The 71,938-nt window shown below is 40.6% G+C and overlaps 6 non-coding genes across 6 annotated transcripts; all 6 read right to left on the bottom strand.

Moving 5' to 3' along the window:
• Window positions 1-20,152: 20,152 nt before the first annotated feature.
• TRNAK-UUU (transfer RNA lysine (anticodon UUU)) lies at window positions 20,153-20,225 on the bottom strand. Its single transcript has one exon. It is a non-coding gene; the product is annotated as a tRNA-Lys (tRNA).
• Window positions 20,226-26,104: 5,879 nt separating this feature from the next.
• TRNAK-UUU (transfer RNA lysine (anticodon UUU)) lies at window positions 26,105-26,177 on the bottom strand. Its single transcript has one exon. It is a non-coding gene; the product is annotated as a tRNA-Lys (tRNA).
• A 5,197-nt stretch (window positions 26,178-31,374) lies between these two features.
• TRNAK-UUU (transfer RNA lysine (anticodon UUU)) lies at window positions 31,375-31,447 on the bottom strand. Its single transcript has one exon. It is a non-coding gene; the product is annotated as a tRNA-Lys (tRNA).
• A 6,901-nt stretch (window positions 31,448-38,348) lies between these two features.
• TRNAK-UUU (transfer RNA lysine (anticodon UUU)) lies at window positions 38,349-38,421 on the bottom strand. The gene has a single exon. It is a non-coding gene; the product is annotated as a tRNA-Lys (tRNA).
• Window positions 38,422-38,689: 268 nt separating this feature from the next.
• On the bottom strand, window positions 38,690-38,762 carry TRNAK-UUU (transfer RNA lysine (anticodon UUU)). Its single transcript has one exon. It is a non-coding gene; the product is annotated as a tRNA-Lys (tRNA).
• Window positions 38,763-43,749: 4,987 nt separating this feature from the next.
• Window positions 43,750-43,822, bottom strand: TRNAK-UUU (transfer RNA lysine (anticodon UUU)). Its single transcript has one exon. It is a non-coding gene; the product is annotated as a tRNA-Lys (tRNA).
• Window positions 43,823-71,938: the final 28,116 nt, after the last annotated feature.

The raw sequence follows: 71,938 nt of genomic DNA on the forward strand, positions 1-71,938 counted from the left end.
TTTCTTTTGCTTTGTTCAAAAAGTACATTTGTCTTCCCCTTCCCAACTCTGTCCCACCTTCCTAGTGTTTTTTCCCTTCCCACCCTCCTTCTCTCTAAATCTCAAACCACTAGGTTTCCGTGGCTTCTCAGAGCTCTTCTAAACTACGTGACCAACTAACAAAAATTTCTTTCAGCTTCGCTAGTTGGACAGTATTGACACGTCTATCTGAGCTCCATGCCCGACCCGCTTCGGCTCACCACGTTCAACGTCCGAGGCCTGAATTCGCCCTCCAAGAGACATCACCTCGGTCTCCTTCTAAAAAGGTATGGCTCTGGGGTGGTTTTTTTACAGGAGACCCACTTTAAGGGGAGTAAATGCCTTTCCCTACCTGGGAAGCAATTCCCAATAGGGTTCCATAGCTCTCACCCAACGTCATCCTCTAAGGGTGTTTCCATCTTTTTCCATAAATCCGTCGCCTTCTCCTGTGAGGCTCAGTACTCCGATGAAGAGGGCAGGGTCCTTTTTTTGAGGGGCACTTTAAACAATACCAAACTGACCATAGCCAACCTTTATGCCCCTAATAAGGATCAAGTACCGTGGCTGACTAAGCAGCTAGAGACTCTCGGACATTTCGCTACTAGCCCTATCCTCCTCGGGGGAGATTTTAACGTCACTCTTTGCCCCCTACTGGACTCGTCGGTTGGCAGATCACAGGTATCTCAGGTCAGGCTGAGGAGATTAGCTCGCAGTCTTGCGGATCTGGGGGTCGTGGACGCATGGCGATACCGATCCCCCTCCACTAAGGATTACACTTATTACTCCTCGGTCCACTCTTCGTTCCAACGCCTGGACTATATCTTCGTGTCCTCCTCCCTATTAGCCGCAGTCCAAAAAGCTAGCATCGACCCCATAACCATATCTGACCACGCACCAGTGCATGTCGAACTTGGTCCCTCTCTATCTACCCCCCGGGAGTGGAGATGGAGACTAAACCCCTCTTTGCTGGACCTAGAGAGTGATAGAGAACAAATCAATGCTCAATTAGTAGAATACTTCCAACTAAACAAAACACCAGATCTCTCGGTCCCGATAGTGTGGGAGGCCCATAAGGCCTTCGCCAGAGGCTTACTAATCGCTCTTGGCTCACGAGCCAAGAAAAAACAACAGAGGGAGATAGGATGAAAAACTCCAACAAATTTCTAAACTGGAACAATCCGCCAAGTCCTCCCTTAAGAAAAATAACCTGGACGAACTCATTGCCCTGAGAAAAGACCTCAAACTATCCCTAGATTCTAAGTTTAACAAGAAACATCTCCACTTTAAACACACAATCTATGCACAGGGCAACAAGGGTAGTAAATTTATGTCCTCCATGATTAAGAAGGCCCGCTCTAGAAACTCTATTAAATCTATTATCACCTCCTCGGGATCCAAAGTCACCTCGACACTTGAGATTGCAAAAGCATTCCAGGCCTTTTATTCTCAGCTTTACAATCTGGAGTGTTCTAATACCCCTGAGGCCCCAGCTTCCTCTAGAGACAGGATTAAAGCCTTTCTTAATAAGCTGAAGCTCCCAAAAATTGGGGATGCAGAGGCAGAAGAACTATTAATCCCTATCACTGTGCGTGAGACAGAAGATCTGCTGTCCTCCTGCCCTCCTGGGAAGAGCCCTGGCCCCGACGGCTTCCCTCTTACCTACTACAAAGCATTTAAACAAACTCTTATTCCCCGGCTCACAGAGTTTTTTAATTCCCTTCTTCAGGGCAACCCCCTACCGAAGCAGGCTCAGGAGGCCCACATTACCCTGGTTTTAAAGGAGGGCAAGGACCCGGAGGGGTGTGGTAGTTACAGGCCAATTTCATTGATCAATCAGGACATTAAACTCTGGGCAAAGCTTTTAGCCAAAAGACTAGAGCCTCTCCTCCCAATCCTTATAAATGTAGAACAAACCGGCTTCATAAAAGGGAGGGAGGGTAAAGACAATTGTTTAAAACTTTTACACGCTTCAAGGTTTGCCCAGACCCATAGTATCCCCCTGGCTTTAGTAAGTACGGATGCGGAAAAAGCATTTGACAGGGTGGATTGGGGGTACATGGAATTGGTCCTGTTGCACTACGGCATCCCTCCGGGGTTCGTCGCAGCAATATTTTCCCTCTACGCTATGCCCTATGCCAGACTGAAAATTAATGATTCCCTGTCTCCTCCCTTTAACATCAAAAACGGCACCCGCCAGGGTTGCCCCCTCTCTCCCTCCCTCTTCATCCTAACATTAGAACCCTTCCTTCAAAAAATTAGAGAAGATCCGGAGATCCAGGGACTGAAAATCAATAGAGCAGAGATGTCGCTGGCTGCCTTTGCCGACGACATCGTGTTTCTGATCACCAACCCGATTTCGGGCCTTCCCTCCATGGTCAGGCTCCTAGAGGAATTCGGCTCCTTATCAAATTTCAAAACAAATTTTTCGAAGTCCATTGTCCTTAACATTTCTATTCCCTTACCCCAAAGCAGAGTCATTAGAACCTCAACTCCCTTTGCTTGGTCTGAAACCCGGATTGACTTTTTAGGTGTAAAAATTACCAAAAGGACTGAGGACTTGTTCTCTGCCAACTTTGATCCGCTCCTGATAAAAGTTAAAAACCTGCTGGGTGCCTACGACCAGCCCTTGATCTCCTGGCTGGGCAGGAAAAATGTTTTAAAATTCTATGTGTTGCCAGTGATCCTTTACCAGATCCGCCTTCTCCCAATTCATCTCCCCAATGGATTTTTTAAGGCCATCCGTACAATCTTTTCAGACTACGTCTGGAAAAGAAAAAGACCCAGATTAGCAAACTGCCTCCTGGTTAAGAGGATTGACGAGGGCGGTATTGGTTTGCCATGCGTCCAGGACTTTTACTTAGCCTCTCAGCTCCAATACTGGATGGAGTTAGCTCTCCCTAGTGGAGATGGCATAATTTTTTCCCTAGCTGAGAGGACCTACGGCCCGACTCTCAGAGAGGACCTGTGGTATCCGGACAGGGGAGGTTTGAGGAGGGCAAGGGGGGACCCCTTACTTAGAGGCCCATTCGAGGCCTGGAACAGCATGAGAGAGGGCTTGGCTCCTTCTCCATCCCCCTGTGCCCCTATGAGCTCTCTATATAGAATTATGGATCTCCCACTTGACCCGTGTTCTGCCGACGTCTGGAGTCTTTTCAAAGATAGGAAAATCAGTGATATCCAGGTTTTGGCACATAGGCCTCCTAGCGAAATTGTCCGGGAGCTTCTCCCTTGCTGGACTCCCCACCCATTACAGTCCCTTCACATAACCAAAGTACTTGGGGATTTCATCTCAAAATTCAAGTCTACTAGACCAAGATCTGATTTTGAATCAGCCTTACTGGGAGTTAGGGAGTCTAACAGGAAAATAGCTTTTCTACGTAAGCATTTTATCTCACCCCCCTCATCTTCAAAACCGGCTTTCCTGACCTCTTGGGAGAGAGAGCTCCACATCTCCCTCTCCCAGAGTGACACTAAATTGATTTTGCGGACGGCCTTTGGCCTCTCCCTTTGTGTCACCTCCCAGGAGAGCCACTATAAGCTCCTGGCGAGGTGGTACAGGACCCCGCAATGGATGTTTGACCACGCACTGGCCCCGCATGGAAGGTGCTGGAGATGTGACGGAGATACCGGCTCCTACCTACACCTGTGGTGGAGCTGTCCGCTGGTTTCCCCTTTTTGGAATGACGTTGAGGTAATCTTGAAGATGCTATCCCCATCTTTGAAACTTTCCCCGGAATTGGTTCTCCTGTGGAAGCCCTCCTCTGCCTTCCACCCACTTAAACACCAACTTCTGGCCTTCCTCATTGACGCAGCCAAGGCTCTTATCCCACTACATTGGCGCCAACAAACCTCTCCCTCGCTGCTGCAGTGGAGGGACAGGGTTGACCTTATTGCTAGCTTGGAGGAACTGGTCAGTTGGTCAAATGGAACCCACCATAAATACCATAAAATTTGGTCCCCCTGGCGAGTGCTGAGAGACAAATTCTAATCCTTCAGACTGGGGTGTCCTGGTTCGGTTGGGTGTGGTGGGCCGGGCGGGGGCGTGGAGGTCGGCTCCTACTCTGACCCCTGTGAGCCACTGCGACCAAGCAGGGCTCCTAGACTTCGTGCAAAACTACCAACAACCACGGTGACCACCTCGCTCCCTACCCAAGTCCTTCATCCCTACCCCCGCTCCCTCCACCCCATCTCCCCCACCCCCCACTGCCCTGTCTTTGTTGGCGGTCCGTCACCCTGTTACGGACCAGCGGTTATGCTCCCCAGGGGGGGCCTTGGCTGGCTTTCACCCGGATGTGGCAGCTTGGCCCTCATTAACACCCCCCCCGGGGTGAGCACTTCGGTTCATAATGTTTCATATGTTTGTAATAAGCTTGACAACCTGCTAATCTTTTGACTTCACCTGTCTGTCTTTATAAATACATGAAAATTCCAATAAAAATGGATTTGAAAAAAAAAAAAAAATAAATCTGCTAAACAGACATAGAAGGGTTGTTTCTGCAATAAGCAAAGATGTTCTCAAGCTGCTTCTATACCCTTGGTTTTGCACAGTAGAACACGGCACTGAAGATGCAGAGACTCAGTGGAAAATCAAAGACGTGCTCAATAAAGACATTTGACAGCTTGCTTTAGCAAATACGCCTGAACAGGGACTTGAACCCTGGACCCTCAGATTAAAAGTCTGATGCTCTACCGACTGAGCTATCCAGGCTCTGAAAAATGCTCTTCTTAGCTCCTCTAAGCGTCTTAACATAAAATATGGAGGTAAAGAAACAAAGCTTTGGTGGAAAATCAACAATGTACCCAAAATTTGCTAAACAGACATAGAAGGGTTGTTTCTGCAAAAAACAAAGATTTTCTCAAGCTGCTTCTATACCCTCAGTTTTGCACACTAGAACACGACAATAAAAAAGCAAAGACTCAGTGGAAAATCAAAGATGTGCTCAATAAAGACATTTGACAGCTTGCTTTAGCAAGTACACCTGAACAGGGACTTGAACCCTGGACCCTCAGATTAAAAGGCTGATGCTCTACCGACTGAGCTATCCAGGCTCTGAAAAATGCTCTTCTTAGCTCCTCTAAGCGTCTTAACATAAAATATGGAGGTAAAGAAACAAAGCTTTGGTGGAAAATCAAAAATGTGCTCAAAATCTGCTAAACAGACATAGAAGGGTTGTTTCTGCAATAAGCAAAGATGTTCTCAAGCTGCTTCTATACCCTCAGTTTTGCACAGTAGAACACGGCACTGAAGATGCAGAGACTCAGTGGAAAATCAAAGATGTGCTCAATAAAGACATTTGACAGCTTGCTTTAGCAAGTACGCCTGAACAGGGACTTGAACCCTGGACCCTCAGATTAAAAGTCTGATGCTCTACCGACTGAGCTATCCAGGCTCTGAAAAATGCCCTTCTTAGCTCCTCTAAGTGTCTTAACATAAAATATGGAGGTAAAGAAACAAAGCTTTGGTGGAAAATCAACAATGTGCTCAAAATCTGCTAAACAGACATAGAAGGTTTGTTTCTGCAATAAGCAAAGATGTTCTCAAGCTGCTTCTATACCCTTGGTTTTGCACAGTAGAACACGGCACTGAAGATGCAGAGACTCAGTGGAAAATCAAAGATGTGCTCAATAAAGACATTTGACAGCTTGCTTTAGCAAATACGCCTGAACAGGGACTTGAACCCTGGACCCTCAGATTAAAAGTCTGATGCTCTACCGACTGAGCTATCCAGGCTCTGAAAAATGCTCTTCTTAGCTCCTCTAAGCGTCTTAACATAAAATATGGAGGTAAAGAAACAAAGCTTTGGTGGAAAATCAAAAATGTGCTCAAAATCTGCTAAACAGACATAGAAGGGTTGTTTCTGCAATAAGCAAAGATGTTCTCAAGCTGCTTCTATACCCTTGGTTTTGCACAGTACAACACGACAATACAGAAGCAAAGACTCAGTGGAAAATCAAAGATGTGCTCAATAAAGACATTTGACAGCTTGCTTTAGCAAGCACACCTGAACAGGGACTTGAACCCTGGACCCTCAGATTAAAAGTCTGATGCTCTACCGACTGAGCTATCCAGGCTCTGAAAAATGCTCTTCTTAGCTCCTCTAAGCGTCTTAACATAAAATATGGAGGTAAAGAAACAAAGCTTTGGTGGAAAATCAACAATGTGCCCAAAATTTGCTAAACAGACATAGAAGGGTTGTTTCTGCAAAAAACAAAGATTTTCTCAAGCTGCTTCTATGCCCTCAGTTTTGCACAGTAGAACACAACAATAAAGAAGCAAAGACTCAGTGGAAAATCAAAGATGTGCTCAATAAAGACATTTGACAGCTTGCTTTAGCAAATATGCCTGAACAGGGACTTGAACCCTGGACCCACAGATTAAAAGTCTGATGCTCTACCGACTGAGCTATCCAGGCTCTGAAAAATGCTCTTCTTAGCTCCTCTAAGCGTCTTAACATAAAATATGGAGGTAAAGAAACAAAGCTTTGGTGGAAAATCAAAAATGTGCTCAAAATTTGCTAAACAGACATAGAAGGGTTGTTTCTGCAATAAGCAAAGATGTTCTCAAGCTGCTTCTATACCCTCAGTTTTGCACAGTAGAACACGACAATAAAGAAGCAAAGACTCAGTGGAAAATCAAAGATGTGCTCAATAAAGACATTTGACAGCTTGCTTTAGCAAGCACGCCTGAACAGGAACTTGAACCCTGGATCCTCAGATTAAAAGTCTGATGCTCTACCGACTGAGCTATCCAGGCTCTGAAAAATGCTCTTCTTAGCTCCTCTAAGCGTCTTAACATAAAATATGGAGGTAAAGAAACAAAGCTTTGGTGGAAAATCAAAAATGTGCTCAAAATTTGCTAAACAGACATAGAAGGGTTGTTTCTGCAAAAAACAAAGATTTTCTCAAGCTGCTTCTATACCCTCAGTTTTGCACAGTAGAACATGACAATAAAGAAGCAAAGACTCAGTGGAAAATCAAAGATGTGCTCAATAAAGACATTTGACAGCTTGCTTTAGCAAGTACGCCTGAACAGGGACTTGAACCCTGGACCCTCAGATTAAAAGTCTGATGCTCTACCGACTGAGCTATCCAGGCTCTGAAAAATGCCCTTCTTAGCTCCTCTAAGTGTCTTAACATAAAATATGGAGGTAAAGAAACAAAGCTTTGGTGGAAAATCAAAAATGTGCTCAAAATCTGCTAAACAGACATAGAAGGGTTGTTTCTGCAATAAGCAAAGATGTTCTCAAGTTGCTTCTATACCCTTGGTTTTGCACAGTAGAACACGGCACTGAAGATGCAGAGACTCAGTGGAAAATCAAAGATGTGCTCAATAAAGACATTTGACAGCTTGCTTTAGCAAGTACGCCTGAACAGGGACTTGAACCCTGGACCCTCAGATTAAAAGTCTGATGCTCTACCGACTGAGCTATCCAGGCTCTGAAAATTGCTCTTCTTAGCTCCTCTAAGCGTCTTAACATAAAATATGGAGGTAAAGAAACAAAGCTTTGGTGGAAAATCAACAATGTACCCAAAATTTGCTAAACAGACATAGAAGGGTTGTTTCTGCAAAAAACAAAGATTTTCTCAAGCTGCTTCTATACCCTTGGTTTTGCACAGTAGAACACGGCACTGAAGATGCAGAGACTCAGTGGAAAATCAAAGATGTGCTCAATAAAGACATTTGACAGCTTGCTTTAGCAAGTACGCCTGAACAGGGACTTGAACCCTGGACCCTCAGATTAAAAGTCTGATGCTCTACCGACTGAGCTATCCAGGCTCTGAAAAATGCTCTTCTTAGCTCCTCTAAGTGTCTTAACATAAAATATGGAGGTAAAGAAACAAATTTTTGGTGGAAAATCAACAATGTGCCCAAAATTTGAACCCTGGATCCTCAGATTAAAAGTCTGATGCTCTACCGACTGAGCTATCCAGGCTCTGAAAAACACTCTTCTTAGCTCCTCTAAGCGTCTTAACATAAAATATGGAGGTAAAGAAACAAAGCTTTGGTGGAAAATCAAAAATGTGCTCAAAATTTGCTAAACAGACATAGAAGGGTTGTTTCTGCAAAAACAAAGATTTTCTCAAGCTACTTCTATACCCTTGGTTTTGCACAGTAGAACACGGCACTGAAGATGCAGAGACTCAGTGGAAAATCAAAGATGTGCTCAATAAAGACATTTGACAGCTTGCTTTAGCAAGCACGCCTGAACAGGAACTTGAACCCTGGATCCTCAGATTAAAAGTCTGATGCTCTACCGACTGAGCTATCCAGGCTCTGAAAAATGCTCTTCTTAGCTCCTCTAAGTGTCTTAACATAAAATATGGAGGTAAAGAAACAAATTTTTGGTGGAAAATCAAAAATGTGCCCAAAATCTGCTAAACAGACATAGAAGGGTTGTTTCTGCAATAAGCAAAGATGTTCTCAAGCTGCTTCTATACCCTCAGTTTTGCACAGTAAAACACGGCACTGAAGATGCAGAGACTCAGTGGAAAATCAAAGATTTGCTCAATAAAGTCATTTGACAGCTTGCTTTAGCAAATACGCCTGAACAGGGACTTGATCCCTGGACCCTCAGATTAAAAGTCTGATGCTCTACCGACTGAGCTATCCAGGCTCTGAAAAATGCTCTTCTTAGCTCCTCTAAGTGTCTTAACATAAAATATGGAGGTAAAGAAACAAAGCTTTGGTGGAAAATCAAAAATGTGCTCAAAATCTGCTAAACAGACATAGAAGGGTTGTTTCTGCAATAAGCAAAGATGTTCTCAAGTTGCTTCTATACCCTTGGTTTTGCACAGTAGAACACGGCACTGAAGATGCAGAGACTCAGTGGAAAATCAAAGATGTGCTCAATAAAGACATTTGACAGCTTGCTTTAGCAAGTACGCCTGAACAGGGACTTGAACCCTGGACCCTCAGATTAAAAGTCTGATGCTCTACCGACTGAGCTATCCAGGCTCTGAAAAATGCTCTTCTTAGCTCCTCTAAGCGTCTTAACATAAAATATGGAGGTAAAGAAACAAAGCTTTGGTGGAAAATCAACAAAGTACCCAAAATTTGCTAAACAGACATAGAAGGGTTGTTTCTGCAAAAAACAAAGATTTTCTCAAGCTGCTTCTATACCCTTGGTTTTGCACAGTAGAACACGGCACTGAAGATGCAGAGACTCAGTGGAAAATCAAAGATGTGCTCAATAAAGACATTTGACAGCTTGCTTTAGCAATAACGCCTGAACAGGGACTTGAACCCTGGACCCTCAGATTAAAAGTCTGATGCTCTACCGACTGAGCTATCCAGGCTCTGAAAAATGCTCTTCTTAGCTCCTCTAAGTGTCTTAACATAAAATATGGAGGTAAAGAAACAAATTTTTGGTGGAAAATCAACAATGTGCCCAAAATCTGCTAAACAGACATAGAAGGTTTGTTTCTGCAATAAGCAAAGATGTTCTCAAGCTGCTTCTATACCCTTGGTTTTGCACAGTACAACACGACAATACAGAAGCAAAGACTCAGTGGAAAATCAAAGATGTGCTCAATAAAGACATTTGACAGCTTGCTTTAGCAAGTACGCCTGAACAGTGACTTGAACCCTGGACCCTCAGATTAAAAGTCTGATGCTCTACCGACTGAGCTATCCAGGCTCTGAAAAATGCCCTTCTTAGCTCCTCTAAGTGTCTTAACATAAAATATGGAGGTAAAGAAACAAAGCTTTGGTGGAAAATCAACAATGTGCTCAAAATCTGCTAAACAGACATAGAAGGTTTGTTTCTGCAATAAGCAAAGATGTTCTCAAGCTGCTTCTATACCCTTGGTTTTGCACAGTAGAACACGGCACTGAAGATGCAGAGACTCAGTGGAAAATCAAAGATGTGCTCAATAAAGACATTTGACAGCTTGCTTTAGCAAATACGCCTGAACAGGGACTTGAACCCTGGACCCTCAGATTAAAAGTCTGATGCTCTACCGACTGAGCTATCCAGGCTCTGAAAAATGCTCTTCTTAGCTCCTCTAAGCGTCTTAACATAAAATATGGAGGTAAAGAAACAAAGCTTTGGTGGAAAATCAAAAATGTGCTCAAAATTTGCTAAACAGACATAGAAGGGTTGTTTCTGCAAAAACAAAGATTTTCTCAAGCTACTTCTATACCCTTGGTTTTGCACAGTAGAACACGGCACTGAAGATGCAGAGACTCAGTGGAAAATCAAAGATGTGCTCAATAAAGACATTTGACAGCTTGCTTTAGCAAGCACGCCTGAACAGGAACTTGAACCCTGGATCCTCAGATTAAAAGTCTGATGCTCTACCGACTGAGCTATCCAGGCTCTGAAAAATGCTCTTCTTAGCTCCTCTAAGTGTCTTAACATAAAATATGGAGGTAAAGAAACAAATTTTTGGTGGAAAATCAAAAATGTGCCCAAAATCTGCTAAACAGACATAGAAGGGTTGTTTCTGCAATAAGCAAAGATGTTCTCAAGCTGCTTCTATACCCTCAGTTTTGCACAGTAGAACACGGCACTGAAGATGCAGAGACTCAGTGGAAAATCAAAGATGTGCTCAATAAAGACATTTGACAGCTTGCTTTAGCAAGTACGCCTGAACAGGGACTTGAACCCTGGACCCTCAGATTAAAAGTCTGATGCTCTACCGACTGAGCTATCCAGGCTCTGAAAAAAGCTCTTCTTAGCTCCTCTAAGTGTCTTAACATAAAATATGGAGGTAAAGAAACAAATTTTTGGTGGAAAATCAAAAATGTGCCCAAAATCTGCTAAACAGACATAGAAGGGTTGTTTCTGCAATAAGCAAAGATGTTCTCAAGCTGCTTCTATACCCTCAGTTTTGCACAGTAGAACACGGCACTGAAGATGCAGAGACTCAGTGGAAAATCAAAGATTTGCTCAATAAAGTCATTTGACAGCTTGCTTTAGCAAATACGCCTGAACAGGGACTTGATCCCTGGACCCTCAGATTAAAAGTCTGATGCTCTACCGACTGAGCTATCCAGGCTCTGAAAAATGCTCTTCTTAGCTCCTCTAAGTGTCTTAACATAAAATATGGAGGTAAAGAAACAAAGCTTTGGTGGAAAATCAACAATGTGCTCAAAATCTGCTAAACAGACATAGAAGGTTTGTTTCTGCAATAAGCAAAGATGTTCTCAAGCTGCTTCTATACCCTTGGTTTTGCACAGTAGAACACGGCACTGAAGATGCAGAGACTCAGTGGAAAATCAAAGATGTGCTCAATAAAGACATTTGACAGCTTGCTTTAGCAAATACGCCTGAACAGGGACTTGAACCCTGGACCCTCAGATTAAAAGTCTGATGCTCTACCGACTGAGCTATCCAGGCTCTGAAAAATGCTCTTCTTAGCTCCTCTAAGCGTCTTAACATAAAATATGGAGGTAAAGAAACAAAGCTTTGGTGGAAAATCAACAATGTACCCAAAATTTGCTAAACAGACATAGAAGGGTTGTTTCTGCAAAAAACAAAGATTTTCTCAAGCTGCTTCTATACCCTCAGTTTTGCACAGTAGAACACGACAATAAAGAAGCAAAGACTCAGTGGAAAATCAAAGATGTGCTCAATAAAGACATTTGACAGCTTGCTTTAGCAAGTACGCCTGAACAGGCACTTGAACTCTGGACCCTCAGATTAAAAGTCTGATGCTCTACCGACTGAGCTATCCAGGCTCTGAAAAATGCTCTTCTTAGCTCCTCTAAGTGTCTTAACACAAAATATGGAGGTAAAGAAACAAATTTTTGGTGGAAAATCAAAAATGTGCCCAAAATCTGCTAAACAGACATAGAAGGGTTGTTTCTGCAATAAGCAAAGATGTTCTCAAGCTGCTTCTATACCCTCAGTTTTGCACAGTAGAACACGGCACTGAAGATGCAGAGACTCAGTGGAAAATCAAAGATTTGCTCAATAAAGTCATTTGACAGCTTGCTTTAGCAAATACGCCTGAACAGGGACTTGATCCCTGGACCCTCAGATTAAAAGTCTGATGCTCTACCGACTGAGCTATCCAGGCTCTGAAAAATGCTCTTCTTAGCTCCTCTAAGTGTCTTAACATAAAATATGGAGGTAAAGAAACAAAGCTTTGGTGGAAAATCAACAATGTGCTCAAAATCTGCTAAACAGACATAGAAGGTTTGTTTCTGCAATAAGCAAAGATGTTCTCAAGCTGCTTCTATACCCTTGGTTTTGCACAGTAGAACACGGCACTGAAGATGCAGAGACTCAGTGGAAAATCAAAGATGTGCTCAATAAAGACATTTGACAGCTTGCTTTAGCAAATACGCCTGAACAGGGACTTGAACCCTGGACCCTCAGATTAAAAGTCTGATGCTCTACCGACTGAGCTATCCAGGCTCTGAAAAATGCTCTTCTTAGCTCCTCTAAGCGTCTTAACATAAAATATGGAGGTAAAGAAACAAAGCTTTGGTGGAAAATCAACAATGTACCCAAAATTTGCTAAACAGACATAGAAGGGTTGTTTCTGCAAAAAACAAAGATTTTCTCAAGCTGCTTCTATACCCTCAGTTTTGCACAGTAGAACACGACAATAAAGAAGCAAAGACTCAGTGGAAAATCAAAGATGTGCTCAATAAAGACATTTGACAGCTTGCTTTAGCAAGTACGCCTGAACAGGCACTTGAACTCTGGACCCTCAGATTAAAAGTCTGATGCTCTACCGACTGAGCTATCCAGGCTCTGAAAAATGCTCTTCTTAGCTCCTCTAAGTGTCTTAACACAAAATATGGAGGTAAAGAAACAAATTTTTGGTGGAAAATCAAAAATGTGCCCAAAATCTGCTAAACAGACATAGAACGGTTGTTTCTGCAATAAGCAAAGATGTTCTCAAGCTGCTTCTACACCCTCAGTTTTGCACAGTAGAACACGGCACTGAAGATGCAGAGACTCAGTGGAAAATCAAAGATGTGCTCAATAAAGACATTTGACAGCTTGCTTTAGCAAGTACGCCTGAACAGGGACTTGAACCCTGGACCCTCAGATTAAAAGTCTGATGCTCTACCGACTGAGCTATCCAGGCTCTGAAAAATGCTCTTCTTAGCTCCTCTAAGTGTCTTAACATAAAATATGGAGGTAAAGAAACAAATTTTTGGTGGAAAATCAAAAATGTGCCCAAAATCTGCTAAACAGACATAGAAGGGTTGTTTCTGCAATAAGCAAAGATGTTCTCAAGCTGCTTCTATACCCTCAGTTTTGCACAGTAGAACACGGCACTGAAGATGCAGAGACTCAGTGGAAAATCAAAGATTTGCTCAATAAAGTCATTTGACAGCTTGCTTTAGCAAATACGCCTGAACAGGGACTTGATCCCTGGACCCTCAGATTAAAAGTCTCATGCTCTACCGACTGAGCTATCCAGGCTCTGAAAAATGCTCTTCTTAGCTCCTCTAAGTGTCTTAACATAAAATATGGAGGTAAAGAAACAAATTTTTGGTGGAAAATCAACAATGTGCCCAAAATCTGCTAAACAGACATAGAAGGTTTGTTTCTGCAATAAGCAAAGATGTTCTCAAGCTGCTTCTATACCCTTGGTTTTGCACAGTACAACACGACAATACAGAAGCAAAGACTCAGTGGAAAATCAAAGATGTGCTCAATAAAGACATTTGACAGCTTGCTTTAGCAAGTACGCCTGAACAGTGACTTGAACCCTGGACCCTCAGATTAAAAGTCTGATGCTCTACCGACTGAGCTATCCAGGCTCTGAAAAATGCCCTTCTTAGCTCCTCTAAGTGTCTTAACATAAAATATGGAGGTAAAGAAACAAAGCTTTGGTGGAAAATCAACAATGTGCTCAAAATCTGCTAAACAGACATAGAAGGTTTGTTTCTGCAATAAGCAAAGATGTTCTCAAGCTGCTTCTATACCCTTGGTTTTGCACAGTAGAACACGGCACTGAAGATGCAGAGACTCAGTGGAAAATCAAAGATGTGCTCAATAAAGACATTTGACAGCTTGCTTTAGCAAATACGCCTGAACAGGGACTTGAACCCTGGACCCTCAGATTAAAAGTCTGATGCTCTACCGACTGAGCTATCCAGGCTCTGAAAAATGCTCTTCTTAGCTCCTCTAAGCGTCTTAACATAAAATATGGAGGTAAAGAAACAAAGCTTTGGTGGAAAATCAAAAATGTGCTCAAAATTTGCTAAACAGACATAGAAGGGTTGTTTCTGCAAAAACAAAGATTTTCTCAAGCTACTTCTATACCCTTGGTTTTGCACAGTAGAACACGGCACTGAAGATGCAGAGACTCAGTGGAAAATCAAAGATGTGCTCAATAAAGACATTTGACAGCTTGCTTTAGCAAGCACGCCTGAACAGGAACTTGAACCCTGGATCCTCAGATTAAAAGTCTGATGCTCTACCGACTGAGCTATCCAGGCTCTGAAAAATGCTCTTCTTAGCTCCTCTAAGTGTCTTAACATAAAATATGGAGGTAAAGAAACAAATTTTTGGTGGAAAATCAAAAATGTGCCCAAAATCTGCTAAACAGACATAGAAGGGTTGTTTCTGCAATAAGCAAAGATGTTCTCAAGCTGCTTCTATACCCTCAGTTTTGCACAGTAGAACACGGCACTGAAGATGCAGAGACTCAGTGGAAAATCAAAGATGTGCTCAATAAAGACATTTGACAGCTTGCTTTAGCAAGTACGCCTGAACAGGGACTTGAACCCTGGACCCTCAGATTAAAAGTCTGATGCTCTACCGACTGAGCTATCCAGGCTCTGAAAAAAGCTCTTCTTAGCTCCTCTAAGTGTCTTAACATAAAATATGGAGGTAAAGAAACAAATTTTTGGTGGAAAATCAAAAATGTGCCCAAAATCTGCTAAACAGACATAGAAGGGTTGTTTCTGCAATAAGCAAAGATGTTCTCAAGCTGCTTCTATACCCTCAGTTTTGCACAGTAGAACACGGCACTGAAGATGCAGAGACTCAGTGGAAAATCAAAGATTTGCTCAATAAAGTCATTTGACAGCTTGCTTTAGCAAATACGCCTGAACAGGGACTTGATCCCTGGACCCTCAGATTAAAAGTCTGATGCTCTACCGACTGAGCTATCCAGGCTCTGAAAAATGCTCTTCTTAGCTCCTCTAAGTGTCTTAACATAAAATATGGAGGTAAAGAAACAAAGCTTTGGTGGAAAATCAACAATGTGCTCAAAATCTGCTAAACAGACATAGAAGGTTTGTTTCTGCAATAAGCAAAGATGTTCTCAAGCTGCTTCTATACCCTTGGTTTTGCACAGTAGAACACGGCACTGAAGATGCAGAGACTCAGTGGAAAATCAAAGATGTGCTCAATAAAGACATTTGACAGCTTGCTTTAGCAAATACGCCTGAACAGGGACTTGAACCCTGGACCCTCAGATTAAAAGTCTGATGCTCTACCGACTGAGCTATCCAGGCTCTGAAAAATGCTCTTCTTAGCTCCTCTAAGCGTCTTAACATAAAATATGGAGGTAAAGAAACAAAGCTTTGGTGGAAAATCAACAATGTACCCAAAATTTGCTAAACAGACATAGAAGGGTTGTTTCTGCAAAAAACAAAGATTTTCTCAAGCTGCTTCTATACCCTCAGTTTTGCACAGTAGAACACGACAATAAAGAAGCAAAGACTCAGTGGAAAATCAAAGATGTGCTCAATAAAGACATTTGACAGCTTGCTTTAGCAAGTACGCCTGAACAGGCACTTGAACTCTGGACCCTCAGATTAAAAGTCTGATGCTCTACCGACTGAGCTATCCAGGCTCTGAAAAATGCTCTTCTTAGCTCCTCTAAGTGTCTTAACACAAAATATGGAGGTAAAGAAACAAATTTTTGGTGGAAAATCAAAAATGTGCCCAAAATCTGCTAAACAGACATAGAAGGGTTGTTTCTGCAATAAGCAAAGATGTTCTCAAGCTGCTTCTATACCCTCAGTTTTGCACAGTAGAACACGGCACTGAAGATGCAGAGACTCAGTGGAAAATCAAAGATTTGCTCAATAAAGTCATTTGACAGCTTGCTTTAGCAAATACGCCTGAACAGGGACTTGATCCCTGGACCCTCAGATTAAAAGTCTGATGCTCTACCGACTGAGCTATCCAGGCTCTGAAAAATGCTCTTCTTAGCTCCTCTAAGTGTCTTAACATAAAATATGGAGGTAAAGAAACAAAGCTTTGGTGGAAAATCAACAATGTGCTCAAAATCTGCTAAACAGACATAGAAGGTTTGTTTCTGCAATAAGCAAAGATGTTCTCAAGCTGCTTCTATACCCTTGGTTTTGCACAGTAGAACACGGCACTGAAGATGCAGAGACTCAGTGGAAAATCAAAGATGTGCTCAATAAAGACATTTGACAGCTTGCTTTAGCAAATACGCCTGAACAGGGACTTGAACCCTGGACCCTCAGATTAAAAGTCTGATGCTCTACCGACTGAGCTATCCAGGCTCTGAAAAATGCTCTTCTTAGCTCCTCTAAGCGTCTTAACATAAAATATGGAGGTAAAGAAACAAAGCTTTGGTGGAAAATCAACAATGTACCCAAAATTTGCTAAACAGACATAGAAGGGTTGTTTCTGCAAAAAACAAAGATTTTCTCAAGCTGCTTCTATACCCTCAGTTTTGCACAGTAGAACACGACAATAAAGAAGCAAAGACTCAGTGGAAAATCAAAGATGTGCTCAATAAAGACATTTGACAGCTTGCTTTAGCAAGTACGCCTGAACAGGCACTTGAACTCTGGACCCTCAGATTAAAAGTCTGATGCTCTACCGACTGAGCTATCCAGGCTCTGAAAAATGCTCTTCTTAGCTCCTCTAAGTGTCTTAACACAAAATATGGAGGTAAAGAAACAAATTTTTGGTGGAAAATCAAAAATGTGCCCAAAATCTGCTAAACAGACATAGAACGGTTGTTTCTGCAATAAGCAAAGATGTTCTCAAGCTGCTTCTACACCCTCAGTTTTGCACAGTAGAACACGACAATAAAGAAGCAAAGACTCAGTGGAAAATCAAAGATGTGCTCAATAAAGACATTTGACAGCTTGCTTTAGCAAGTACGCCTGAACAGGCACTTGAACTCTGGACCCTCAGATTAAAAGTCTGATGCTCTACCGACTGAGCTATCCAGGCTCTGAAAAATGCTCTTCTTAGCTCCTCTAAGTGTCTTAACACAAAATATGGAGGTAAAGAAACAAATTTTTGGTGGAAAATCAAAAATGTGCCCAAAATCTGCTAAACAGACATAGAAGGGTTGTTTCTGCAATAAGCAAAGATGTTCTCAAGCTGCTTCTATACCCTCAGTTTTGCACAGTAGAACACGGCACTGAAGATGCAGAGACTCAGTGGAAAATCAAAGATTTGCTCAATAAAGTCATTTGACAGCTTGCTTTAGCAAATACGCCTGAACAGGGACTTGATCCCTGGACCCTCAGATTAAAAGTCTGATGCTCTACCGACTGAGCTATCCAGGCTCTGAAAAATGCTCTTCTTAGCTCCTCTAAGTGTCTTAACATAAAATATGGAGGTAAAGAAACAAAGCTTTGGTGGAAAATCAACAATGTGCTCAAAATCTGCTAAACAGACATAGAAGGTTTGTTTCTGCAATAAGCAAAGATGTTCTCAAGCTGCTTCTATACCCTTGGTTTTGCACAGTAGAACACGGCACTGAAGATGCAGAGACTCAGTGGAAAATCAAAGATGTGCTCAATAAAGACATTTGACAGCTTGCTTTAGCAAATACGCCTGAACAGGGACTTGAACCCTGGACCCTCAGATTAAAAGTCTGATGCTCTACCGACTGAGCTATCCAGGCTCTGAAAAATGCTCTTCTTAGCTCCTCTAAGCGTCTTAACATAAAATATGGAGGTAAAGAAACAAAGCTTTGGTGGAAAATCAACAATGTACCCAAAATTTGCTAAACAGACATAGAAGGGTTGTTTCTGCAAAAAACAAAGATTTTCTCAAGCTGCTTCTATACCCTCAGTTTTGCACAGTAGAACACGACAATAAAGAAGCAAAGACTCAGTGGAAAATCAAAGATGTGCTCAATAAAGACATTTGACAGCTTGCTTTAGCAAGTACGCCTGAACAGGCACTTGAACTCTGGACCCTCAGATTAAAAGTCTGATGCTCTACCGACTGAGCTATCCAGGCTCTGAAAAATGCTCTTCTTAGCTCCTCTAAGTGTCTTAACATAAAATATGGAGGTAAAGAAACAAATTTTTGGTGGAAAATCAAAAATGTGCCCAAAATCTGCTAAACAGACATAGAAGGGTTGTTTCTGCAATAAGCAAAGATGTTCTCAAGCTGCTTCTACACCCTCAGTTTTGCACAGTAGAACACGGCACTGAAGATGCAGAGACTCAGTGGAAAATCAAAGATGTGCTCAATAAAGACATTTGACAGCTTGCTTTAGCAAGTACGCCTGAACAGGGACTTGAACCCTGGACCCTCAGATTAAAAGTCTGATGCTCTACCGACTGAGCTATCCAGGCTCTGAAAAATGCTCTTCTTAGCTCCTCTAAGTGTCTTAACATAAAATATGGAGGTAAAGAAACAAATTTTTGGTGGAAAATCAAAAATGTGCCCAAAATCTGCTAAACAGACATAGAAGGGTTGTTTCTGCAATAAGCAAAGATGTTCTCAAGCTGCTTCTATACCCTCAGTTTTGCACAGTAGAACACGGCACTGAAGATGCAGAGACTCAGTGGAAAATCAAAGATTTGCTCAATAAAGTCATTTGACAGCTTGCTTTAGCAAATACGCCTGAACAGGGACTTGATCCCTGGACCCTCAGATTAAAAGTCTCATGCTCTACCGACTGAGCTATCCAGGCTCTGAAAAATGCTCTTCTTAGCTCCTCTAAGTGTCTTAACATAAAATATGGAGGTAAAGAAACAAAGCTTTGGTGGAAAATCAACAATGTGCTCAAAATCTGCTAAACAGACATAGAAGGTTTGTTTCTGCAATAAGCAAAGATGTTCTCAAGCTGCTTCTATACCCTTGGTTTTGCACAGTAGAACACGGCACTGAAGATGCAGAGACTCAGTGGAAAATCAAAGATGTGCTCAATAAAGACATTTGACAGCTTGCTTTAGCAAATACGCCTGAACAGGGACTTGAACCCTGGACCCTCAGATTAAAAGTCTGATGCTCTACCGACTGAGCTATCCAGGCTCTGAAAAATGCTCTTCTTAGCTCCTCTAAGTGTTTTAACATAAAATATGGAGGTAAAGAAACAAAGCTTTGGTGGAAAATCAACAATGTGCTCAAAATCTGCTAAACAGACATAGAAGGTTTGTTTCTGCAATAAGCAAAGATGTTCTCAAGCTGCTTCTATACCCTTGGTTTTGCACAGTAGAACACGGCACTGAAGATGCAGAGACTCAGTGGAAAATCAAAGATGTGCTCAATAAAGACATTTGACAGCTTGCTTTAGCAAATACGCCTGAACAGGGACTTGAACCCTGGACCCTCAGATTAAAAGTCTGATGCTCTACCGACTGAGCTATCCAGGCTCTGAAAAATGCTCTTCTTAGCTCCTCTAAGCGTCTTAACATAAAATATGGAGGTAAAGAAACAAAGCTTTGGTGGAAAATCAACAATGTACCCAAAATTTGCTAAACAGACATAGAAGGGTTGTTTCTGGAAAAAACAAAGATTTTCTCAAGCTGCTTCTATACCCTCAGTTTTGCACAGTAGAACACGACAATAAAGAAGCAAAGACTCAGTGGAAAATCAAAGATGTGCTCAATAAAGACATTTGACAGCTTGCTTTAGCAAGTACGCCTGAACAGGGACTTGAACTCTGGACCCTCAGATTAAAAGTCTGATGCTCTACCGACTAAGCTATCCAGGCTCTGAAAAATGCTCTTCTTAGCTCCTCTAAGTGTCTTAACATAAAATATGGAGGTAAAGAAACAAATTTTTGGTGGAAAATCAAAAATGTGCCCAAAATCTGCTAAACAGACATAGAAGGGTTGTTTCTGCAATAAGCAAAGATGTTCTCAAGCTGCTTCTATACCCTCAGTTTTGCACAGTAGAACACGGCACTGAAGATGCAGAGACTCAGTGGAAAATCAAAGATGTGCTCAATAAAGACATTTGACAGCTTGCTTTAGCAAGTACGCCTGAACAGGGACTTGAACCCTGGACCCTCAGATTAAAAGTCTGATGCTCTACCAACTGAGCTATCCAGGCTCTGAAAAATGCTCTTCTTAGCTCCTCTAAGCGTCTTAACATAAAATATGGAGGTAAAGAAACAAAGCTTTGGTGGAAAATCAAAAATGTGCTCAAAATCTGCTAAACAGACATAGAAGGTTTGTTTCTGCAATAAGCAAAGATGTTCTCAAGCTGCTTCTATACCCTTGGTTTTGCACAGTAGAACACGGCCCTGAAGATGCAGAGACTCAGTGGAAAATCAAAGATGTGCTCAATAAAGACATTTGACAGCTTGCTTTAGCAAATACGCCTGAACAGGGACTTGAACCCTGGACCCTCAGATTAAAAGTCTGATGCTCTACCGACTGAGCTATCCAGGCTCTGAAAAATGCTCTTCTTAGCTCCTCTAAGCGTCTTAACATAAAATATGGAGGTAAAGAAACAAAGCTTTGGTGGAAAATCAACAATGTACCCAAAATTTGCTAAACAGACATAGAAGGGTTGTTTCTGCAAAAAACAAAGATTTTCTCAAGCTGCTTCTATACCCTCAGTTTTGCACAGTAGAACACGACAATAAAGAAGCAAAGACTCAGTGGAAAATCAAAGATGTGCTCAATAAAGACATTTGACAGCTTGCTTTAGCAAGTACGCCTGAACAGGGACTTGAACCCTGGACCCTCAGATTAAAAGTCTGATGCTCTACCGACTGAGCTATCCAGGCTCTGAAAAATGCTCTTCTTAGCTCCTCTAAGCGTCTTAACATAAAATATGGAGGTAAAGAAACAAAGCTTTGGTGGAAAATCAAAAATGTGCTCAAAATCTGCTAAACAGACATAGAAGGGTTGTTTCTGCAATAAGCAAAGATGTTCTCAAGTTGCTTCTATACCCTTGGTTTTGCACAGTAGAACACGGCACTGAAGATGCAGAGACTCAGTGGAAAATCAAAGATGTGCTCAATAAAGACATTTGACAGCTTGCTTTAGCAAGTACGCCTGAACAGGGACTTGAACCCTGGACCCTCAGATTAAAAGTCTGATGCTCTACCGACTGAGCTATCCAGGCTCTGAAAAATGCTCTTCTTAGCTCCTCTAAGCGTCTTAACATAAAATATGGAGGTAAAGAAACAAAGCTTTGGTGGAAAATCAACAATGTACCCAAAATTTGCTAAACAGACATAGAAGGGTTGTTTCTGCAAAAAACAAAGATTTTCTCAAGCTGCTTCTATACCCTTGGTTTTGCACAGTAGAACACGGCACTGAAGATGCAGAGACTCAGTGGAAAATCAAAGATGTGCTCAATAAAGACATTTGACAGCTTGCTTTAGCAAGTACGCCTGAACAGGCACTTGAACCCTGGACCCTCAGATTAAAAGTCTGATGCTCTACCGACTGAGCTATCCAGGCTCTGAAAAATGCTCTTCTTAGCTCCTCTAAGTGTCTTAACATAAAATATGGAGGTAAAGAAACAAATTTTTGGTGGAAAATCAACAATGTGCCCAAAATTTGAACCCTGGATCCTCAGATTAAAAGTCTGATGCTCTACCGACTGAGCTATCCAGGCTCTGAAAAATGCTCTTCTTAGCTCCTCTAAGCGTCTTAACATAAAATATGGAGGTAAAGAAACAAAGCTTTGGTGGAAAATCAAAAATGTGCTCAAAATTTGCTAAACAGACATAGAAGGGTTGTTTCTGCAAAAACAAAGATTTTCTCAAGCTACTTCTATACCCTTGGTTTTGCACAGTAGAACACGGCACTGAAGATGCAGAGACTCAGTGGAAAATCAAAGATGTGCTCAATAAAGACATTTGACAGCTTGCTTTAGCAAGCACGCCTGAACAGGAACTTGAACCCTGGATCCTCAGATTAAAAGTCTGATGCTCTACCGACTGAGCTATCCAGGCTCTGAAAAATGCTCTTCTTAGCTCCTCTAAGTGTCTTAACATAAAATATGGAGGTAAAGAAACAAATTTTTGGTGGAAAATCAAAAATGTGCCCAAAATCTGCTAAACAGACATAGAAGGGTTGTTTCTGCAATAAGCAAAGATGTTCTCAAGCTGCTTCTATACCCTCAGTTTTGCACAGTAGAACACGGCACTGAAGATGCAGAGACTCAGTGGAAAATCAAAGATGTGCTCAATAAAGACATTTGACAGCTTGCTTTAGCAAGTACGCCTGAACAGGGACTTGAACCCTGGACCCTCAGATTAAAAGTCTGATGCTCTACCGACTGAGCTATCCAGGCTCTGAAAAATGCTCTTCTTAGCTCCTCTAAGTGTCTTAACATAAAATATGGAGGTAAAGAAACAAATTTTTGGTGGAAAATCAAAAATGTGCCCAAAATCTGCTAAACAGACATAGAAGGGTTGTTTCTGCAATAAGCAAAGATGTTCTCAAGCTGCTTCTATACCCTCAGTTTTGCACAGTAGAACACGGCACTGAAGATGCAGAGACTCAGTGGAAAATCAAAGATTTGCTCAATAAAGTCATTTGACAGCTTGCTTTAGCAAATACGCCTGAACAGGGACTTGATCCCTGGACCCTCAGATTAAAAGTCTGATGCTCTACCGACTGAGCTATCCAGGCTCTGAAAAATGCTCTTCTTAGCTCCTCTAAGTGTCTTAACATAAAATATGGAGGTAAAGAAACAAAGCTTTGGTGGAAAATCAACAATGTGCTCAAAATCTGCTAAACAGACATAGAAGGTTTGTTTCTGCAATAAGCAAAGATGTTCTCAAGCTGCTTCTATACCCTTGGTTTTGCACAGTAGAACACGGCACTGAAGATGCAGAGACTCAGTGGAAAATCAAAGATGTGCTCAATAAAGACATTTGACAGCTTGCTTTAGCAAATACGCCTGAACAGGGACTTGAACCCTGGACCCTCAGATTAAAATTCTGATGCTCTACCGACTGAGCTATCCAGGCTCTGAAAAATGCGCTTCTTAGCTCCTCTAAGTGTCTTAACATAAAATATGGAGGTAAAGAAACAAAGCTTTGGTGGAAAATCAAAAATGTGCTCAAAATTTGCTAAACAGACATAGAAGGGTTGTTTCTGCAAAAACAAAGATTTTCTCAAGCTACTTCTATACCCTTGGTTTTGCACAGTAGAACACGGCACTGAAGATGCAGAGACTCAGTGGAAAATCAAAGATGTGCTCAATAAAGACATTTGACAGCTTGCTTTAGCAAGCACGCCTGAACAGGAACTTGAACCCTGGATCCTCAGATTAAAAGTCTGATGCTCTACCGACTGAGCTATCCAGGCTCTGAAAAATGCTCTTCTTAGCTCCTCTAAGCGTCTTAACATAAAATATGGAGGTAAAGAAACAAAGCTTTGGTGGAAAATCAACAATGTACCCAAAATTTGCTAAACAGACATAGAAGGGTTGTTTCTGCAATAAGCAAAGATTTTCTCAAGCTGCTTCTATACCCTCAGTTTTGCACAGTAGAACACGACAATAAAGAAGCAAAGACTCAGTGGAAAATCAAAGATTTGCTCAATAAAGTCATTTGACAGCTTGCTTTAGCAAATACGCCTGAACAGGGACTTGATCCCTGGACCCTCAGATTAAAAGTCTGATGCTCTACCGACTGAGCTATCCAGGCTCTGAAAAATGCTCTTCTTAGTTCCTCTAAGCGTCTTAACATAAAATATGGAGGTAAAGAAACAAAGCTTTGGTGGAAAATCAACAATGTACCCAAAATTTGCTAAACAGACATAGAAGGGTTGTTTCTGCAAAAAACAAAGATTTTCTCAAGCTGCTTCTATACCCTCAGTTTTGCACAGTAGAACACGACAATAAAGAAGCAAAGACTCAGTGGAAAATCAAAGATGTGCTCAATAAAGACATTTGACAGCTTGCTTTAGCAAGTACGCCTGAACAGGCACTTGAACTCTGGACCCTCAGATTAAAAGTCTGATGCTCTACCGACTGAGCTATCCAGGCTCTGAAAAATGCTCTTCTTAGCTCCTCTAAGTGTCTTAACACAAAATATGGAGGTAAAGAAACAAATTTTTGGTGGAAAATCAAAAATGTGCCCAAAATCTGCTAAACAGACATAGAACGGTTGTTTCTGCAATAAGCAAAGATGTTCTCAAGCTGCTTCTATACCCTCAGTTTTGCACAGTAGAACACGGCACTGAAGATGCAGAGACTCAGTGGAAAATCAAAGATGTGCTCAATAAAGACATTTGACAGCTTGCTTTAGCAAGTACGCCTGAACAGGGACTTGAACCCTGGACCCTCAGATTAAAAGTCTGATGCTCTACCGACTGAGCTATCCAGGCTCTGAAAAATGCTCTTCTTAGCTCCTCTAAGTGTCTTAACATAAAATATGGAGGTAAAGAAACAAATTTTTGGTGGAAAATCAAAAATGTGCCCAAAATCTGCTAAACAGACATAGAAGGGTTGTTTCTGCAATAAGCAAAGATGTTCTCAAGCTGCTTCTATACCCTCAGTTTTGCACAGTAGAACACGGCACTGAAGATGCAGAGACTCAGTGGAAAATCAAAGATTTGCTCAATAAAGTCATTTGACAGCTTGCTTTAGCAAATACGCCTGAACAGGGACTTGATCCCTGGACCCTCAGATTAAAAGTCTCATGCTCTACCGACTGAGCTATCCAGGCTCTGAAAAATGCTCTTCTTAGCTCCTCTAAGTGTCTTAACATAAAATATGGAGGTAAAGAAACAAAGCTTTGGTGGAAAATCAACAATGTGCTCAAAATCTGCTAAACAGACATAGAAGGTTTGTTTCTGCAATAAGCAAAGATGTTCTCAAGCTGCTTCTATACCCTTGGTTTTGCACAGTAGAACACGGCACTGAAGATGCAGAGACTCAGTGGAAAATCAAAGATGTGCTCAATAAAGACATTTGACAGCTTGCTTTAGCAAATACGCCTGAACAGGGACTTGAACCCTGGACCCTCAGATTAAAAGTCTGATGCTCTACCGACTGAGCTATCCAGGCTCTGAAAAATGCTCTTCTTAGCTCCTCTAAGTGTTTTAACATAAAATATGGAGGTAAAGAAACAAAGCTTTGGTGGAAAATCAACAATGTGCTCAAAATCTGCTAAACAGACATAGAAGGTTTGTTTCTGCAATAAGCAAAGATGTTCTCAAGCTGCTTCTATACCCTTGGTTTTGCACAGTAGAACACGGCACTGAAGATGCAGAGACTCAGTGGAAAATCAAAGATGTGCTCAATAAAGACATTTGACAGCTTGCTTTAGCAAGTACGCCTGAACAGGAACTTGAACCCTGGATCCTCAGATTAAAAGTCTGATGCTCTACCGACTGAGCTATCCAGGCTCTGAAAAATGCTCTTCTTAGCTCCTTTAAGCGTCTTAACATAAAATATGGAGGTAAAGAAACAAAGCTTTGGTGGAAAATCAACAATGTACCCAAAATTTGCTAAACAGACATAGAAGGGTTGTTTCTGGAAAAAACAAAGATTTTCTCAAGCTGCTTCTATACCCTCAGTTTTGCACAGTAGAACACGACAATAAAGAAGCAAAGACTCAGTGGAAAATCAAAGATGTGCTCAATAAAGACATTTGACAGCTTGCTTTAGCAAGTACGCCTGAACAGGGACTTGAACTCTGGACCCTCAGATTAAAAGTCTGATGCTCTACCGACTAAGCTATCCAGGCTCTGAAAAATGCTCTTCTTAGCTCCTCTAAGTGTCTTAACATAAAATATGGAGGTAAAGAAACAAATTTTTGGTGGAAAATCAAAAATGTGCCCAAAATCTGCTAAACAGACATAGAAGGGTTGTTTCTGCAATAAGCAAAGATGTTCTCAAGCTGCTTCTATACCCTCAGTTTTGCACAGTAGAACACGGCACTGAAGATGCAGAGACTCAGTGGAAAATCAAAGATGTGCTCAATAAAGACATTTGACAGCTTGCTTTAGCAAGTACGCCTGAACAGGGACTTGAACCCTGGACCCTCAGATTAAAAGTCTGATGCTCTACCAACTGAGCTATCCAGGCTCTGAAAAATGCTCTTCTTAGCTCCTCTAAGCGTCTTAACATAAAATATGGAGGTAAAGAAACAAAGCTTTGGTGGAAAATCAAAAATGTGCTCAAAATCTGCTAAACAGACATAGAAGGTTTGTTTCTGCAATAAGCAAAGATGTTCTCAAGCTGCTTCTATACCCTTGGTTTTGCACAGTAGAACACGGCCCTGAAGATGCAGAGACTCAGTGGAAAATCAAAGATGTGCTCAATAAAGACATTTGACAGCTTGCTTTAGCAAATACGCCTGAACAGGGACTTGAACCCTGGACCCTCAGATTAAAAGTCTGATGCTCTACCGACTGAGCTATCCAGGCTCTGAAAAATGCTCTTCTTAGCTCCTCTAAGCGTCTTAACATAAAATATGGAGGTAAAGAAACAAAGCTTTGGTGGAAAATCAACAATGTACCCAAAATTTGCTAAACAGACATAGAAGGGTTGTTTCTGCAAAAAACAAAGATTTTCTCAAGCTGCTTCTATACCCTCAGTTTTGCACAGTAGAACACGACAATAAAGAAGCAAAGACTCAGTGGAAAATCAAAGATGTGCTCAATAAAGACATTTGACAGCTTGCTTTAGCAAGTACGCCTGAACAGGCACTTGAACCCTGGACCCTCAGATTAAAAGTCTGATGCTCTACCGACTGAGCTATCCAGGCTCTGAAAAATGCTCTTCTTAGCTCCTCTAAGTGTCTTAACATAAAATATGGAGGTAAAGAAACAAATTTTTGGTGGAAAATCAACAATGTGCCCAAAATTTGAACCCTGGATCCTCAGATTAAAAGTCTGATGCTCTACCGACTGAGCTATCCAGGCTCTGAAAAATGCTCTTCTTAGCTCCTCTAAGCGTCTTAACATAAAATATGGAGGTAAAGAAACAAAGCTTTGGTGGAAAATCAAAAATGTGCTCAAAATTTGCTAAACAGACATAGAAGGGTTGTTTCTGCAAAAACAAAGATTTTCTCAAGCTACTTCTATACCCTTGGTTTTGCACAGTAGAACACGGCACTGAAGATGCAGAGACTCAGTGGAAAATCAAAGATGTGCTCAATAAAGACATTTGACAGCTTGCTTTAGCAAGCACGCCTGAACAGGAACTTGAACCCTGGATCCTCAGATTAAAAGTCTGATGCTCTACCGACTGAGCTATCCAGGCTCTGAAAAATGCTCTTCTTAGCTCCTCTAAGTGTCTTAACATAAAATATGGAGGTAAAGAAACAAATTTTTGGTGGAAAATCAAAAATGTGCCCAAAATCTGCTAAACAGACATAGAAGGGTTGTTTCTGCAATAAGCAAAGATGTTCTCAAGCTGCTTCTATACCCTCAGTTTTGCACAGTAGAACACGGCACTGAAGATGCAGAGACTCAGTGGAAAATCAAAGATGTGCTCAATAAAGACATTTGACAGCTTGCTTTAGCAAGTACGCCTGAACAGGGACTTGAACCCTGGACCCTCAGATTAAAAGTCTGATGCTCTACCGACTGAGCTATCCAGGCTCTGAAAAATGCTCTTCTTAGCTCCTCTAAGTGTCTTAACATAAAATATGGAGGTAAAGAAACAAATTTTTGGTGGAAAATCAAAAATGTGCCCAAAATCTGCTAAACAGACATAGAAGGGTTGTTTCTGCAATAAGCAAAGATGTTCTCAAGCTGCTTCTATACCCTCAGTTTTGCACAGTAGAACACGGCACTGAAGATGCAGAGACTCAGTGGAAAATCAAAGATTTGCTCAATAAAGTCATTTGACAGCTTGCTTTAGCAAATACGCCTGAACAGGGACTTGATCCCTGGACCCTCAGATTAAAAGTCTGATGCTCTACCGACTGAGCTATCCAGGCTCTGAAAAATGCTCTTCTTAGCTCCTCTAAGTGTCTTAACATAAAATATGGAGGTAAAGAAACAAAGCTTTGGTGGAAAATCAACAATGTGCTCAAAATCTGCTAAACAGACATAGAAGGTTTGTTTCTGCAATAAGCAAAGATGTTCTCAAGCTGCTTCTATACCCTTGGTTTTGCACAGTAGAACACGGCACTGAAGATGCAGAGACTCAGTGGAAAATCAAAGATGTGCTCAATAAAGACATTTGACAGCTTGCTTTAGCAAATACGCCTGAACAGGGACTTGAACCCTGGACCCTCAGATTAAAATTCTGATGCTCTACCGACTGAGCTATCCAGGCTCTGAAAAATGCGCTTCTTAGCTCCTCTAAGTGTCTTAACATAAAATATGGAGGTAAAGAAACAAAGCTTTGGTGGAAAATCAAAAATGTGCTCAAAATTTGCTAAACAGACATAGAAGGGTTGTTTCTGCAAAAACAAAGATTTTCTCAAGCTACTTCTATACCCTTGGTTTTGCACAGTAGAACACGGCACTGAAGATGCAGAGACTCAGTGGAAAATCAAAGATGTGCTCAATAAAGACATTTGACAGCTTGCTTTAGCAAGCACGCCTGAACAGGAACTTGAACCCTGGATCCTCAGATTAAAAGTCTGATGCTCTACCGACTGAGCTATCCAGGCTCTGAAAAATGCTCTTCTTAGCTCCTCTAAGCGTCTTAACATAAAATATGGAGGTAAAGAAACAAAGCTTTGGTGGAAAATCAACAATGTACCCAAAATTTGCTAAACAGACATAGAAGGGTTGTTTCTGCAATAAGCAAAGATTTTCTCAAGCTGCTTCTATACCCTCAGTTTTGCACAGTAGAACACGACAATAAAGAAGCAAAGACTCAGTGGAAAATCAAAGATTTGCTCAATAAAGTCATTTGACAGCTTGCTTTAGCAAATACGCCTGAACAGGGACTTGATCCCTGGACCCTCAGATTAAAAGTCTGATGCTCTACCGACTGAGCTATCCAGGCTCTGAAAAATGCTCTTCTTAGTTCCTCTAAGCGTCTTAACATAAAATATGGAGGTAAAGAAACAAAGCTTTGGTGGAAAATCAACAATGTACCCAAAATTTGCTAAACAGACATAGAAGGGTTGTTTCTGCAAAAAACAAAGATTTTCTCAAGCTGCTTCTATACCCTCAGTTTTGCACAGTAGAACACGACAATAAAGAAGCAAAGACTCAGTGGAAAATCAAAGATGTGCTCAATAAAGACATTTGACAGCTTGCTTTAGCAAGTACGCCTGAACAGGCACTTGAACTCTGGACCCTCAGATTAAAAGTCTGATGCTCTACCGACTGAGCTATCCAGGCTCTGAAAAATGCTCTTCTTAGCTCCTCTAAGTGTCTTAACACAAAATATGGAGGTAAAGAAACAAATTTTTGGTGGAAAATCAAAAATGTGCCCAAAATCTGCTAAACAGACATAGAACGGTTGTTTCTGCAATAAGCAAAGATGTTCTCAAGCTGCTTCTATACCCTCAGTTTTGCACAGTAGAACACGGCACTGAAGATGCAGAGACTCAGTGGAAAATCAAAGATGTGCTCAATAAAGACATTTGACAGCTTGCTTTAGCAAGTACGCCTGAACAGGGACTTGAACCCTGGACCCTCAGATTAAAAGTCTGATGCTCTACCGACTGAGCTATCCAGGCTCTGAAAAATGCTCTTCTTAGCTCCTCTAAGTGTCTTAACATAAAATATGGAGGTAAAGAAACAAATTTTTGGTGGAAAATCAAAAATGTGCCCAAAATCTGCTAAACAGACATAGAAGGGTTGTTTCTGCAATAAGCAAAGATGTTCTCAAGCTGCTTCTATACCCTCAGTTTTGCACAGTAGAACACGGCACTGAAGATGCAGAGACTCAGTGGAAAATCAAAGATTTGCTCAATAAAGTCATTTGACAGCTTGCTTTAGCAAATACGCCTGAACAGGGACTTGATCCCTGGACCCTCAGATTAAAAGTCTCATGCTCTACCGACTGAGCTATCCAGGCTCTGAAAAATGCTCTTCTTAGCTCCTCTAAGTGTCTTAACATAAAATATGGAGGTAAAGAAACAAAGCTTTGGTGGAAAATCAACAATGTGCTCAAAATCTGCTAAACAGACATAGAAGGTTTGTTTCTGCAATAAGCAAAGATGTTCTCAAGCTGCTTCTATACCCTTGGTTTTGCACAGTAGAACACGGCACTGAAGATGCAGAGACTCAGTGGAAAATCAAAGATGTGCTCAATAAAGACATTTGACAGCTTGCTTTAGCAAATACGCCTGAACAGGGACTTGAACCCTGGACCCTCAGATTAAAAGTCTGATGCTCTACCGACTGAGCTATCCAGGCTCTGAAAAATGCTCTTCTTAGCTCCTCTAAGTGTTTTAACATAAAATATGGAGGTAAAGAAACAAAGCTTTGGTGGAAAATCAACAATGTGCTCAAAATCTGCTAAACAGACATAGAAGGTTTGTTTCTGCAATAAGCAAAGATGTTCTCAAGCTGCTTCTATACCCTTGGTTTTGCACAGTAGAACACGGCACTGAAGATGCAGAGACTCAGTGGAAAATCAAAGATGTGCTCAATAAAGACATTTGACAGCTTGCTTTAGCAAGTACGCCTGAACAGGAACTTGAACCCTGGATCCTCAGATTAAAAGTCTGATGCTCTACCGACTGAGCTATCCAGGCTCTGAAAAATGCTCTTCTTAGCTCCTTTAAGCGTCTTAACATAAAATATGGAGGTAAAGAAACAAAGCTTTGGTGGAAAATCAACAATGTACCCAAAATTTGCTAAACAGACATAGAAGGGTTGTTTCTGGAAAAAACAAAGATTTTCTCAAGCTGCTTCTATACCCTCAGTTTTGCACAGTAGAACACGACAATAAAGAAGCAAAGACTCAGTGGAAAATCAAAGATGTGCTCAATAAAGACATTTGACAGCTTGCTTTAGCAAGTACGCCTGAACAGGGACTTGAACTCTGGACCCTCAGATTAAAAGTCTGATGCTCTACCGACTAAGCTATCCAGGCTCTGAAAAATGCTCTTCTTAGCTCCTCTAAGTGTCTTAACATAAAATATGGAGGTAAAGAAACAAATTTTTGGTGGAAAATCAAAAATGTGCCCAAAATCTGCTAAACAGACATAGAAGGGTTGTTTCTGCAATAAGCAAAGATGTTCTCAAGCTGCTTCTATACCCTCAGTTTTGCACAGTAGAACACGGCACTGAAGATGCAGAGACTCAGTGGAAAATCAAAGATGTGCTCAATAAAGACATTTGACAGCTTGCTTTAGCAAGTACGCCTGAACAGGGACTTGAACCCTGGACCCTCAGATTAAAAGTCTGATGCTCTACCAACTGAGCTATCCAGGCTCTGAAAAATGCTCTTCTTAGCTCCTCTAAGCGTCTTAACATAAAATATGGAGGTAAAGAAACAAAGCTTTGGTGGAAAATCAAAAATGTGCTCAAAATCTGCTAAACAGACATAGAAGGTTTGTTTCTGCAATAAGCAAAGATGTTCTCAAGCTGCTTCTATACCCTTGGTTTTGCACAGTAGAACACGGCCCTGAAGATGCAGAGACTCAGTGGAAAATCAAAGATGTGCTCAATAAAGACATTTGACAGCTTGCTTTAGCAAATACGCCTGAACAGGGACTTGAACCCTGGACCCTCAGATTAAAAGTCTGATGCTCTACCGACTGAGCTATCCAGGCTCTGAAAAATGCTCTTCTTAGCTCCTCTAAGCGTCTTAACATAAAATATGGAGGTAAAGAAACAAAGCTTTGGTGGAAAATCAACAATGTACCCAAAATTTGCTAAACAGACATAGAAGGGTTGTTTCTGCAAAAAACAAAGATTTTCTCAAGCTGCTTCTATACCCTCAGTTTTGCACAGTAGAACACGACAATAAAGAAGCAAAGACTCAGTGGAAAATCAAAGATGTGCTCAATAAAGACATTTGACAGCTTGCTTTAGCAAGTACGCCTGAACAGGGACTTGAACCCTGGACCCTCAGATTAAAAGTCTGATGCTCTACCGACTGAGCTATCCAGGCTCTGAAAAATGCTCTTCTTAGCTCCTCTAAGTGTCTTAACATAAAATATGGAGGTAAAGAAACAAAGCTTTGGTGGAAAATCAAAAATGTGCTCAAAATCTGCTAAACAGACATAGAAGGGTTGTTTCTGCAATAAGCAAAGATGTTCTCAAGTTGCTTCTATACCCTTGGTTTTGCACAGTAGAACACGGCACTGAAGATGCAGAGACTCAGTGGAAAATCAAAGATGTGCTCAATAAAGACATTTGACAGCTTGCTTTAGCAAGTACGCCTGAACAGGGACTTGAACCCTGGACCCTCAGATTAAAAGTCTGATGCTCTACCGACTGAGCTATCCAGGCTCTGAAAAATGCTCTTCTTAGCTCCTCTAAGCGTCTTAACATAAAATATGGAGGTAAAGAAACAAAGCTTTGGTGGAAAATCAACAATGTACCCAAAATTTGCTAAACAGACATAGAAGGGTTGTTTCTGCAAAAAACAAAGATTTTCTCAAGCTGCTTCTATACCCTTGGTTTTGCACAGTAGAACACGGCACTGAAGATGCAGAGACTCAGTGGAAAATCAAAGATGTGCTCAATAAAGACATTTGACAGCTTGCTTTAGCAAGTACGCCTGAACAGGCACTTGAACCCTGGACCCTCAGATTAAAAGTCTGATGCTCTACCGACTGAGCTATCCAGGCTCTGAAAAATGCTCTTCTTAGCTCCTCTAAGTGTCTTAACATAAAATATGGAGGTAAAGAAACAAATTTTTGGTGGAAAATCAACAATGTGCCCAAAATTTGAACCCTGGATCCTCAGATTAAAAGTCTGATGCTCTACCGACTGAGCTATCCAGGCTCTGAAAAATGCTCTTCTTAGCTCCTCTAAGCGTCTTAACATAAAATATGGAGGTAAAGAAACAAAGCTTTGGTGGAAAATCAAAAATGTGCTCAAAATTTGCTAAACAGACATAGAAGGGTTGTTTCTGCAAAAACAAAGATTTTCTCAAGCTACTTCTATACCCTTGGTTTTGCACAGTAGAACACGGCACTGAAGATGCAGAGACTCAGTGGAAAATCAAAGATGTGCTCAATAAAGACATTTGACAGCTTGCTTTAGCAAGCACGCCTGAACAGGAACTTGAACCCTGGATCCTCAGATTAAAAGTCTGATGCTCTACCGACTGAGCTATCCAGGCTCTGAAAAATGCTCTTCTTAGCTCCTCTAAGTGTCTTAACATAAAATATGGAGGTAAAGAAACAAATTTTTGGTGGAAAATCAAAAATGTGCCCAAAATCTGCTAAACAGACATAGAAGGGTTGTTTCTGCAATAAGCAAAGATGTTCTCAAGCTGCTTCTAAACCCTCAGTTTTGCACAGTAGAACACGGCACTGAAGATGCAGAGACTCAGTGGAAAATCAAAGATGTGCTCAATAAAGACATTTGACAGCTTGCTTTAGCAAGTACGCCTGAACAGGGACTTGAACCCTGGACCCTCAGATTAAAAGTCTGATGCTCTACCGACTGAGCTATCCAGGCTCTGAAAAATGCTCTTCTTAGCTCCTCTAAGTGTCTTAACATAAAATATGGAGGTAAAGAAACAAATTTTTGGTGGAAAATCAAAAATGTGCCCAAAATCTGCTAAACAGACATAGAAGGGTTGTTTCTGCAATAAGCAAAGATGTTCTCAAGCTGCTTCTATACCCTCAGTTTTGCACAGTAGAACACGGCACTGAAGATGCAGAGACTCAGTGGAAAATCAAAGATTTGCTCAATAAAGTCATTTGACAGCTTGCTTTAGCAAATACGCCTGAACAGGGACTTGAACCCTGGACCCTCAGATTAAAAGTCTGATGCTCTACCGACTGAGCTATCCAGGCTCTGAAAAATGCTCTTCTTAGCTCCTCTAAGTGTCTTAACATAAAATATGGAGGTAAAGAAACAAAGCTTTGGTGGAAAATCAACAATGTGCTCAAAATCTGCTAAACAGACATAGAAGGTTTGTTTCTGCAATAAGCAAAGATGTTCTCAAGCTGCTTCTATACCCTTGGTTTTGCACAGTAGAACACGGCACTGAAGATGCAGAGACTCAGTGGAAAATCAAAGATGTGCTCAATAAAGACATTTGACAGCTTGCTTTAGCAAATACGCCTGAACAGGGACTTGAACCCTGGACCCTCAGATTAAAATTCTGATGCTCTACCGACTGAGCTATCCAGGCTCTGAAAAATGCGCTTCTTAGCTCCTCTAAGCGTCTTAACATAAAATATGGAGGTAAAGAAACAAAGCTTTGGTGGAAAATCAAAAATGTGCTCAAAATTTGCTAAACAGACATAGAAGGGTTGTTTCTGCAAAAACAAAGATTTTCTCAAGCTACTTCTATACCCTTGGTTTTGCACAGTAGAACACGGCACTGAAGATGCAGAGACTCAGTGGAAAATCAAAGATGTGCTCAATAAAGACATTTGACAGCTTGCTTTAGCAAGCACGCCTGAACAGGAACTTGAACCCTGGATCCTCAGATTAAAAGTCTGATGCTCTACCGACTGAGCTATCCAGGCTCTGAAAAATGCTCTTCTTAGCTCCTCTAAGCGTCTTAACATAAAATATGGAGGTAAAGAAACAAAGCTTTGGTGGAAAATCAACAATGTACCCAAAATTTGCTAAACAGACATAGAAGGGTTGTTTCTGCAATAAGCAAAGATTTTCTCAAGCTGCTTCTATACCCTCAGTTTTGCACAGTAGAACACGACAATAAAGAAGCAAAGACTCAGTGGAAAATCAAAGATTTGCTCAATAAAGTCATTTGACAGCTTGCTTTAGCAAATACGCCTGAACAGGGACTTGATCCCTGGACCCTCAGATTAAAAGTCTGATGCTCTACCGACTGAGCTATCCAGGCTCTGCAAAATGCTCTTCTTAGCTCCTCTAAGCGTCTTAACATAAAATATGGAGGTAAAGAAACAAAGCTTTGGTGGAAAATCAACAATGTACCCAAAATTTGCTAAACAGACATAGAAGGGTTGTTTCTGCAAAAAACAAAGATTTTCTCAAGCTGCTTCTATACCCTCAGTTTTGCACAGTAGAACACGACAATAAAGAAGCAAAGACTCAGTGGAAAATCAAAGATGTGCTCAATAAAGACATTTGACAGCTTGCTTTAGCAAGTACGCCTGAACAGGCACTTGAACTCTGGACCCTCAGATTAAAAGTCTGATGCTCTACCGACTGAGCTATCCAGGCTCTGAAAAATGCTCTTCTTAGCTCCTCTAAGTGTCTTAACATAAAATATGGAGGTAAAGAAACAAATTTTTGGTGGAAAATCAAAAATGTGCCCAAAATCTGCTAAACAGACATAGAAGGGTTGTTTCTGCAATAAGCAAAGATGTTCTCAAGCTGCTTCTATACCCTCAGTTTTGCACAGTAGAACACGGCACTGAAGATGCAGAGACTCAGTGGAAAATCAAAGATTTGCTCAATAAAGTCATTTGACAGCTTGCTTTAGCAAATACGCCTGAACAGGGACTTGAACCCTGGACCCTCAGATTAAAAGTCTGATGCTCTACCGACTGAGCTATCCAGGCTCTGAAAAATGCTCTTCTTAGCTCCTCTAAGTGTCTTAACATAAAATATGGAGGTAAAGAAACAAAGCTTTGGTGGAAAATCAACAATGTGCTCAAAATCTGCTAAACAGACATAGAAGGTTTGTTTCTGCAATAAGCAAAGATGTTCTCAAGCTGCTTCTATACCCTTGGTTTTGCACAGTAGAACACGGCACTGAAGATGCAGAGACTCAGTGGAAAATCAAAGATGTGCTCAATAAAGACATTTGACAGCTTGCTTTAGCAAATACGCCTGAACAGGGACTTGAACCCTGGACCCTCAGATTAAAATTCTGATGCTCTACCGACTGAGCTATCCAGGCTCTGAAAAATGCGCTTCTTAGCTCCTCTAAGCGTCTTAACATAAAATATGGAGGTAAAGAAACAAAGCTTTGGTGGAAAATCAAAAATGTGCTCAAAATTTGCTAAACAGACATAGAAGGGTTGTTTCTGCAAAAACAAAGATTTTCTCAAGCTACTTCTATACCCTTGGTTTTGCACAGTAGAACACGGCACTGAAGATGCAGAGACTCAGTGGAAAATCAAAGATGTGCTCAATAAAGACATTTGACAGCTTGCTTTAGCAAGCACGCCTGAACAGGAACTTGAACCCTGGATCCTCAGATTAAAAGTCTGATGCTCTACCGACTGAGCTATCCAGGCTCTGAAAAATGCTCTTCTTAGCTCCTCTAAGCGTCTTAACATAAAATATGGAGGTAAAGAAACAAAGCTTTGGTGGAAAATCAACAATGTACCCAAAATTTGCTAAACAGACATAGAAGGGTTGTTTCTGCAATAAGCAAAGATTTTCTCAAGCTGCTTCTATACCCTCAGTTTTGCACAGTAGAACACGACAATAAAGAAGCAAAGACTCAGTGGAAAATCAAAGATTTGCTCAATAAAGTCATTTGACAGCTTGCTTTAGCAAATACGCCTGAACAGGGACTTGATCCCTGGACCCTCAGATTAAAAGTCTGATGCTCTACCGACTGAGCTATCCAGGCTCTGCAAAATGCTCTTCTTAGCTCCTCTAAGCGTCTTAACATAAAATATGGAGGTAAAGAAACAAAGCTTTGGTGGAAAATCAACAATGTACCCAAAATTTGCTAAACAGACATAGAAGGGTTGTTTCTGCAAAAAACAAAGATTTTCTCAAGCTGCTTCTATACCCTCAGTTTTGCACAGTAGAACACGACAATAAAGAAGCAAAGACTCAGTGGAAAATCAAAGATGTGCTCAATAAAGACATTTGACAGCTTGCTTTAGCAAGTACGCCTGAACAGGCACTTGAACTCTGGACCCTCAGATTAAAAGTCTGATGCTCTACCGACTGAGCTATCCAGGCTCTGAAAAATGCTCTTCTTAGCTCCTCTAAGTGTCTTAACATAAAATATGGAGGTAAAGAAACAAATTTTTGGTGGAAAATCAAAAATGTGCCCAAAATCTGCTAAACAGACATAGAAGGGTTGTTTCTGCAATAAGCAAAGATGTTCTCAAGCTGCTTCTATACCCTCAGTTTTGCACAGTAGAACACGGCACTGAAGATGCAGAGACTCAGTGGAAAATCAAAGATGTGCTCAATAAAGACATTTGACAGCTTGCTTTAGCAAGTATGCCTGAACAGGGACTTGATCCCTGGACCCTCAGATTAAAAGTCTGATGCTCTACCGCCTGAGCTATCCAGGCTCTGAAAAATGCTCTTCTTAGCTCCTCTAAGCGTCTTAACATAAAATATGGAGGTAAAGAAACAAAGCTTTGGTGGAAAATCAACAATGTGCTCAACATCTGCTAAACAGACATAGAAGGTTTGTTTCTGCAATAAGCAAAGATGTTCTCAAGCTGCTTCTATACCCTTGGTTTTGCACAGTAGAACACGGCCCTGAAGATGCAGAGACTCAGTGGAAAATCAAAGATGTGCTCAATAAAGACATTTGACAGCTTGCTTTAGCAAATACGCCTGAACAGGGACTTGAACCCTGGACCCTCAGATTAAAAGTCTGATGCTCTACCGACTGAGCGATCCAGGCTCTGAAAAATGCTCTTCTTAGCTCCTCTAAGCGTCTTAACATAAAATATGGAGGTAAAGAAACAAAGCTTTGGTGGAAAATCAACAATGTACCCAAAATTTGCTAAACAGACATAGAAGGGTTGTTTCTGCAAAAAACAAAGATTTTCTCAAGCTGCTTCTATACCCTCAGTTTTGCACAGTAGAACACGACAATAAAGAAGCAAAGACTCAGTGGAAAATCAAAGATGTGCTCAATAAAGACATTTGACAGCTTGCTTTAGCAAGTACGCCTGAACAGGGACTTGAACCCTGGACCCTCAGATTAAAAGTCTGATGCTCTACCGACTGAGCTATCCAGGCTCTGAAAAATGCACTTCTTAGCTCCTCTAAGCGTCTTAACATAAAATATGGAGGTAAAGAAACAAAGCTTTGGTGGAAAATCAAAAATGTGCTCAAAATCTGCTAAACAGACATAGAAGGGTTGTTTCTGCAATAAGCAAAGATGTTCTCAAGCTGCTTCTATACCCTTGGTTTTGCACAGTAGAACACGGCACTGAAGATGCAGAGACTCAGTGGAAAATCAAAGATGTGCTCAATAAAGACATTTGACAGCTTGCTTTAGCAAGTACGCCTGAACAGGGACTTGAACCCTGGACCCTCAGATTAAAAGTCTGATGCTCTACCAACTGAGCTATCCAGGCTCTGAAAAATGCTCTTCTTAGCTCCTCTAAGCGTCTTAACATAAAATATGGAGGTAAAGAAACAAAGCTTTGGTGGAAAATCAAAAATGTGCTCAAAATTTGCTAAACAGACATAGAAGGGTTGTTTCTGCAAAAAACAAAGATTTTCTCAAGCTGCTTCTATACCCTCAGTTTTGCACAGTAGAACACGGCACTGAAGATGCAGAGACTCAGTGGAAAATCAAAGATGTGCTCAATAAAGACATTTGACAGCTTGCTTTAGCAAGTACGCCTGAACAGGGACTTGAACCCTGGACCCTCAGATTAAAAGTCTGATGCTCTACCAACTGAGCTATCCAGGCTCTGAAAAATGCTCTTCTTAGCTCCTCTAAGCGTCTTAACATAAAATATGGAGGTAAAGAAACAAAGCTTTGGTGGAAAATCAAAAATGTGCTCAAAATTTGCTAAACAGACATAGAAGGGTTGTTTCTGCAATAAGCAAAGATGTTCTCAAGCTGCTTCTATACCCTCAGTTTTGCACAGTAGAACACGGCACTGAAGATGCAGAGACTCAGTGGAAAATCAAAGATGTGCTCAATAAAGACATTTGACAGCTTGCTTTTGCAAAAAACAAAGATTTTCTCAAGCTGCTTCTATACCCTTGGTTTTGCACAGTAGAACACGGCACTGAAGATGCAGAGACTCAGTGGAAAATCAAAGATGTGCTCAATAAAGACATTTGACAGCTTGCTTTAGCAAGTACGCCTGAACAGGCACTTGAACCCTGGACCCTCAGATTAAAAGTCTGATGCTCTACCGACTGAGCTATCCAGGCTCTGAAAAATGCTCTTCTTAGCTCCTCTAAGCGTCTTAACATAAAATATGGAGGTAAAGAAACAAAGCTTTGGTGGAAAATCAAAAATGTGCTCAAAATTTGCTAAACAGACATAGAAGGGTTGTTTCTGCAAAAACAAAGATTTTCTCAAGCTACTTCTATACCCTTGGTTTTGCACAGTAGAACACGGCACTGAAGATGCAGAGACTCAGTGGAAAATCAAAGATGTGCTCAATAAAGACATTTGACAGCTTGCTTTAGCAAGTACGCCTGAACAGGGACTTGAACCCTGGACCCTCAGATTAAAAGTCTGATGCTCTACCGACTGAGCTATCCAGGCTCTGAAAAATGCTCTTCTTAGCTCCTCTAAGCGTCTTAACATAAAATATGGAGGTAAAGAAACAAAGCTTTGGTGGAAAATCAACAATGTGCCCAAAATTTGCTAAACAGACATAGAAGGGTTGTTTCTGCAAAAAACAAAGATTTTCTCAAGCTGCTTCTATACCCTCAGTTTTGCACAGTAGAACACGACAATAAAGAAGCAAAGACTAAGTGGAAAATCAAAGATTTGCTCAATAAAGACATTTGACAGCTTGCTTTATCAAGTACGCCTGAACAGGGACTTGAACCCTGGACCCTCAGATTAAAAGTCTGATGCTCTACCGACTGAGCTATCCAGGCTCTGAAAAATGCTCTTCTTAGCTCCTCTAAGCGTCTTAACATAAAATATGGAGGTAAAGAAACAAATTTTTGGTGGAAAATCAAAAATGTGCCCAAAATCTGCTAAACAGACATAGAAGGGTTGTTTCTGCAATAAGCAAAGATGTTCTCAAGCTGCTTCTATACCCTCAGTTTTGCACAGTAGAACACGGCACTGAAGATGCAGAGACTCAGTGGAAAATCAAAGATGTGCTCAATAAAGACATTTGACAGCTTGCTTTAGCAAGTACGCCTGAACAGGGACTTGAACCCTGGACCCTCAGATTAAAAGTCTGATGCTCTACCGACTGAGCTATCCAGGCTCTGAAAAATGCTCTTCTTAGCTCCTCTAAGCGTCTTAACATAAAATATGGAGGTAAAGAAACAAAGCTTTGGTGGAAAATCAACAATGTGCCCAAAATTTGCTAAACAGACATAGAAGGGTTGTTTCTGCAAAAAACAAAGATTTTCTCAAGCTGCTTCTATACCCTCAGTTTTGCACAGTAGAACACGACAATAAAGAAGCAAAGACTAAGTGGAAAATCAAAGATTTGCTCAATAAAGACATTTGACAGCTTGCTTTAGCAAGTACGCCTGAACAGGGACTTGAACCCTGGACCCTCAGATTAAAAGTCTGATGCTCTACCGACTGAGCTATCCAGGCTCTGAAAAATGCTCTTCTTAGCTCCTCTAAGCGTCTTAACATAAAATATGGAGGAAAAGAAACAAAGCTTTGGTGGAAAATCAACAATGTACCCAAAATTTGCTAAACAGACATAGAAGGGTTGTTTCTGCAAAAAAAAAAAATTTTCTCAAGCTGCTTCTATACCCTCAGTTTTGCACAGTAGAACACGACAATAAAGAAGCAAAGACTCAGTGGAAAATCAAAGATATGCTCAATAAAGACATTTCACAGCTTGCTCTAGCAAGCACGCCTGAACAGGGACTTGAACCCTGAACCCTCAGATTAAAAGTCTGTTGCTCTACCGACTGAGCTATCCAACCTCTGAAAAATGCGCTTTTTAGCTCCTCTAAGTGTCTTAAGATAAAATATGGAGGTAAAGAAACAAAGCTTTGGTGGAAAATCAAAAATGTGCTCAAAATCTGCTAAACAGACATAGAAGGGTTGTTTCTGCAATAACCAAAGATGTTCTCAAGCTGCTACTATACCGTCAGTTTTGCACAGTAGAACACGACAATAAAGAAGCAAAGACTCAGTGGAAAATCAAAGATTTGTTCAATAAACACATTTGACAGCTTGCTTTAGCAAGTACGCCTGAACAGGGACTTGAACCCTGGACCCTCAGATTAAAAGTCTGATGCTCTACCGACTGAGCTATCCAGGCTCTGAAAAATGCTCTTCTTAGCTCCTCTAAGCGTCTTAACATAAAATATGGAGGTAAAGAAACAAAGCTTTGGTGGAAAATCAAAAATGTGCTCAAAATCTGCTAAACAGACATAGAAGGTTTGTTTCTGCAATAAGCAAAGATGTTCTCAAGCTGCTTCTATACCCTTGGTTTTGCACAGTAGAACACGGCACTGAAGATGCAGAGACTCAGTGGAAAATCAAAGATGTGCTCAATAAAGACATTTGACAGCTTGCTTTAGCAAGTACGCCTGAACAGGGACTTGAACCCTGGACCCTCAGATTAAAAGTCTGATGCTCTACCGACTGAGCTATCCAGGCTCTGAAAAATGCTCTTCTTAGCTCCTCTAAGCGTCTTAACATAAAATATGGAGGTAAAGAAACAAAGCTTTGGTGGAAAATCAACAATGTACCCAAAATTTGCTAAACAGACATAGAAGGGTTGTTTCTGCAAAAAACAAAGATTTTCTCAAGCTGCTTCTATACCCTTGGTTTTGCACAGTAGAACACGGCACTGAAGATGCAGAGACTCAGTGGAAAATCAAAGATGTGCTCAATAAAGACATTTGACAGCTTGCTTTAGCAAGTACGCCTGAACAGGCACTTGAACCCTGGACCCTCAGATTAAAAGTCTGATGCTCTACCGACTGAGCTATCCAGGCTCTGAAAAATGCTCTTCTTAGCTCCTCTAAGCGTCTTAACATAAAATATGGAGGTAAAGAAACAAAGCTTTGGTGGAAAATCAAAAATGTGCTCAAAATTTGCTAAACAGACATAGAAGGGTTGTTTCTGCAAAAACAAAGATTTTCTCAAGCTACTTCTATACCCTTGGTTTTGCACAGTAGAACACGGCACTGAAGATGCAGAGACTCAGTGGAAAATCAAAGATGTGCTCAATAAAGACATTTGACAGCTTGCTTTAGCAAGCACGCCTGAACAGGAACTTGAACCCTGGATCCTCAGATTAAAAGTCTGATGCTCTACCGACTGAGCTATCCAGGCTCTGAAAAATGCTCTTCTTAGCTCCTCTAAGTGTCTTAACATAAAATATGGAGGTAAAGAAACAAATTTTTGGTGGAAAATCAAAAATGTGCCCAAAATCTGCTAAACAGACATAGAAGGGTTGTTTCTGCAATAAGCAAAGATGTTCTCAAGCTGCTTCTATACCCTCAGTTTTGCACAGTAGAACACGGCACTGAAGATGCAGAGACTCAGTGGAAAATCAAAGATGTGCTCAATAAAGACATTTGACAGCTTGCTTTAGCAAGTACGCCTGAACAGGGACTTGAACCCTGGACCCTCAGATTAAAAGTCTGATGCTCTACCGACTGAGCTATCCAGGCTCTGAAAAATGCTCTTCTTAGCTCCTCTAAGTGTCTTAACATAAAATATGGAGGTAAAGAAACAAATTTTTGGTGGAAAATCAACAATGTGCCCAAAATTTGAACCCTGGATCCTCAGATTAAAAGTCTGATGCTCTACCGACTGAGCTATCCAGGCTCTGAAAAATGCTCTTCTTAGCTCCTCTAAGCGTCTTAACATAAAATATGGAGGTAAAGAAACAAAGCTTTGGTGGAAAATCAAAAATGTGCTCAAAATTTGCTAAACAGACATAGAAGGGTTGTTTCTGCAAAAACAAAGATTTTCTCAAGCTACTTCTATACCCTTGGTTTTGCACAGTAGAACACGGCACTGAAGATGCAGAGACTCAGTGGAAAATCAAAGATGTGCTCAATAAAGACATTTGACAGCTTGCTTTAGCAAGCACGCCTGCACAGGAACTTGAACCCTGGATCCTCAGATTAAAAGTCTGATGCTCTACCGACTGAGCTATCCAGGCTCTGAAAAATGCTCTTCTTAGCTCCTCTAAGTGTCTTAACATAAAATATGGAGGTAAAGAAACAAATTTTTGGTGGAAAATCAAAAATGTGCCCAAAATCTGCTAAACAGACATAGAAGGGTTGTTTCTGCAATAAGCAAAGATGTTCTCAAGCTGCTTCTATACCCTCAGTTTTGCACAGTAGAACACGGCACTGAAGATGCAGAGACTCAGTGGAAAATCAAAGATGTGCTCAATAAAGACATTTGACAGCTTGCTTTAGCAAGTACGCCTGAACAGGGACTTGAACCCTGGACCCTCAGATTAAAAGTCTGATGCTCTACCGACTGAGCTATCCAGGCTCTGAAAAATGCTCTTCTTAGCTCCTCTAAGTGTCTTAACATAAAATATGGAGGTAAAGAAACAAATTTTTGGTGGAAAATCAAAAATGTGCCCAAAATCTGCTAAACAGACATAGAAGGGTTGTTTCTGCAATAAGCAAAGATGTTCTCAAGCTGCTTCTATACCCTCAGTTTTGCACAGTAGAACACGGCACTGAAGATGCAGAGACTCAGTGGAAAATCAAAGATGTGCTCAATAAAGACATTTGACAGCTTGCTTTAGCAAGTACGCCTGAACAGGGACTTGAACCCTGGACCCTCAGATTAAAAGTCTGATGCTCTACCAACTGAGCTATCCAGGCTCTGAAAAATGCTCTTCTTAGCTCCTCTAAGCGTCTTAACATAAAATATGGAGGTAAAGAAACAAAGCTTTGGTGGAAAATCAAAAATGTGCTCAAAATTTGCTAAACAGACATAGAAGGGTTGTTTCTGCAATAAGCAAAGATGTTCTCAAGCTGCTTCTATACCCTCAGTTTTGCACAGTAGAACACGGCACTGAAGATGCAGAGACTCAGTGGAAAATCAAAGATGTGCTCAATAAAGACATTTGACAGCTTGCTTTAGCAAGTACGCCTGAACAGGGACTTGAACCCTGGACCCTCAGATTAAAAGTCTGATGCTCTACCGACTGAGCTATCCAGGCTCTGAAAAATGCTCTTCTTAGCTCCTCTAAGCGTCTTAACATAAAATATGGAGGTAAAGAAACAAAGCTTTGGTGGAAAATCAACAATGTGCCCAAAATTTGCTAAACAGACATAGAAGGGTTGTTTCTGCAAAAAACAAAGATTTTCTCAAGCTGCTTCTATACCCTCAGTTTTGCACAGTAGAACACGACAATAAAGAAGCAAAGACTAAGTGGAAAATCAAAGATTTGCTCAATAAAGACATTTGACAGCTTGCTTTATCAAGTACGCCTGAACAGGGACTTGAACCCTGGACCCTCAGATTAAAAGTCTGATGCTCTACCGACTGAGCTATCCAGGCTCTGAAAAATGCTCTTCTTAGCTCCTCTAAGCGTCTTAACATAAACTATGGAGGTAAAGAAACAAAGCTTTGGTGGAAAATCAACAATGTACCCAAAATTTGCTAAACAGACATAGAAGGGTTGTTTCTGCAATAAGCAAAGATTTTCTCAAGCTGCTTCTATACCCTCAGTTTTGCACAGTAGAACACGACAATAAAGAAGCAAAGACTCAGTGGAAAATCAAAGATTTGCTCAATAAAGTCATTTGACAGCTTGCTTTAGCAAATACGCCTGAACAGGGACTTGATCCCTGGACCCTCAGATTAAAAGTCTGATGCTCTACCGACTGAGCTATCCAGGCTCTGAAAAATGCTCTTCTTAGCTCCTCTAAGCGTCTTAACATAAAATATGGAGGTAAAGAAACAAAGCTTTGGTGGAAAATCAACAATGTACCCAAAATTTGCTAAACAGACATAGAAGGGTTGTTTCTGCAAAAAACAAAGATTTTCTCAAGCTACTTCTATACCCTCAGTTTTGCACAGTAGAACACGACAATAAAGAAGCAAAGACTCAGTGGAAAATCAAAGATGTGCTCAATAAAGACATTTGACAGCATGCTTTAGCAAGCACGCCTGAACAGGAACTTGAACCCTGGACCCTCAGATTAAAAGTCTGATGCTCTACCGACTGAGCTATCCAGGCTCTGAAAAATGCTCTTCTTAGCTCCTCTAAGCGTCTTAACATAAAATATGGAGGTAAAGAAACAAAGCTTTGGTGGAAAATCAAAAATGTGCTCAAAATTTGCTAAACAGACATAGAAGGGTTGTTTCTGCAAAAACAAAGATTTTCTCAAGCTACTTCTATACCCTTGGTTTTGCACAGTAGAACACGGCACTGAAGATGCAGAGACTCAGTGGAAAATCAAAGATGTGCTCAATAAAGACATTTGACAGCTTGCTTTAGCAAGCACGCCTGAACAGGAACTTGAACCCTGGATCCTCAGATTAAAAGTCTGATGCTCTACCGACTGAGCTATCCAGGCTCTGAAAAATGTTCTTCTTAGCTCCTCTAAGCGTCTTAACATAAAATATGGAGGTAAAGAAACAAAGCTTTGGTGGAAAATCAAAAATGTGCTCAAAATCTGCTAAACAGACATAGAAGGGTTGTTTCTGCAATAAGCAAAGATTTTCTCAAGCTGCTTCTATACCCTCAGTTTTGCACAGTAGAACACGACAATAAAGAAGCAAAGACTCAGTGGAAAATCAAAGATTTGCTCAATAAAGTCATTTGACAGCTTGCTCTAGCAAATACGCCTGAACAGGGACTTGATCCCTGGACCCTCAGATTAAAAGTCTGATGCTCTACCGACTGAGCTATCCAGGCTCTGAAAAATGCTCTTCTTAGCTCCTCTAAGCGTCTTAACATAAAATATGGAGGTAAAGAAACAAAGCTTTGGTGGAAAATCAACAATGTACCCAAAATTTGCTAAACAGACATAGAAGGGTTGTTTCTGCAAAAAACAAAGATTTTCTCAAGCTGCTTCTATACCCTCAGTTTTGCACAGTAGAACACGACAATAAAGAAGCAAAGACTCAGTGGAAAATCAAAGATGTGCTCAATAAAGACATTTGACAGCTTGCTTTAGCAAGCACGCCTGAACAGGAACTTGAACCCTGGACCCTCAGATTAAAAGTCTGATGCTCTACTGACTGAGCTATCCAGGCTCTGAAAAATGCTCTTCTTAGCTCCTCTAAGCGTCTTAACATAAAATATGGAGGTAAAGAAACAAAGCTTTGGTGGAAAATCAAAAATGTGCTCAAAATTTGCTAAACAGACATAGAAGGGTTGTTTCTGCAAAAACAAAGATTTTCTCAAGCTACTTCTATACCCTTGGTTTTGCACAGTAGAACACGGCACTGAAGATGCAGAGACTCAGTGGAAAATCAAAGATGTGCTCAATAAAGACATTTGACAGCTTGCTTTAGCAAGCACGCCTGAACAGGAACTTGAACCCTGGATCCTCAGATTAAAAGTCTGATGCTCTACCGACTGAGCTATCCAGGCTCTGAAAAATGTTCTTCTTAGCTCCTCTAAGTGTCTTAACATAAAATATGGAGGTAAAGAAACAAATTTTTGGTGGAAAATCAAAAATGTGCCCAAAATCTGCTAAACAGACATAGAAGGGTTGTTTCTGCAATAAGCAAAGATGTTCTCAAGCTGCTTCTATACCCTCAGTTTTGCACAGTAGAACACGGCACTGAAGATGCAGAGACTCAGTGGAAAATCAAAGATTTGCTCAATAAAGTCATTTGACAGCTTGCTTTAGCAAATACGCCTGAACAGGGACTTGATCCCTGGACCCTCAGATTAAAAGTCTGATGCTCTACTGACTGAGCTATCCAGGCTCTGAAAAATGCTCTTCTTAGCTCCTCTAAGCGTCTTAACATAAAATATGGAGGTAAAGAAACAAAGCTTTGGTGGAAAATCAACAATGTACCCAAAATTTGCTAAACAGACATAGAAGGGTTGTTTCTGCAAAAAACAAAGATTTTCTCAAGCTGCTTCTATACCCTTGGTTTTGCACAGTAGAACACGGCACTGAAGATGCAGAGACTCAGTGGAAAATCAAAGATGTGCTCAATAAAGACATTTGACAGCTTGCTTTAGCAAGTACGCCTGAACAGGAACTTGAACCCTGGACCCTCAGATTAAAAGTCTGATGCTCTACCGACTTAGCTATCCAGGCTCTGAAAAATGCTCTTCTTAGCTCCTCTAAGTGTCTTAACATAAAATATGGAGGTAAAGAAACAAATTTTTGGTGGAAAATCAACAATGTGCCCAAAATTTGAACCCTGGATCCTCAGATTAAAAGTCTGAGGCTCTACCGACTGAGCTATCCAGGCTCTGAAAAATGCTCTTCTTAGCTCCTCTAAGCGTTTTAACATAAAATATGGAGGTAAAGAAACAAAGCTTTGGTGGAAAATCAAAAATGTGCTCAAAATTTGCTAAACAGACATAGAAGGGTTGTTTCTGCAAAAACAAAGATTTTCTCAAGCTACTTCTATACCCTTGGTTTTGCACAGTAGAACACGGCACTGAAGATGCAGAGACTCAGTGGAAAATCAAAGATGTGCTCAATAAAGACATTTGACAGCTTGCTTTAGCAAGCACGCCTGAACAGGAACTTGAACCCTGGATCCTCAGATTAAAAGTCTGATGCTCTACCGACTGAGCTATCCAGGCTCTGAAAAATGCTCTTCTTAGCTCCTCTAAGTGTCTTAACATAAAATATGGAGGTAAAGAAACAAATTTTTGGTGGAAAATCAAAAATGTGCCCAAAATCTGCTAAACAGACATAGAAGGGTTGTTTCTGCAATAAGCAAAGATGTTCTCAAGCTGCTTCTATTCCCTCAGTTTTGCACAGTAGAACACGGCACTGAAGATGCAGAGACTCAGTGGAAAATCAAAGATTTGCTCAATAAAGTCATTTGACAGCTTGCTTTAGCAAATACGCCTGAACAGGGACTTGATCCCTGGACCCTCAGATTAAAAGTCTGATGCTCTACCGACTGAGCTATCCAGGCTCTGAAAAATGCTCTTCTTAGCTCCTCTAAGCGTCTTAACATAAAATATGGAGGTAAAGAAACAAAGCTTTGGTGGAAAATCAACAATGTACCCAAAATTTGCTAAACAGACATAGAAGGGTTGTTTCTGCAAAAAACAAAGATTTTCTCAAGCTGCTTCTATACCCTTGGTTTTGCACAGTAGAACACGGCACTGAAGATGCAGAGACTCAGTGGAAAATCAAAGATGTGCTCAATAAAGACATTTGACAGCTTGCTTTAGCAAGTACGCCTGAACAGGGACTTGAACCCTGGACCCTCAGATTAAAAGTCTGATGCTCTACCGACTGAGCTATCCAGGCTCTGAAAAATGCTCTTCTTAGCTCCTCTAAGTGTCTTAACATAAAATATGGAGGTAAAGAAACAAATTTTTGGTGGAAAATCAACAATGTGCCCAAAATTTGAACCCTGGATCATCAGATTAAAAGTCTGATGCGCTACCGACTGAGCTATCCAGGCTCTGAAAAATGCTCTTCTTAGCTCCTCTAAGCGTCTTAACATAAAATATGGAGGTAAAGAAACAAAGCTTTGGTGGAAAATCAAAAATGTGCTCAAAATTTGCTAAACAGACATAGAAGGGTTGTTTCTGCAAAAACAAAGATTTTCTGAAGCTACTTCTATACCCTTGGTTTTGCACAGTAGAACACGGCACTGAAGATGCAGAGACTCAGTGGAAAATCAAAGATGTGCTCAATAAAGACATTTGACAGCTTGCTTTAGCAAGCACGCCTGAACAGGAACTTGAACCCTGGATCCTCAGATTAAAAGTCTGATGCTCTACCGACTGAGCTATCCAGGCTCTGAAAAATGCTCTTCTTAGCTCCTCTAAGCGTCTTAACATAAAATATGGAGGTAAAGAAACAAAGCTTTGGTGGAAAATCAACAATGTACCCAAAATTTGCTAAACAGACATAGAAGGGTTGTTTCTGCAAAAAACAAAGATTTTCTCAAGCTGCTTCTATACCCTTGGTTTTGCACAGTAGAACACGGCACTGAAGATGCAGAGACTCAGTGGAAAATCAAAGATGTGCTCAATAAAGACATTTGACAGCTTGCTTTAGCAAGTACGCCTGAACAGGGACTTGAACCCTGGACCCTCAGATTAAAAGTCTGATGCTCTACCGACTGAGCTATCCAGGCTCTGAAAAATGCTCTTCTTAGCTCCTCTAAGTGTCTTAACATAAAATATGGAGGTAAAGAAACAAATTTTTGGTGGAAAATCAACAATGTGCCCAAAATTTGAACCCTGGATCCTCAGATTAAAAGTCTGATGCTCTACCGACTGAGCTATCCAGGCTCTGAAAAATGCTCTTCTTAGCTCCTCTAAGCGTCTTAACATAAAATATGGAGGTAAAGAAACAAAGCTTTGGTGGAAAATCAACAATGTACCCAAAATTTGCTAAACAGACATAGAAGGGTTGTTTCTGCAAAAAACAAAGATTTTCTCAAGCTGCTTCTATACCCTCAGTTTTGCACAGTAGAACACGACAATAAAGAAGCAAAGACTCAGTGGAAAATCAAAGATGTGCTCAATAAAGACATTTGACAGCTTGCTTTAGCAAGCACGCCTGAACAGGAACTTGAACCCTGGACCCTCAGATTAAAAGTCTGATGCTCTACTGACTGAGCTATCCAGGCTCTGAAAAATGCTCTTCTTAGCTCCTCTAAGCGTCTTAACATAAAATATGGAGGTAAAGAAACAAAGCTTTGGTGGAAAATCAAAAATGTGCTCAAAATTTGCTAAACAGACATAGAAGGGTTGTTTCTGCAAAAACAAAGATTTTCTCAAGCTACTTCTATACCCTTGGTTTTGCACAGTAGAACACGGCACTGAAGATGCAGAGACTCAGTGGAAAATCAAAGATGTGCTCAATAAAGACATTTGACAGCTTGCTTTAGCAAGCACGCCTGAACAGGAACTTGAACCCTGGATCCTCAGATTAAAAGTCTGATGCTCTACCGACTGAGCTATCCAGGCTCTGAAAAATGTTCTTCTTAGCTCCTCTAAGTGTCTTAACATAAAATATGGAGGTAAAGAAACAAAGCTTTGGTGGAAAATCAAAAATGTGCTCAAAATCTGCTAAACAGACATAGAAGGGTTGTTTCTGCAATAAGCAAAGATGTTCTCAAGTTGCTTCTATACCCTTGGTTTTGCACAGTAGAACACGGCACTGAAGATGCAGAGACTCAGTGGAAAATCAAAGATGTGCTCAATAAAGACATTTGACAGCTTGCTTTAGCAAGTACGCCTGCACAGGGACTTGAACCCTGGACCCTCAGATTAAAAGTCTGATGCTCTACCGACTGAGCTATCCAGGCTCTGAAAAATGCTCTTCTTAGCTCCTCTAAGTGTCTTAACATAAAATATGGAGGTAAAGAAACAAATTTTTGGTGGAAAATCAAAAATGTGCCCAAAATCTGCTAAACAGACATAGAAGGGTTGTTTCTGCAATAAGCAAAGATGTTCTCAAGCTGCTTCTATACCCTCAGTTTTGCACAGTAGAACACGGCACTGAAGATGCAGAGACTCAGTGGAAAATCAAAGATTTGCTCAATAAAGTCATTTGACAGCTTGCTTTAGCAAATACGCCTGAACAGGGACTTGATCCCTGGACCCTCAGATTAAAAGTCTGATGCTCTACTGACTGAGCTATCCAGGCTCTGAAAAATGCTCTTCTTAGCTCCTCTAAGCGTCTTAACATAAAATATGGAGGTAAAGAAACAAAGCTTTGGTGGAAAATCAACAATGTACCCAAAATTTGCTAAACAGACATAGAAGGGTTGTTTCTGCAAAAAACAAAGATTTTCTCAAGCTGCTTCTATACCCTTGGTTTTGCACAGTAGAACACGGCACTGAAGATGCAGAGACTCAGTGGAAAATCAAAGATGTGCTCAATAAAGACATTTGACAGCTTGCTTTAGCAAGTACGCCTGAACAGGTACTTGAACCCTGGACCCTCAGATTAAAAGTCTGATGCTCTACCGACTTAGCTATCCAGGCTCTGAAAAATGCTCTTCTTAGCTCCTCTAAGCGTCTTAACATAAAATATGGAGGTAAAGAAACAAAGCTTTGGTGGAAAATCAACAATGTACCCAAAATTTGCTAAACAGACATAGAAGGGTTGTTTCTGCAAAAAACAAAGATTTTCTCAAGCTGCTTCTATACCCTTGGTTTTGCACAGTAGAACACGGCACTGAAGATGCAGAGACTCAGTGGAAAATCAAAGATGTGCTCAATAAAGACATTTGACAGCTTGCTTTAGCAAGTACGCCTGAACAGGGACTTGAACCCTGGACCCTCAGATTAAAAGTCTGATGCTCTACCGACTGAGCTATCCAGGCTCTGAAAAATGCTCTTCTTAGCTCCTCTAAGTGTCTTAACATAAAATATGGAGGTAAAGAAACAAATTTTTGGTGGAAAATCAAAAATGTGCCCAAAATCTGCTAAACAGACATAGAAGGGTTGTTTCTGCAATAAGCAAAGATGTTCTCAAGCTGCTTCTATTCCCTCAGTTTTGCACAGTAGAACACGGCACTGAAGATGCAGAGACTCAGTGGAAAATCAAAGATTTGCTCAATAAAGTCATTTGACAGCTTGCTTTAGCAAATACGCCTGAACAGGGACTTGATCCCTGGACCCTCAGATTAAAAGTCTGATGCTCTACCGACTGAGCTATCCAGGCTCTGAAAAATGCTCTTCTTAGCTCCTCTAAGTGTCTTAACATAAAATATGGAGGTAAAGAAACAAATTTTTGGTGGAAAATCAACAATGTGCCCAAAATTTGAACCCTGGATCATCAGATTAAAAGTCTGATGCGCTACCGACTGAGCTATCCAGGCTCTGAAAAATGCTCTTCTTAGCTCCTCTAAGCGTCTTAACATAAAATATGGAGGTAAAGAAACAAAGCTTTGGTGGAAAATCAAAAATGTGCTCAAAATTTGCTAAACAGACATAGAAGGGTTGTTTCTGCAAAAACAAAGATTTTCTCAAGCTACTTCTATACCCTTGGTTTTGCACAGTAGAACACGGCACTGAAGATGCAGAGACTCAGTGGAAAATCAAAGATGTGCTCAATAAAGACATTTGACAGCTTGCTTTAGCAAGCACGCCTGAACAGGAACTTGAACCCTGGATCCTCAGATTAAAAGTCTGATGCTCTACCGACTGAGCTATCCAGGCTCTGAAAAATGCTCTTCTTAGCTCCTCTAAGCGTCTTAACATAAAATATGGAGGTAAAGAAACAAAGCTTTGGTGGAAAATCAACAATGTACCCAAAATTTGCTAAACAGACATAGAAGGGTTGTTTCTGCAAAAAACAAAGATTTTCTCAAGCTGCTTCTATACCCTTGGTTTTGCACAGTAGAACACGGCACTGAAGATGCAGAGACTCAGTGGAAAATCAAAGATGTGCTCAATAAAGACATTTGACAGCTTGCTTTAGCAAGTACGCCTGAACAGGGACTTGAACCCTGGACCCTCAGATTAAAAGTCTGATGCTCTACCGACTGAGCTATCCAGGCTCTGAAAAATGCTCTTCTTAGCTCCTCTAAGTGTCTTAACATAAAATATGGAGGTAAAGAAACAAATTTTTGGTGGAAAATCAACAATGTGCCCAAAATTTGAACCCTGGATCCTCAGATTAAAAGTCTGATGCTCTACCGACTGAGCTATCCAGGCTCTGAAAAATGCTCTTCTTAGCTCCTCTAAGCGTCTTAACATAAAATATGGAGGTAAAGAAACAAAGCTTTGGTGGAAAATCAACAATGTACCCAAAATTTGCTAAACAGACATAGAAGGGTTGTTTCTGCAAAAAACAAAGATTTTCTCAAGCTGCTTCTATACCCTCAGTTTTGCACAGTAGAACACGACAATAAAGAAGCAAAGACTCAGTGGAAAATCAAAGATGTGCTCAATAAAGACATTTGACAGCTTGCTTTAGCAAGCACGCCTGAACAGGAACTTGAACCCTGGACCCTCAGATTAAAAGTCTGATGCTCTACTGACTGAGCTATCCAGGCTCTGAAAAATGCTCTTCTTAGCTCCTCTAAGCGTCTTAACATAAAATATGGAGGTAAAGAAACAAAGCTTTGGTGGAAAATCAAAAATGTGCTCAAAATTTGCTAAACAGACATAGAAGGGTTGTTTCTGCAAAAACAAAGATTTTCTCAAGCTACTTCTATACCCTTGGTTTTGCACAGTAGAACACGGCACTGAAGATGCAGAGACTCAGTGGAAAATCAAAGATGTGCTCAATAAAGACATTTGACAGCTTGCTTTAGCAAGCACGCCTGAACAGGAACTTGAACCCTGGATCCTCAGATTAAAAGTCTGATGCTCTACCGACTGAGCTATCCAGGCTCTGAAAAATGTTCTTCTTAGCTCCTCTAAGTGTCTTAACATAAAATATGGAGGTAAAGAAACAAAGCTTTGGTGGAAAATCAAAAATGTGCTCAAAATCTGCTAAACAGACATAGAAGGGTTGTTTCTGCAATAAGCAAAGATGTTCTCAAGCTGCTTCTATACCCTCAGTTTTGCACAGTAGAACACGGCACTGAAGATGCAGAGACTCAGTGGAAAATCAAAGATTTGCTCAATAAAGTCATTTGACAGCTTGCTTTAGCAAATACGCCTGAACAGGGACTTGATCCCTGGACCCTCAGATTAAAAGTCTGATGCTCTACTGACTGAGCTATCCAGGCTCTGAAAAATGCTCTTCTTAGCTCCTCTAAGCGTCTTAACATAAAATATGGAGGTAAAGAAACAAAGCTTTGGTGGAAAATCAACAATGTACCCAAAATTTGCTAAACAGACATAGAAGGGTTGTTTCTGCAAAAAACAAAGATTTTCTCAAGCTGCTTCTATACCCTTGGTTTTGCACAGTAGAACACGGCACTGAAGATGCAGAGACTCAGTGGAAAATCAAAGATGTGCTCAATAAAGACATTTGACAGCTTGCTTTAGCAAGTACGCCTGAACAGGGACTTGAACCCTGGACCCTCAGATTAAAAGTCTGATGCTCTACCGACTTAGCTATCCAGGCTCTGAAAAATGCTCTTCTTAGCTCCTCTAAGCGTCTTAACATAAAATATGGAGGTAAAGAAACAAAGCTTTGGTGGAAAATCAAAAATGTGCTCAAAATTTGCTAAACAGACATAGAAGGGTTGTTTCTGCAAAAACAAAGATTTTCTCAAGCTACTTCTATACCCTTGGTTTTGCACAGTAGAACACGGCACTGAAGATGCAGAGACTCAGTGGAAAATCAAAGATGTGCTCAATAAAGACATTTGACAGCTTGCTTTAGCAAGCACGCCTGAACAGGAACTTGAACCCTGGATCCTCAGATTAAAAGTCTGATGCTCTACCGACTGAGCTATCCAGGCTCTGAAAAATGCTCTTCTTAGCTCCTCTAAGCGTCTTAACATAAAATATGGAGGTAAAGAAACAAAGCTTTGGTGGAAAATCAACAATGTACCCAAAATTTGCTAAACAGACATAGAAGGGTTGTTTCTGCAAAAAACAAAGATTTTCTCAAGCTGCTTCTATACCCTTGGTTTTGCACAGTAGAACACGGCACTGAAGATGCAGAGACTCAGTGGAAAATCAAAGATGTGCTCAATAAAGACATTTGACAGCTTGCTTTAGCAAGTACGCCTGAACAGGGACTTGAACCCTGGACCCTCAGATTAAAAGTCTGATGCTCTACCGACTGAGCTATCCAGGCTCTGAAAAATGCTCTTCTTAGCTCCTCTAAGTGTCTTAACATAAAATATGGAGGTAAAGAAACAAATTTTTGGTGGAAAATCAACAATGTGCCCAAAATTTGAACCCTGGATCCTCAGATTAAAAGTCTGATGCTCTACCGACTGAGCTATCCAGGCTCTGAAAAATGCTCTTCTTAGCTCCTCTAAGCGTCTTAACATAAAATATGGAGGTAAAGAAACAAAGCTTTGGTGGAAAATCAACAATGTACCCAAAATTTGCTAAACAGACATAGAAGGGTTGTTTCTGCAAAAAACAAAGATTTTCTCAAGCTGCTTCTATACCCTCAGTTTTGCACAGTAGAACACGACAATAAAGAAGCAAAGACTCAGTGGAAAATCAAAGATGTGCTCAATAAAGACATTTGACAGCTTGCTTTAGCAAGCACGCCTGAACAGGAACTTGAACCCTGGACCCTCAGATTAAAAGTCTGATGCTCTACTGACTGAGCTATCCAGGCTCTGAAAAATGCTCTTCTTAGCTCCTCTAAGCGTCTTAACATAAAATATGGAGGTAAAGAAACAAAGCTTTGGTGGAAAATCAAAAATGTGCTCAAAATTTGCTAAACAGACATAGAAGGGTTGTTTCTGCAAAAACAAAGATTTTCTCAAGCTACTTCTATACCCTTGGTTTTGCACAGTAGAACACGGCACTGAAGATGCAGAGACTCAGTGGAAAATCAAAGATGTGCTCAATAAAGACATTTGACAGCTTGCTTTAGCAAGCACGCCTGAACAGGAACTTGAACCCTGGATCCTCAGATTAAAAGTCTGATGCTCTACCGACTGAGCTATCCAGGCTCTGAAAAATGTTCTTCTTAGCTCCTCTAAGTGTCTTAACATAAAATATGGAGGTAAAGAAACAAAGCTTTGGTGGAAAATCAAAAATGTGCTCAAAATCTGCTAAACAGACATAGAAGGGTTGTTTCTGCAATAAGCAAAGATGTTCTCAAGTTGCTTCTATACCCTTGGTTTTGCACAGTAGAACACGGCACTGAAGATGCAGAGACTCAGTGGAAAATCAAAGATGTGCTCAATAAAGACATTTGACAGCTTGCTTTAGCAAGTACGCCTGCACAGGGACTTGAACCCTGGACCCTCAGATTAAAAGTCTGATGCTCTACCGACTGAGCTATCCAGGCTCTGAAAAATGCTCTTCTTAGCTCCTCTAAGTGTCTTAACATAAAATATGGAGGTAAAGAAACAAATTTTTGGTGGAAAATCAAAAATGTGCCCAAAATCTGCTAAACAGACATAGAAGGGTTGTTTCTGCAATAAGCAAAGATGTTCTCAAGCTGCTTCTATACCCTCAGTTTTGCACAGTAGAACACGGCACTGAAGATGCAGAGACTCAGTGGAAAATCAAAGATTTGCTCAATAAAGTCATTTGACAGCTTGCTTTAGCAAATACGCCTGAACAGGGACTTGATCCCTGGACCCTCAGATTAAAAGTCTGATGCTCTACTGACTGAGCTATCCAGGCTCTGAAAAATGCTCTTCTTAGCTCCTCTAAGCGTCTTAACATAAAATATGGAGGTAAAGAAACAAAGCTTTGGTGGAAAATCAACAATGTACCCAAAATTTGCTAAACAGACATAGAAGGGTTGTTTCTGCAAAAAACAAAGATTTTCTCAAGCTGCTTCTATACCCTTGGTTTTGCACAGTAGAACACGGCACTGAAGATGCAGAGACTCAGTGGAAAATCAAAGATGTGCTCAATAAAGACATTTGACAGCTTGCTTTAGCAAGTACGCCTGAACAGGGACTTGAACCCTGGACCCTCAGATTAAAAGTCTGATGCTCTACCGACTTAGCTATCCAGGCTCTGAAAAATGCTCTTCTTAGCTCCTCTAAGCGTCTTAACATAAAATATGGAGGTAAAGAAACAAAGCTTTGGTGGAAAATCAACAATGTACCCAAAATTTGCTAAACAGACATAGAAGGGTTGTTTCTGCAAAAAACAAAGATTTTCTCAAGCTGCTTCTATACCCTTGGTTTTGCACAGTAGAACACGGCACTGAAGATGCAGAGACTCAGTGGAAAATCAAAGATGTGCTCAATAAAGACATTTGACAGCTTGCTTTAGCAAGTACGCCTGAACAGGGACTTGAACCCTGGACCCTCAGATTAAAAGTCTGATGCTCTACCGACTGAGCTATCCAGGCTCTGAAAAATGCTCTTCTTAGCTCCTCTAAGTGTCTTAACATAAAATATGGAGGTAAAGAAACAAATTTTTGGTGGAAAATCAAAAATGTGCCCAAAATCTGCTAAACAGACATAGAAGGGTTGTTTCTGCAATAAGCAAAGATGTTCTCAAGCTGCTTCTATTCCCTCAGTTTTGCACAGTAGAACACGGCACTGAAGATGCAGAGACTCAGTGGAAAATCAAAGATTTGCTCAATAAAGTCATTTGACAGCTTGCTTTAGCAAATACGCCTGAACAGGGACTTGATCCCTGGACCCTCAGATTAAAAGTCTGATGCTCTACCGACTGAGCTATCCAGGCTCTGAAAAATGCTCTTCTTAGCTCCTCTAAGCGTCTTAACATAAAATATGGAGGTAAAGAAACAAAGCTTTGGTGGAAAATCAACAATGTACCCAAAATTTGCTAAACAGACATAGAAGGGTTGTTTCTGCAAAAAACAAAGATTTTCTCAAGCTGCTTCTATACCCTTGGTTTTGCACAGTAGAACACGGCACTGAAGATGCAGAGACTCAGTGGAAAATCAAAGATGTGCTCAATAAAGACATTTGACAGCTTGCTTTAGCAAGTACGCCTGAACAGGGACTTGAACCCTGGACCCTCAGATTAAAAGTCTGATGCTCTACCGACTGAGCTATCCAGGCTCTGAAAAATGCTCTTCTTAGCTCCTCTAAGTGTCTTAACATAAAATATGGAGGTAAAGAAACAAATTTTTGGTGGAAAATCAACAATGTGCCCAAAATTTGAACGCTGGATCATCAGATTAAAAGTCTGATGCGCTACCGACTGAGCTATCCAGGCTCTGAAAAATGCTCTTCTTAGCTCCTCTAAGCGTCTTAACATAAAATATGGAGGTAAAGAAACAAAGCTTTGGTGGAAAATCAAAAATGTGCTCAAAATTTGCTAAACAGACATAGAAGGGTTGTTTCTGCAAAAACAAAGATTTTCTCAAGCTACTTCTATACCCTTGGTTTTGCACAGTAGAACACGGCACTGAAGATGCAGAGACTCAGTGGAAAATCAAAGATGTGCTCAATAAAGACATTTGACAGCTTGCTTTAGCAAGCACGCCTGAACAGGAACTTGAACCCTGGATCCTCAGATTAAAAGTCTGATGCTCTACCGACTGAGCTATCCAGGCTCTGAAAAATGCTCTTCTTAGCTCCTCTAAGCGTCTTAACATAAAATATGGAGGTAAAGAAACAAAGCTTTGGTGGAAAATCAACAATGTGCCCAAAATTTGCTAAACAGACATAGAAGGGTTGTTTCTGCAAAAAACAAAGATTTTCTCAAGCTGCTTCTATGCCCTCAGTTTTGCACAGTAGAACACGACAATAAAGAAGCAAAGACTAAGTGGAAAATCAAAGATTTGCTCAATAAAGACATTTGACAGCTTGCTTTAGCAAGTACGCCTGAACAGGGACTTGAACCCTGGACCCTCAGATTAAAAGTCTGATGCTCTACCGACTGAGCTATCCAGGCTCTGAAAAATGCTCTTCTTAGCTCCTCTAAGCGTCTTAACATAAAATATGGAGGTAAAGAAACAAAGCTTTGGTGGAAAATCAACAATGTACCCAAAATTTGCTAAACAGACATAGAAGGGTTGTTTCTGCAAAAAAAAAAAATTTTCTCAAGCTGCTTCTATACCCTCAGTTTTGCACAGTAGAACACGACAATAAAGAAGCAAAGACTCAGTGGAAAATCAAAGATATGCTCAATAAAGACATTTGACAGCTTGCTCTAGCAAGCACGCCTGAACAGGGACTTGAACCCTGAACCCTCAAATTAAAAGTCTGTTGCTCTACCGACTGAGCTATCCAACCTCTGAAAAATGCGCTTTTTAGCTCCTCTAAGTGTCTTAAGATAAAATATGGCGGTAAAGAAACAAAGCTTTGGTGGAAAATCAAAAATGTGCTCAAAATCTGCTAAACAGACATAGAAGGGTTGTTTCTGCAATAACCAAAGATGTTCTCAAGCTGCTACTATACCGTCAGTTTTGCACAGTAGAGCACGACAATAAAGAAGCAAAGACTCAGTGGAAAATCAAAGATTTGTTCAATAAACACATTTGACAGCTTGCTTTAGCAAGTACGCCTGAACAGGGACTTGAACCCTGGACCCTCAGATTAAAAGTCTGATGCTCTACCGACTGAGCTATCCAGGCTCTGAAAAATGCTCTTCTTAGCTCCTCTAAGCGTCTTAACATAAAATATGGAGGTAAAGAAACAAAGCTTTGGTGGAAAATCAAAAATGTGCTCAAAATCTGCTAAACAGACATAGAAGGTTTGTTTCTGCAATAAGCAAAGATGTTCTCAAGCTGCTTCTATACCCTTGGTTTTGCACAGTAGAACACGGCACTGAAGATGCAGAGACTCAGTGGAAAATCAAAGATGTGCTCAATAAAGACATTTGACAGCTTGCTTTAGCAAGTACGCCTGAACAGGGACTTGAACCCTGGACCCTCAGATTAAAAGTCTGATGCTCTACCGACTGAGCTATCCAGGCTCTGAAAAATGCTCTTCTTAGCTCCTCTAAGCGTCTTAACATAAAATATGGAGGTAAAGAAACAAAGCTTTGGTGGAAAATCAACAATGTACCCAAAATTTGCTAAACAGACATAGAAGGGTTGTTTCTGCAATAAGCAAAGATTTTCTCAAGCTGCTTCTATACCCTCAGTTTTGCACAGTAGAACACGACAATAAAGAAGCAAAGACTCAGTGGAAAATCAAAGATTTGCTCAATAAAGTCATTTGACAGCTTGCTTTAGCAAATACGCCTGAACAGGGACTTGATCCCTGGACCCTCAGATTAAAAGTCTGATGCTCTACCGACTGAGCTATCCAGGCTCTGAAAAATGCTCTTCTTAGCTCCTCTAAGCGTCTTAACATAAAATATGGAGGTAAAGAAACAAAGCTTTGGTGGAAAATCAACAATGTACCCAAAATTTGCTAAACAGACATAGAAGGGTTGTTTCTGCAATAAGCAAAGATTTTCTCAAGCTGCTTCTATACCCTCAGTTTTGCACAGTAGAACACGACAATAAAGAAGCAAAGACTCAGTGGAAAATCAAAGATTTGCTCAATAAAGTCATTTGACAGCTTGCTTTAGCAAATACGCCTGAACAGGGACTTGATCCCTGGACCCTCAGATTAAAAGTCTGATGCTCTACCGACTGAGCTATCCAGGCTCTGAAAAATGCTCTTCTTAGCTCCTCTAAGCGTCTTAACATAAAATATGGAGGTAAAGAAACAAAGCTTTGGTGGAAAATCAACAATGTACCCAAAATTTGCTAAACAGACATAGAAGGGTTGTTTCTGCAAAAAACAAAGATTTTCTCAAGCTACTTCTATACCCTCAGTTTTGCACAGTAGAACACGACAATAAAGAAGCAAAGACTCAGTGGAAAATCAAAGATGTGCTCAATAAAGACATTTGACAGCTTGCTTTAGCAAGCACGCCTGAACAGGGACTTGAACCCTGGACCCTCAGATTAAAAGTCTGATGCTCTACCGACTGAGCTATCCAGGCTCTGAAAAATGCTCTTCTTAGCTCCTCTAAGCGTCTTAACATAAAATATGGAGGTAAAGAAACAAAGCTTTGGTGGAAAATCAACAATGTACCCAAAATTTGCTAAACAGACATAGAAGGGTTGTTTCTGCAATAAGCAAAGATTTTCTCAAGCTGCTTCTATACCCTCAGTTTTGCACAGTAGAACACGACAATAAAGAAGCAAAGACTCAGTGGAAAATCAAAGATTTGCTCAATAAAGTCATTTGACAGCTTGCTTTAGCAAATACGCCTGAACAGGGACTTGATCCCTGGACCCTCAGATTAAAAGTCTGATGCTCTACCGACTGAGCTATCCAGGCTCTGAAAAATGCTCTTCTTAGCTCCTCTAAGCGTCTTAACATAAAATATGGAGGTAAAGAAACAAAGCTTTGGTGGAAAATCAACAATGTACCCAAAATTTGCTAAACAGACATAGAAGGGTTGTTTCTGCAATAAGCAAAGATTTTCTCAAGCTGCTTCTATACCCTCAGTTTTGCACAGTAGAACACGACAATAAAGAAGCAAAGACTCAGTGGAAAATCAAAGATTTGCTCAATAAAGTCATTTGACAGCTTGCTTTAGCAAATACGCCTGAACAGGGACTTGATCCCTGGACCCTCAGATTAAAAGTCTGATGCTCTACCGACTGAGCTATCCAGGCTCTGAAAAATGCTCTTCTTAGCTCCTCTAAGCGTCTTAACATAAAATATGGAGGTAAAGAAACAAAGCTTTGGTGGAAAATCAACAATGTACCCAAAATTTGCTAAACAGACATAGAAGGGTTGTTTCTGCAAAAAACAAAGATTTTCTCAAGCTACTTCTATACCCTCAGTTTTGCACAGTAGAACACGACAATAAAGAAGCAAAGACTCAGTGGAAAATCAAAGATGTGCTCAATAAAGACATTTGACAGCTTGCTTTAGCAAGCACGCCTGAACAGGAACTTGAACCCTGGACCCTCAGATTAAAAGTCTGATGCTCTACTGACTGAGCTATCCAGGCTCTGAAAAATGCTCTTCTTAGCTCCTCTAAGCGTCTTAACATAAAATATGGAGGTAAAGAAACAAAGCTTTGGTGGAAAATCAAAAATGTGCTCAAAATTTGCTAAACAGACATAGAAGGGTTGTTTCTGCAAAAACAAAGATTTTCTCAAGCTACTTCTATACCCTTGGTTTTGCACAGTAGAACACGGCACTGAAGATGCAGAGACTCAGTGGAAAATCAAAGATGTGCTCAATAAAGACATTTGACAGCTTGCTTTAGCAAGCACGCCTGAACAGGAACTTGAACCCTGGATCCTCAGATTAAAAGTCTGATGCTCTACCGACTGAGCTATCCAGGCTCTGAAAAATGTTCTTCTTAGCTCCTCTAAGTGTCTTAACATAAAATATGGAGGTAAAGAAACAAAGCTTTGGTGGAAAATCAAAAATGTGCTCAAAATCTGCTAAACAGACATAGAAGGGTTGTTTCTGCAATAAGCAAAGATGTTCTCAAGTTGCTTCTATACCCTTGGTTTTGCACAGTAGAACACGGCACTGAAGATGCAGAGACTCAGTGGAAAATCAAAGATGTGCTCAATAAAGACATTTGACAGCTTGCTTTAGCAAGTACGCCTGAACAGGGACTTGAACCCTGGACCCTCAGATTAAAAGTCTGATGCTCTACCGACTGAGCTATCCAGGCTCTGAAAAATGCTCTTCTTAGCTCCTCTAAGTGTCTTAACATAAAATATGGAGGTAAAGAAACAAATTTTTGGTGGAAAATCAAAAATGTGCCCAAAATCTGCTAAACAGACATAGAAGGGTTGTTTCTGCAATAAGCAAAGATGTTCTCAAGCTGCTTCTATACCCTCAGTTTTGCACAGTAGAACACGGCACTGAAGATGCAGAGACTCAGTGGAAAATCAAAGATTTGCTCAATAAAGTCATTTGACAGCTTGCTTTAGCAAATACGCCTGAACAGGGACTTGATCCCTGGACCCTCAGATTAAAAGTCTGATGCTCTACCGACTGAGCTATCCAGGCTCTGAAAAATGCTCTTCTTAGCTCCTCTAAGCGTCTTAACATAAAATATGGAGGTAAAGAAACAAAGCTTTGGTGGAAAATCAACAATGTACCCAAAATTTGCTAAACAGACATAGAAGGGTTGTTTCTGCAAAAAACAAAGATTTTCTCAAGCTGCTTCTATACCCTTGGTTTTGCACAGTAGAACACGGCACTGAAGATGCAGAGACTCAGTGGAAAATCAAAGATGTGCTCAATAAAGACATTTGACAGCTTGCTTTAGCAAGTACGCCTGAACAGGGACTTGAACCCTGGACCCTCAGATTAAAAGTCTGATGCTCTACCGACTGAGCTATCCAGGCTCTGAAAAATGCTCTTCTTAGCTCCTCTAAGTGTCTTAACATAAAATATGGAGGTAAAGAAACAAATTTTTGGTGGAAAATCAACAATGTGCCCAAAATTTGAACCCTGGATCCTCAGATTAAAAGTCTGATGCTCTACCGACTGAGCTATCCAGGCTCTGAAAAATGCTCTTCTTAGCTCCTCTAAGCGTCTTAACATAAAATATGGAGGTAAAGAAACAAAGCTTTGGTGGAAAATCAAAAATGTGCTCAAAATTTGCTAAACAGACATAGAAGGGTTGTTTCTGCAAAAACAAAGATTTTCTCAAGCTACTTCTATACCCTTGGTTTTGCACAGTAGAACACGGCACTGAAGATGCAGAGACTCAGTGGAAAATCAAAGATGTGCTCAATAAAGACATTTGACAGCTTGCTTTAGCAAGCACGCCTGAACAGGAACTTGAACCCTGGATCCTCAGATTAAAAGTCTGATGCTCTACCGACTGAGCTATCCAGGCTCTGAAAAATGCTCTTCTTAGCTCCTCTAAGCGTCTTAACATAAAATATGGAGGTAAAGAAACAAAGCTTTGGTGGAAAATCAACAATGTACCCAAAATTTGCTAAACAGACATAGAAGGGTTGTTTCTGCAAAAAACAAAGATTTTCTCAAGCTGCTTCTATACCCTTGGTTTTGCACAGTAGAACACGGCACTGAAGATGCAGAGACTCAGTGGAAAATCAAAGATGTGCTCAATAAAGACATTTGACAGCTTGCTTTAGCAAGTACGCCTGAACAGGGACTTGAACCCTGGACCCTCAGATTAAAAGTCTGATGCTCTACCGACTGAGCTATCCAGGCTCTGAAAAATGCTCTTCTTAGCTCCTCTAAGTGTCTTAACATAAAATATGGAGGTAAAGAAACAAATTTTTGGTGGAAAATCAACAATGTGCCCAAAATTTGAACCCTGGATCCTCAGATTAAAAGTCTGATGCTCTACCGACTGAGCTATCCAGGCTCTGAAAAATGCTCTTCTTAGCTCCTCTAAGCGTCTTAACATAAAATATGGAGGTAAAGAAACAAAGCTTTGGTGGAAAATCAACAATGTGCCCAAAATTTGCTAAACAGACATAGAAGGGTTGTTTCTGCAAAAAACAAAGATTTTCTCAAGCTGCTTCTATACCCTCAGTTTTGCACAGTAGAACACGACAATAAAGAAGCAAAGACTAAGTGGAAAATCAAAGATTTGCTCAATAAAGACATTTGACAGCTTGCTTTAGCAAGTACGCCTGAACAGGGACTTGAACCCTGGACCCTCAGATTAAAAGTCTGATGCTCTACCGACTGAGCTATCCAGGCTCTGAAAAATGCTCTTCTTAGCTCCTCTAAGCGTCTTAACATAAAATATGGAGGTAAAGAAACAAAGCTTTGGTGGAAAATCAACAATGTACCCAAAATTTGCTAAACAGACATAGAAGGGTTGTTTCTGCAAAAAAAAAAAATTTTCTCAAGCTGCTTCTATACCCTCAGTTTTGCACAGTAGAACACGACAATAAAGAAGCAAAGACTCAGTGGAAAATCAAAGATATGCTCAATAAAGACATTTGACAGCTTGCTCTAGCAAGCACGCCTGAACAGGGACTTGAACCCTGAACCCTCAAATTAAAAGTCTGTTGCTCTACCGACTGAGCTATCCAACCTCTGAAAAATGCGCTTTTTAGCTCCTCTAAGTGTCTTAAGATAAAATATGGCGGTAAAGAAACAAAGCTTTGGTGGAAAATCAAAAATGTGCTCAAAATCTGCTAAACAGACATAGAAGGGTTGTTTCTGCAATAACCAAAGATGTTCTCAAGCTGCTACTATACCGTCAGTTTTGCACAGTAGAGCACGACAATAAAGAAGCAAAGACTCAGTGGAAAATCAAAGATTTGTTCAATAAACACATTTGACAGCTTGCTTTAGCAAGTACGCCTGAACAGGGACTTGAACCCTGGACCCTCAGATTAAAAGTCTGATGCTCTACCGACTGAGCTATCCAGGCTCTGAAAAATGCTCTTCTTAGCTCCTCTAAGCGTCTTAACATAAAATATGGAGGTAAAGAAACAAAGCTTTGGTGGAAAATCAACAATGTACCCAAAATTTGCTAAACAGACATAGAAGGGTTGTTTCTGCAATAAGCAAAGATTTTCTCAAGCTGCTTCTATACCCTCAGTTTTGCACAGTAGAACACGACAATAAAGAAGCAAAGACTCAGTGGAAAATCAAAGATTTGCTCAATAAAGTCATTTGACAGCTTGCTTTAGCAAATACGCCTGAACAGGGACTTGATCCCTGGACCCTCAGATTAAAAGTCTGATGCTCTACCGACTGAGCTATCCAGGCTCTGAAAAATGCTCTTCTTAGCTCCTCTAAGCGTCTTAACATAAAATATGGAGGTAAAGAAACAAAGCTTTGGTGGAAAATCAAAAATGTGCTCAAAATTTGCTAAACAGACATAGAAGGGTTGTTTCTGCAAAAACAAAGATTTTCTCAAGCTACTTCTATACCCTTGGTTTTGCACAGTAGAACACGGCACTGAAGATGCAGAGACTCAGTGGAAAATCAAAGATGTGCTCAATAAAGACATTTGACAGCTTGCTTTAGCAAGCACGCCTGAACAGGAACTTGAACCCTGGATCCTCAGATTAAAAGTCTGATGCTCTACCGACTGAGCTATCCAGGCTCTGAAAAATGCTCTTCTTAGCTCCTCTAAGCGTCTTAACATAAAATATGGAGGTAAAGAAACAAAGCTTTGGTGGAAAATCAACAATGTACCCAAAATTTGCTAAACAGACATAGAAGGGTTGTTTCTGCAATAAGCAAAGATTTTCTCAAGCTGCTTCTATACCCTCAGTTTTGCACAGTAGAACACGACAATAAAGAAGCAAAGACTCAGTGGAAAATCAAAGATTTGCTCAATAAAGTCATTTGACAGCTTGCTTTAGCAAATACGCCTGAACAGGGACTTGATCCCTGGACCCTCAGATTAAAAGTCTGATGCTCTACCGACTGAGCTATCCAGGCTCTGAAAAATGCTCTTCTTAGCTCCTCTAAGCGTCTTAACATAAAATATGGAGGTAAAGAAACAAAGCTTTGGTGGAAAATCAACAATGTACCCAAAATTTGCTAAACAGACATAGAAGGGTTGTTTCTGCAAAAAACAAAGATTTTCTCAAGCTGCTTCTATACCCTCAGTTTTGCACAGTAGAACACGACAATAAAGAAGCAAAGACTCAGTGGAAAATCAAAGATGTGCTCAATAAAGACATTTGACAGCTTGCTTTAGCAAGCACGCCTGAACAGGAACTTGAACCCTGGACCCTCAGATTAAAAGTCTGATGCTCTACTGACTGAGCTATCCAGGCTCTGAAAAATGCTCTTCTTAGCTCCTCTAAGCGTCTTAACATAAAATATGGAGGTAAAGAAACAAAGCTTTGGTGGAAAATCAAAAATGTGCTCAAAATTTGCTAAACAGACATAGAAGGGTTGTTTCTGCAAAAACAAAGATTTTCTCAAGCTACTTCTATACCCTTGGTTTTGCACAGTAGAACACGGCACTGAAGATGCAGAGACTCAGTGGAAAATCAAAGATGTGCTCAATAAAGACATTTGACAGCTTGCTTTAGCAAGCACGCCTGAACAGGAACTTGAACCCTGGATCCTCAGATTAAAAGTCTGATGCTCTACCGACTGAGCTATCCAGGCTCTGAAAAATGTTCTTCTTAGCTCCTCTAAGTGTCTTAACATAAAATATGGAGGTAAAGAAACAAAGCTTTGGTGGAAAATCAAAAATGTGCTCAAAATCTGCTAAACAGACATAGAAGGGTTGTTTCTGCAATAAGCAAAGATGTTCTCAAGTTGCTTCTATACCCTTGGTTTTGCACAGTAGAACACGGCACTGAAGATGCAGAGACTCAGTGGAAAATCAAAGATGTGCTCAATAAAGACATTTGACAGCTTGCTTTAGCAAGTACGCCTGAACAGGGACTTGAACCCTGGACCCTCAGATTAAAAGTCTGATGCTCTACCGACTGAGCTATCCAGGCTCTGAAAAATGCTCTTCTTAGCTCCTCTAAGTGTCTTAACATAAAATATGGAGGTAAAGAAACAAATTTTTGGTGGAAAATCAAAAATGTGCCCAAAATCTGCTAAACAGACATAGAAGGGTTGTTTCTGCAATAAGCAAAGATGTTCTCAAGCTGCTTCTATACCCTCAGTTTTGCACAGTAGAACACGGCACTGAAGATGCAGAGACTCAGTGGAAAATCAAAGATTTGCTCAATAAAGTCATTTGACAGCTTGCTTTAGCAAATACGCCTGAACAGGGACTTGATCCCTGGACCCTCAGATTAAAAGTCTGATGCTCTACCGACTGAGCTATCCAGGCTCTGAAAAATGCTCTTCTTAGCTCCTCTAAGCGTCTTAACATAAAATATGGAGGTAAAGAAACAAAGCTTTGGTGGAAAATCAACAATGTACCCAAAATTTGCTAAACAGACATAGAAGGGTTGTTTCTGCAAAAAACAAAGATTTTCTCAAGCTGCTTCTATACCCTTGGTTTTGCACAGTAGAACACGGCACTGAAGATGCAGAGACTCAGTGGAAAATCAAAGATGTGCTCAATAAAGACATTTGACAGCTTGCTTTAGCAAGTACGCCTGAACAGGGACTTGAACCCTGGACCCTCAGATTAAAAGTCTGATGCTCTACCGACTGAGCTATCCAGGCTCTGAAAAATGCTCTTCTTAGCTCCTCTAAGTGTCTTAACATAAAATATGGAGGTAAAGAAACAAATTTTTGGTGGAAAATCAACAATGTGCCCAAAATTTGAACCCTGGATCCTCAGATTAAAAGTCTGATGCTCTACCGACTGAGCTATCCAGGCTCTGAAAAATGCTCTTCTTAGCTCCTCTAAGCGTCTTAACATAAAATATGGAGGTAAAGAAACAAAGCTTTGGTGGAAAATCAAAAATGTGCTCAAAATTTGCTAAACAGACATAGAAGGGTTGTTTCTGCAAAAACAAAGATTTTCTCAAGCTACTTCTATACCCTTGGTTTTGCACAGTAGAACACGGCACTGAAGATGCAGAGACTCAGTGGAAAATCAAAGATGTGCTCAATAAAGACATTTGACAGCTTGCTTTAGCAAGCACGCCTGAACAGGAACTTGAACCCTGGATCCTCAGATTAAAAGTCTGATGCTCTACCGACTGAGCTATCCAGGCTCTGAAAAATGCTCTTCTTAGCTCCTCTAAGCGTCTTAACATAAAATATGGAGGTAAAGAAACAAAGCTTTGGTGGAAAATCAACAATGTACCCAAAATTTGCTAAACAGACATAGAAGGGTTGTTTCTGCAAAAAACAAAGATTTTCTCAAGCTGCTTCTATACCCTTGGTTTTGCACAGTAGAACACGGCACTGAAGATGCAGAGACTCAGTGGAAAATCAAAGATGTGCTCAATAAAGACATTTGACAGCTTGCTTTAGCAAGTACGCCTGAACAGGGACTTGAACCCTGGACCCTCAGATTAAAAGTCTGATGCTCTACCGACTGAGCTATCCAGGCTCTGAAAAATGCTCTTCTTAGCTCCTCTAAGTGTCTTAACATAAAATATGGAGGTAAAGAAACAAATTTTTGGTGGAAAATCAACAATGTGCCCAAAATTTGAACCCTGGATCCTCAGATTAAAAGTCTGATGCTCTACCGACTGAGCTATCCAGGCTCTGAAAAATGCTCTTCTTAGCTCCTCTAAGCGTCTTAACATAAAATATGGAGGTAAAGAAACAAAGCTTTGGTGGAAAATCAACAATGTACCCAAAATTTGCTAAACAGACATAGAAGGGTTGTTTCTGCAAAAAACAAAGATTTTCTCAAGCTGCTTCTATACCCTTGGTTTTGCACAGTAGAACACGGCACTGAAGATGCAGAGACTCAGTGGAAAATCAAAGATGTGCTCAATAAAGACATTTGACAGCTTGCTTTAGCAAGTACGCCTGAACAGGGACTTGAACCCTGGACCCTCAGATTAAAAGTCTGATGCTCTACCGACTGAGCTATCCAGGCTCTGAAAAATGCTCTTCTTAGCTCCTCTAAGCGTCTTAACATAAAATATGGAGGTAAAGAAACAAAGCTTTGGTGGAAAATCAACAATGTACCCAAAATTTGCTAAACAGACATAGAAGGGTTGTTTCTGCAAAAAAAAAAAATTTTCTCAAGCTGCTTCTATACCCTCAGTTTTGCACAGTAGAACACGACAATAAAGAAGCAAAGACTCAGTGGAAAATCAAAGATATGCTCAATAAAGACATTTGACAGCTTGCTCTAGCAAGCACGCCTGAACAGGGACTTGAACCCTGAACCCTCAAATTAAAAGTCTGTTGCTCTACCGACTGAGCTATCCAACCTCTGAAAAATGCGCTTTTTAGCTCCTCTAAGTGTCTTAAGATAAAATATGGCGGTAAAGAAACAAAGCTTTGGTGGAAAATCAAAAATGTGCTCAAAATCTGCTAAACAGACATAGAAGGGTTGTTTCTGCAATAACCAAAGATGTTCTCAAGCTGCTACTATACCGTCAGTTTTGCACAGTAGAGCACGACAATAAAGAAGCAAAGACTCAGTGGAAAATCAAAGATTTGTTCAATAAACACATTTGACAGCTTGCTTTAGCAAGTACGCCTGAACAGGGACTTGAACCCTGGACCCTCAGATTAAAAGTCTGATGCTCTACCGACTGAGCTATCCAGGCTCTGAAAAATGCTCTTCTTAGCTCCTCTAAGCGTCTTAACATAAAATATGGAGGTAAAGAAACAAAGCTTTGGTGGAAAATCAAAAATGTGCTCAAAATCTGCTAAACAGACATAGAAGGTTTGTTTCTGCAATAAGCAAAGATGTTCTCAAGCTGCTTCTATACCCTTGGTTTTGCACAGTAGAACACGGCACTGAAGATGCAGAGACTCAGTGGAAAATCAAAGATGTGCTCAATAAAGACATTTGACAGCTTGCTTTAGCAAGTACGCCTGAACAGGGACTTGAACCCTGGACCCTCAGATTAAAAGTCTGATGCTCTACCGACTGAGCTATCCAGGCTCTGAAAAATGCTCTTCTTAGCTCCTCTAAGCGTCTTAACATAAAATATGGAGGTAAAGAAACAAAGCTTTGGTGGAAAATCAACAATGTACCCAAAATTTGCTAAACAGACATAGAAGGGTTGTTTCTGCAATAAGCAAAGATTTTCTCAAGCTGCTTCTATACCCTCAGTTTTGCACAGTAGAACACGACAATAAAGAAGCAAAGACTCAGTGGAAAATCAAAGATTTGCTCAATAAAGTCATTTGACAGCTTGCTTTAGCAAATACGCCTGAACAGGGACTTGATCCCTGGACCCTCAGATTAAAAGTCTGATGCTCTACCGACTGAGCTATCCAGGCTCTGAAAAATGCTCTTCTTAGCTCCTCTAAGCGTCTTAACATAAAATATGGAGGTAAAGAAACAAAGCTTTGGTGGAAAATCAACAATGTACCCAAAATTTGCTAAACAGACATAGAAGGGTTGTTTCTGCAAAAAACAAAGATTTTCTCAAGCTACTTCTATACCCTCAGTTTTGCACAGTAGAACACGACAATAAAGAAGCAAAGACTCAGTGGAAAATCAAAGATGTGCTCAATAAAGACATTTGACAGCTTGCTTTAGCAAGCACGCCTGAACAGGAACTTGAACCCCGGACCCTCAGATTAAAATTCTGATGCTCTACCGACTGAGCTATCCAGGCTCTGAAAAATGCGCTTCTTAGCTCCTCTAAGCGTCTTAACATAAAATATGGAGGTAAAGAAACAAAGCTTTGGTGGAAAATCAAAAATGTGCTCAAAATTTGCTAAACAGACATAGAAGGGTTGTTTCTGCAAAAACAAAGATTTTCTCAAGCTACTTCTATACCCTTGGTTTTGCACAGTAGAACACGGCACTGAAGATGCAGAGACTCAGTGGAAAATCAAAGATGTGCTCAATAAAGACATTTGACAGCTTGCTTTAGCAAGCACGCCTGAACAGGAACTTGAACCCTGGATCCTCAGATTAAAAGTCTGATGCTCTACCGACTGAGCTATCCAGGCTCTGAAAAATGCTCTTCTTAGCTCCTCTAAGCGTCTTAACATAAAATATGGAGGTAAAGAAACAAAGCTTTGGTGGAAAATCAACAATGTACCCAAAATTTGCTAAACAGACATAGAAGGGTTGTTTCTGCAATAAGCAAAGATTTTCTCAAGCTGCTTCTATACCCTCAGTTTTGCACAGTAGAACACGACAATAAAGAAGCAAAGACTCAGTGGAAAATCAAAGATTTGCTCAATAAAGTCATTTGACAGCTTGCTTTAGCAAATACGCCTGAACAGGGACTTGATCCCTGGACCCTCAGATTAAAAGTCTGATGCTCTACCGACTGAGCTATCCAGGCTCTGAAAAATGCTCTTCTTAGCTCCTCTAAGCGTCTTAACATAAAATATGGAGGTAAAGAAACAAAGCTTTGGTGGAAAATCAACAATGTACCCAAAATTTGCTAAACAGACATAGAAGGGTTGTTTCTGCAAAAAACAAAGATTTTCTCAAGCTGCTTCTATACCCTCAGTTTTGCACAGTAGAACACGACAATAAAGAAGCAAAGACTCAGTGGAAAATCAAAGATGTGCTCAATAAAGACATTTGACAGCTTGCTTTAGCAAGCACGCCTGAACAGGAACTTGAACCCTGGACCCTCAGATTAAAAGTCTGATGCTCTACTGACTGAGCTATCCAGGCTCTGAAAAATGCTCTTCTTAGCTCCTCTAAGCGTCTTAACATAAAATATGGAGGTAAAGAAACAAAGCTTTGGTGGAAAATCAAAAATGTGCTCAAAATTTGCTAAACAGACATAGAAGGGTTGTTTCTGCAAAAACAAAGATTTTCT

This window comes from Eleutherodactylus coqui, unplaced genomic scaffold (genome assembly GCF_035609145.1).
Source record: "Eleutherodactylus coqui strain aEleCoq1 unplaced genomic scaffold, aEleCoq1.hap1 HAP1_SCAFFOLD_70, whole genome shotgun sequence".
NCBI lineage: Eukaryota > Metazoa > Chordata > Amphibia > Anura > Eleutherodactylidae > Eleutherodactylus > Eleutherodactylus coqui.